This window comes from Aythya ferina (assembly GCF_964211825.1).
Source record: "Aythya ferina genome assembly, chromosome: 7".
Classification (NCBI taxonomy): Eukaryota; Metazoa; Chordata; class Aves; order Anseriformes; family Anatidae; genus Aythya; species Aythya ferina.
In genome coordinates, this window is record NC_140302.1 from 11267619 (window position 1) to 11339707 (window position 72089).

General features: G+C 39.1%; 1 long non-coding RNA gene across 1 annotated transcript; it reads right to left on the reverse strand.

The window, feature by feature from the left end:
* Nucleotides 1-21283: 21283 nt before the first annotated feature.
* LOC311440049 lies at nucleotides 21284-24607 on the reverse strand. Its single transcript, XR_014695179.1, has 2 exons — nucleotides 24477-24607; nucleotides 21284-21641 (listed from the first exon to the last, which is right to left on the reverse strand). It is a non-coding gene; the product is annotated as an uncharacterized lncRNA (long non-coding RNA).
* Nucleotides 24608-72089: the final 47482 nt, after the last annotated feature.

A 72089-nucleotide genomic window follows, 5' to 3' on the forward strand; every position in this document is an offset into this window, starting at 1 on the left:
CCAGCTGGATTATGATCCAGCCCATCTCCTTTCTGAAGAAGCATGCAAAGTTTTAAGAATAAGAGTTTGTCTACTTAAATGAATAACTTTATTCCATGTCCCTGCCTCAAAATCACCACTGATAACTAGAAACCTGGGAAGATGGCTATGTTATTTTGGATTTTTTATTATTATTATTTTTAAACATAGGACAACCCTGAAACAAATCAGTCCAAGAAGCTCTAGTTTGAAGGTCATGTCAATACAAAATACTTAGAGGTCAAAAGGGGACTGAGGTCTTCTACTGATATGATCAGTGCATCACTTGGAATAGAAAAAACAAGCATGAATGGCTACCATTAGAAAAAACCTTGACCAGTAAATGATCAATAGAGGTCATGGCTGCTACTGTCTGATGCTTAAAAAAAGAAATGCTGCATATAATAAAGTCTTCTGCTTCACAACAGAAATTTTGTATTTATTTAATTGAATGCAAATATGCCGCCTAGGGAAAAGTGATTCCCAGACTAGAATTTATTTTAGCACTGATGTATATTTTATGCAAATGAAATTAAACACTTCATTTTGGTGTTTAAACAAATGTGTGTATGAAATGATTTTTGGTATACAATAACAAACTAGAATTCTCATACAAAAGTTTTAAGACTTATAAACTGTGATTTTAAGGTCTCAACCTGAAGCCTTGCAAAACTGAACAAATCTGGCTTCTGTTTCACTTTGTCCTCAGCATGTTGACAATGGATAAATGGCACTAAGACTGTTCTTATGGTCTTGTTAGATGATAATGGAACAAAATCTGCAGGCCATCTTGTTTCCATAATGCACATCAGCAATTGAGAACTTATATTTTTATTGCAGGCTTGTATTGCACATTTAAAAGAGAAAAAAAAAAAAAGGAATAGAGAAAATTCTTAAAGACCCAGGGCCTAAGAGTCACAAGAATGCCAGTGAAACACTCCTTATGATCATGGTTGCTAAGAAAAAACTCTAAGTGAGGACAGAAGGATACAAGCACCTGCTAGGAAAAACAGATTCCAGCATTTATTGCTAGTTTGTATTCTCATTGCTAATTGTCTACCGTGCTGAACCCACCCAAGCTACACAACTCCATACTTTGGCTTTTGCTGTTTCAAAAGCAGGCCCAAATGACCCAGTCGAGAGCAATGGAAACCCTGCGTGTATTTACACAAGCTCTTTGGTTTATGAGGAGAAACTTTCAGTTTTGTAACAATTTTGTATTACTTCAGTGTCTCTAAGGCACTCTGCATTAAAAGTGGTTACTCTCCTTATTTACTAGATGATCGGTCATCATGTGCTTAACCTTTTGCTATCAGTTTACAGAAATTAAACCCAAATAAGAAATATGCAGCTCTAAAATACACATGCTTTAAATCAACATGCCTCTGTTGATGCTTTAACGTTCCTGCTACATTTCTGTTCAATGATAGCATCAGATGTGTGGTACTGGCTCTGACAGTCAAGAAGTATAGTGTTAGAGGGCTGTCAACATCATCTGGAGGGCAGTTCCTTTATCCTCTTTTTGGAGACTGAAATCTTGTCATTTCAGACTGCATGTGGCTTCAAAAAGTAGATCAATTTTTATAAAGGCACTAGGGATGCTTCTGTGGGGTGGTTACAAGAAAACATTTTGTTTATGTATCTTACTTGTAAAGCAAATATGCAGTGATGCATTCCTTTTATCACTTTCAACATCCCTTGCAATTTGTCCAGTAAAACCCTTTGATGGAGGGAAAATATATCAGTGTCACCTCGGGTACTTGAGGGTGCACACAGCTGTTTCCTTGGGAAACAAGATCACATCTCATGCTCATCTCTCCCATATGTCATTCTAAAATCCAAACATGTTGCCAAGAAAAGCTGCCCTCATCCACTTCATTTTCAGCACCAAAAGCCTTATGACGGTCTCTTGATTGAAAGGATTTCAAAGGATTTCAGAGGCCTGAATTTCAAAGCACATTAAGTTTTACAATATTTTGCATATGGAATTACTAACTGTATTTAGAGATGTATAGTTTCCTCTTGCTGTCTCTCAAAAGCAGTGTCCAGGGAATGCAACTTTAAAAAAACACTAACAAACTTTTAATGGCATTTGTTCATAGGCTTCAGTTTAGCTGGGCTTTTTGTGACAGATTAGATGGTTTCACATTCTCATTCATTCAGTAGCAAGGCATTCATGGGAAAGCTCCAAGTCACACAGTTTTAATAGCTTATATAAAATACATTTATACATCTAGAAGGATTGTAGTGTTTGTATAGTTAATAACACAGTAGAGAATTTACAATTGTATCCATAAAGTTGGATTGTTTTCCCCCTCACTCCCAGGCTAACTTTAATTTCTCCTTTATGGCCAGACATTGCAGAATGTTTATTGTTATGCATTGAAAATGGTCAAAGGAGTCCTCTTATAGTTCTTTATAAAGAAAATTAAAATTTTCTGAAATGTAGAAATGGTTTTCAAAAGGGGCAGAGATGAAAACTGCCATACTTAGACATTTCCAGAAATGCCTTTATCTGGCACCCCTTACTGCTGCTTGGAGGAGGCACACAAACAAAATGGAGTGCTGCTTCCACCAGTGCTACCTTCTAATATTCCTGGCTGACTCACATGGGCACTTCCTGAAACCATGCACATACCCTCTAAGGTAATGGATCCTTCTGGCTATGCCACAGCACTCTGTGAAGCCTACTCCTGTCACTTATCCCACATATGGTGCATATATTTCATACTAAATGTACACGTGATATGTGACTAAGTAGAATGGAAATGCATGAAATATGTAGGTGGAAAACTTTCAAAACAGGAAACAGGTGTCAAAGTTGCATTATTTTTAACTTTTAAAACCTATTCATTTTCTTATGATATAATCATTTGAACAAGCTCCAACCATGAAATGCTAAAACAGGATTTTAAAAGCGAAAGTTCACTTTTTGCCTGCTTTGCCAGTTTTCTAATAACCTGATCCATTAAATTCCTTGCAGAATTAATTAAGATATAGAATTTAAGCCTGATTAACAAATACCCATTTTAATAATGAAATTCTCGTTTGTAATTGTTAAATAGGAAACAAATTTAAATTAAAACATGCAGAGCAGGAAACACAATCTCCTTTAATGTTCAAACCCATTCATTTATTGCATTAGTTTTAAAGTAATTGTACTTCACTTTTGTTCTGACAGTTAACCCAGGACTTGAAGGAATTAGTCTATTCATTCTATAAAGACATAGCATAGTGACTCTGTCTACTTATTTGTTGATGTACTTTTAAATCAAATCTTTTACTCCTGCCTTTAGTTTTCATTATTTTATTCAACAGCAGATTCTTTCCTCTAGGGACAAAGTGTCTTCTAGGCAATCTGAGATATGAGAGCATTCCAGAGCAGATTTTTTGCCTCATCTTGGCACTATAATACTGGTGCCCTTGTACATGCCATGGAATATGTAGTTGCATGCTGGATACAGTACAGGAGTCACAGCCACGTTGCTGGTAAAGACTTGGATGTACATGACCCAAGTATTTTGCCTTCAGCACATATCAAACTTTCTTTGTAGCTTGCAGACAGTGTCTGCACCACAAATTTTTCTTAAGCTACAGTCTAGCTGAAACAAAATACAGAGTATATAAATCTAAGACTCAGGTAAACAGCTAGGACAATTAGAGCCTGATTATTCTTCATCTCTGCACTTGCATCTCCACATACAACAGTCCGATGCGCTTCCCACGACACCTCTGAGCCAGCTCCTCTAGCAAAGCAGAATGGTTTGCCCCAGTAAAAAGGTAAATGAGCCATAAAATAGCAAATCTATCACAAAGATAACAACTTTTCTATGAGTTGTAGAAAACATATGCAGCCTAATAAACCCTATTGAAATAAAGTCCTAATTTGATTTAACCATCCTGATGTACTCCTCTGAGGAAAAGCAAGTACAAACTGACTTTCATCTATCAAATTTAGTGTCATCTGATTTCCTCTCATTTCTCTCAAGGATTCATAGATGTGAGAGCATCTCGTTTCTCTTCCAGGAAGTTTGGGCATTGTTTTGCCTGCAGTTTCAGCACCAGTTTTCTCTCCTGCACTAGCTAAAATTGATTCTCTTAGTTGCTTGCTATTTCATTTACCTCTACAGAAAGCATGGAACTCCTTTTCATTACCTGTTTTAGCCTAAAGTGGAGACCCAATAGGGTCTCATTTTTAATATGCAATATTAAAATGTTATTTTAATGATTTATAAAAATGTTAAGGGTTCACACAAATCACAATCACATTTTGCTTTGCAAGATATCTAGTATCTCATGTGAAATTTTACCTCTGTAGCAAGGATTACATTGAGCAGGATTCAGCATACATGTATGCTGTATTGACAGTGAATACTACCAAACTACTATTGAGTGCATTATTAGTTTAATGCCTGATAGGATCCTAATTTGCTCTGTATAATTCACACAGGGGACATATTAAATCAATTAATAGGCCTTATGTAGCTCTGAATTCTATAACTTAATATTTATTAAGTTCTGTTGCTTTAAAAAAAGCTAATAAAACATCCAGTAATTATACTAACATCTATTCTGTATGCTTCAGAAAACAGATAAGGAAGCACTATGTTACCACTTGTATTTGTTAAAATGAAAAATATCTCCTGGTTATCCTTTTGACGAATCCAGCCATCAGAGAAATTAGCATGAAAGGCTAACTCAAGCAAAGATGAATGCATAAATTAACAATAAATTATACAACAAGTAAAAGGCATCAATTATATTTATTATGAGACTGATTCTGGATGCTCTTATTCATCACAGCATCTTTACTAAAATCAAACAGTAAATAGAAACATAGGAATTGTCATATTGAATCAGATCCAGATTATATTTTGTTTCTGAAAGCTGTGGCATCACATAACAGAGTGAGATGTAAAAAGCAGGCAGATGAGGGATAGCTTTGGTTTTGTTTATTTGTTTCTGTAAGGCCCACTGTCGTGGTTTAACCCGGCTGGCAGCTAAACACCACGCAGCCGTTCGCTCACCCTCCCCCCTCCCTCTCTGGGACGGGGGAGAGAAATGGAAAGTGAAGCTCGTGAGTTGAGATGAAGACAGTTTAATAAGACAGGAAAATAATAATAATAATAATAATAATAATAATAATACAATGATGATAATAGTACTACTACTAATAATATGTACAAACAAGTGATGCACAATGCAATTGCTCACCACCCGCTGACCGATGCCCAGCTTAACCCCGAGCAGTCCGGCCCCCTCCCCCCGGCTAGCCACCCCTATATATTGTTTAGCATGACGTCAGATGGTATGGAATACCCCTTTGGCTAGTTTGGGTCACCTGTCCTGGGTCTGTCCCCTCCCAGCTCTTACTGCACCCCCCCAGCCTGCCCGTTGGCAGGACAGAGCAAAGGCTGAGATGTCCTTGGCTTAGTATAAGCACTGCTCTGCAACAATTAAAGCATCGGGGTGTTATCAGCACTCTTCTCATTCTAAGCCAAAACACAGCATTCCACCAGCTACTAGGAAGAAAATTAATTCTGTGCTAACTGAAACCAGGACATCTATCCACCCCTTATTCTATACCATTTATGTCATGCTCAGGTTACACTCTTTTCCATACATTCTAATTAGTCACCTATAGTAATCATGGTAGTGATAACATACAGTATAATATACTATTTAACATGGTGCAATTCAGTTCATGGGCTATTCTCACCCAGTATTAAATCTCCTTGAGGTACACACCGGACCTCTCCGTTCTTTTGCATCACCCACCAAGTATATCCAGGTCCCTGAGCGAAAACAATTCCACGAATAGGTTTGCCTTTTCCTGAGGCAGGAGTAGCCCAGACTGTTTTACCCAGCATATTTTTTACATGCACTACAGGAACTTTATCCCCATCTACAGTACGTAACAGGTTTGATTGGGCAGGTCCAGCTCGGTTGGTAGATCCCCTAGTATTGACTAACCAGGTGGCCTTTGCCAAATGCGTATCCCAGTTTTTGAACGTCCCAGCGCCCATTGCTTTCAAGGTAGTCTTTAACAGGCCATTGTATCGTTCAACTTTCCCGGAGGCTGGTGCATGATAGGGGATGTGATACACCCATTCAATACCATGTTCTTTGGCCCAAGTGTCTATAAGGTTGTTTCGGAAGTGAGTCCCATTGTCTGATTCTATTCTTTCTGGGGTGCCATGTCGCCATAGGACTTGCTTTTCAAGGCCCAGGATGGTGTTCCGGGCGGTAGCATGAGGCACAGGATATGTTTCCAGCCATCCGGTGGTTGCTTCCACCATTGTAAGTACGTGGCGCTTGCCATTGCGAGTTTGAGGGAGTGTGATGTAATCAATCTGCCAGGCCTCTCCATATTTATATTTCAGCCATCGTCCTCCATACCAAAGAGGCTTTGACCGTTTGGCTTGCTTGATTGCAGCACATGTTTCACAGTCATGAATAACCTGTGCTATAGCGTCCATGGTCAAGTCCACCCCTCGATCACGAGCCCATCTGTATGTTGCATCTCTACCTTGATGGCCTGAGGTGTCATGGGCCCATCGGGCTATAAATAATTCACCTTTATGCTGCCAATCCAGGTCCACCTGAGCTACTTCAATCTTAGCAGCCTGATCCACCTGCTGGTTGTTTTGATGTTCTTCAGTAGCCCGATTCTTGGGCACATGAGCATCTACGTGGCGTACTTTCACAGCCAGGTTCTCTACCCGAGCAGCAATATCTTGCCACAATGCAGCAGCCCAGATAGGTTTGCCCCTACGCTGCCAGTTGTTTTGCTTCCATTGCTGTAACCATCCCCACAGGGCATTTGCTACCATCCATGAATCGGTGTAGAGATAGAGAACTGGCCATTTTTCTCGTTCAGCAATGTCTAAAGCCAGCTGAATGGCTTTCACTTCTGCAAACTGACTCGATTCACCTTCTCCCTCAGCAGCTTCTGCAACTCGTCGCGTAGGACTCCATACAGCAGCCTTCCATCTCCGATGCTTCCCCACAATACGACAGGACCCATCAGTGAACAGGGCATATTTCTTTTCATTCTCTGGCAACTGGTTGTACAGTGGGGCTTCTTCAGCACGACCCACCTCCTCCTCTGATGATATCCCAAAGTATTTGCCTTCTGGCCAGTCCATGATCACTTCCAATATTCCTGGGCGACTGGGGTTTCCTATTCGAGCCCGCTGAGTAATCAGTGCAACCCACTTGCTCCATGTAGCATCAGTTGCATGATGCGTAGAGGGGACCCTTCCCTTGAACATCCAGCCTAGTACCGGTAATCGGGGTGCTAGGAGGAGCTGCGCTTCAGTACCGACCACCTCCGAAGCAGATCGAACTCCTTCATATGCTGCCAATATCTCCTTTTCAGTTGGAGTATAGCGGGCCTCAGATCCTCTGTATCCCCGACTCCAAAACCCCAGAGGCCGACCTCGAGTTTCCCCAGGTTCTTTCTGCCAGAGGCTCCAGGTGGGGCCGTTCTCCCCGGCTGCAGTGTAGAGCACATTCTTTACATCTGGTCCTGTTCGAACTGGCCCAAGGGCTACTGCATGGACTATTTCCTGCTTGATTTGTTCAAAGGCTTGTCGTTGTTCAGGGCCCCATTCAAACTCATTCTTCTTACGGGTTACTTGGTAGAGTGGGTTTACAATCAGACTGTAATTTGGGATGTGCATTCTCCAAAACCCCACAACACCTAGGAAAGTCTGTGTTTCTTTTTTGTTAGTTGGTGGAGACATAGCTGTTATTTTGTTGATCACATCCATTGGGATTTGACGACGTCCATCTTGCCATTTTATTCCTAAAAACTGGATCTCCCGTGCAGGTCCTTTGACTTTATTTTGTTTTATGGCAAAACCGGCTTTCAGAAGGATTTGGACTATTTTCTTCCCTTTCTCGAAAACTTCCTCTGCTGTGTCACCCCACACAATAATGTCATCGATGTACTGCAGGTGTTCAGGAGCTTCCCCCTGCTCTAGTGCAGACTGGATCAGCCCATGGCAAATGGTAGGGCTGTGTTTCCACCCCTGGGGCAGCCTATTCCAAGTATATTGGACTCCCCTCCAAGTGAAGGCAAATTGTGGCCTGCACTCTGCTGCTAGAGGGATGGAGAAAAATGCATTAGCGATATCAATTGTGGCGTACCACTTGGCTGCCTTCGATTCAAGTTCATACTGAAGTTCCAGCATGTCCGGCATTGCAGCACTCAGTGGTGGCGTGACTTCGTTCAGGCCGCGATAGTCCACTGTTAGTCTCCACTCGCCATTAGACTTTCGCACTGGCCATATGGGACTATTGAAAGGTGAATGAGTCTTGCTGATCACTCCTTGGCTCTCCAATTGACGAATTAGCTTATGGATGGGAATCAGGGAGTCTCGGTTGGTGCGATATTGCCGCCGGTGCACAGTTGTGGTAGCAATTGGCACTTGCTGTTCTTCGACCCTCAGCAACCCCACAACAGAGGGGTCCTCTGAGAGACCAGGCAAGGTAGATAATTGTTTAATGCCCTCTGTCTCTAAGGCAGCAATACCAAAAGCCCATCGGAACCCTTTTGGGTCCTTGCAGTATCCTCTTCTAAGATAGTCTATGCCAAGGATACATGGAGCATCCGGACCAGTCACAATGCGGTGCTTTTCCCACTCATTCCCAGTCAGACTCACTTCAGCCTCCAATACAGTCAACTGCTGAGATCCCCCTGTCACTCCACAAATATAGATGGGCTCTGGTCCTTTATAGCTCGATGGCATTATAGTACATTGTGCACCGGTGTCTACTAAAGCCTTATACTTCTGTGCGCGTGATGTGCCAGGCCATCGAATCCACACAGTCCAATAAACTCGATTGTCCCTTTCCTCCCCCTGGCTGGAGGCAGGGCCCCCCTAATCCTGGTCAGAATCTTCCTCGTTTCTGTGTTTGAAGGACTGTCTGCTGGAAGTTGGAGCAGCAAACTTTTCGGAGAATCCCTTTTTCCTGATTGTTTTCTTTTGCAACTCACGTACCCGTGCCTCTAGGGTCGCGGTAGATTTTCCATCCCACTTTCTCATGTCCTCTCCATGGTCTCGTAAGTAAAACCACAGGGTGGCACGGGGTGAGTACCCACCATATCGTCTTCCTTGTGTGGGTGAACGCCTACCCCTGACAGCTGAGACACTGCTTTGTACAGGTGCGAAGGAGAATAATCTCTCTTCAAGTTGGTGAACCTTTTCAGAAAGTTTCTCCCAAGTGTTCTCCTTTGGTCGGTGGGCACTGGTTGGTTCAGGTGGGGAGGACAATAGATTCTCTTCAAGTTGGTGAACCTTTTCAGAAAGTTTCTCCACAGCTGAGACGCAGGCCTGTAAGGAAGAGGAGAGACTTTCTTCGTACTGCCGGAGTTGTTTAGCCGCTTCACCCACTGTGGGTTCCTCATCCTCTTTCCAGGCCATTATTGCCAATGAGCTGGCATATGATGATGGTGCACTCCGTACAAACTTCCGCCACATGGGTCGTGTACACTTGACTTCATCTGGATCTGTGGATGTTTGTTTGAGGTCTGGATCCTCATAAATCACTTCCCGTACGGCTAATTCCCTCAGGTACTGGATTCCCTTCTCCATAGTGGTCCACTTGCCTGGTAGACATAAAATATCTTCCTTGAAGGGATACCTTTCCCTCACAGCTGAGAGGAGACGCCTCCAGAGGCTGGTGGGTCGTGCTCCATCTGCAATTGCTTTGTCAATGCCGGCGTCTCGAGCAAGGGATCCCAGCCGCTTGGCTTCCCTGCCGTCTAATTCCACACAATTGGCTCCAGAGTCCCAGCACCGGAGCAGCCAGGTGACAAGCTGCTCACCTATACAGCGACCAAAATCTTTTCGCACATCTCGTAGCTCGCGCTCGTTTAGGCTTCGGGTAGTTACTGTTGCTCTTTCGGCATCCTCATCTTCCTCCTCCTGAATCCTTGACGGCCCAGCGTCGTCATCATCTTCGTCATCTCTATACTTAGTTTTGGCAGAAGCCTTACCTGGATTGGCAGAAGACTCTCTGCGTTCTAAACGACTTGAATTTCTATACCATATTTTCACCTTCTCTACAGGGGCAGCTTGCACTGCTACTGCTCGTTTCTCTGACTTTGTTACAGGGTCTGCCACAGGGGTTGGAATGCCCTCTGCAGGGTCAACTTGCACTGCTACAGCTCGTTTCTCTGACACGGCCACAGGAGCTGGAGCAGCTACAGGAGCTGGAGTTGGAGCTGGAGCAGTTGCAGGAGCTGGGACTGGAGCAGCAGTAGGAGCTGGAGCTGGAGCGGCTTCAGGAGCTGGAGCTGGAGCGGCTTCAGGAGCTGGGACTGGAGCAGTTGCAGGAACTGGGACTGGAGTAGCGGCCGGAGCTGGAACTGGAGCGACTGCAGGAACTGGGACTGGAGCAGCTGCAGGAGCTGGAGCTGGAGCAGCTTCAGGAGCTGGGACTGGAGCAGTTGCAGGAGCTGGAGCTGGAGCGGCTGCAGGAGCTGGGACTGGAGCGGCTGCAGGAGCTGGGACTGGAGCGGCTGCAGGAACTGGGACTGGAGCAGCTGCAGGAGCTGGAGCTGGAGCAGCTTCAGGAGCTGGGACTGGAGCGGCTGCAGGAGCTGGGACTGGAGCGGCTGCAGGAGCTGGGACTGGAGCGGCTGCAGGAGCTGGGACTGGAGCGGCTGCAGGATCCACCGTAGGGGTCACAGTGGCCGTTGGATCTGTCACAGGGTTTGGAGTGGCCGCAGGGTCTGTCACTAAGTTGACAGCAGTATCAATGGCAGCTCGATAGGCATGAGCCAGGCCCCAGCACGTTACAATGATTTGTGTTACTTTGGAACTGCCAGAATCATTACACCTTTTTTTCAAGCATTCTGCCAGTTTTTGAGGATTTTGCCATTGTTCAGGGGTGAATTTCCAACACACTGGGGGTGCCAACTGCTCTAGATGCCTGCCCATATCCACCCATACTCCCTGCCACCCACAACTATACTGCCTCCGGGCAGATCTCCGGATGAGCTTCATAAGTAGTTGTTTAACTTTAAGCAGAACCTGAAGTGCATTCAGGAGGCAGAACAACAGGACTATGCTGGTCTGAGTATCCCAAGGATATTCAATATCTTGGAGAGCTATTGTAATAAACTCGGAGGATAAGAGGGTGGTGAAGGAGGAAGGGAGAGTGATCAAGGAGGGTACAGGGGTGGTGAAGGAGAAAGGGAGAGTGATCAAGTAAGAAAAATTATCTTCCCCTTTCCCCCCCACAGATTGACTCCCTAATGAAAAAAGGCAACAGATACAATTGCTAATAGTTTCCAAAATACAGTTTCCAAAGTATAGAATCGGAGATGTTACTGAGTACAAATACCAGGTTAGAGTCATGGCCAGATATTTCATCATCTCATAAGCCACTGATACAACACACAGTACCATAATGGTCTGAAACCAGGGCCCGGAGAGGATAAACAACATGACAGAGAGCACATACGGAAAATAACGTGCTATAATACTCAATTTGGAAAACAGGCGCAGCACAGTTGAGATTAAAGCAATCAGCATTATGACAAGTGACTATTAAGCAGGTCTAATACTTATACCAATTTTAGTTTAACACACTCTGGTCAGATCTGCCGTTATCTCAACCTTTCGAGCCCCACGTTGGGCGCCAAAAAGACTGTCGTGGTTTAACCCGGCTGGCAGCTAAACACCACGCAGCCGTTCGCTCACCCTCCCCCCTCCCTCTCTGGGACGGGGGAGAGAAATGGAAAGTGAAGCTCGTGAGTTGAGATGAAGACAGTTTAATAAGACAGGAAAATAATAATAATAATAATAATAATAATAATAATACAATGATGATAATAGTACTACTACTAATAATATGTACAAACAAGTGATGCACAATGCAATTGCTCACCACCCGCTGACCGATGCCCAGCTTAACCCCGAGCAGTCCGGCCCCCTCCCCCCGGCTAGCCACCCCTATATATTGTTTAGCATGACGTCAGATGGTATGGAATACCCCTTTGGCTAGTTTGGGTCACCTGTCCTGGGTCTGTCCCCTCCCAGCTCTTACTGCACCCCCCCAGCCTGCCCGTTGGCAGGACAGAGCAAAGGCTGAGATGTCCTTGGCTTAGTATAAGCACTGCTCTGCAACAATTAAAGCATCGGGGTGTTATCAGCACTCTTCTCATTCTAAGCCAAAACACAGCATTCCACCAGCTACTAGGAAGAAAATTAATTCTGTGCTAACTGAAACCAGGACACCCACCACCATGGGTTTTATTCTGATCTCTAAGGAAATTGGCTTTTACCCCAACACAAGAGATATACTGTCACCTCTGATGTGTTTTTATTATGATAACTCTGGATATTCCTTACAGTCACAGAAATACACAGATTTATTTATTTTTTTTTAAACTTTGCCATCATCCAAAGGCCATTGTAAACAATTAAAAGACTTCCAATCTACCCTTAGAGTGAACAGACAGTCTTCCATGTGGAATGCCAGAATTTTAGTCTTCTGATAGTCTAGATCTCAAAGCAAATCTCAGAGTTGGCAAACTACCTAAATTAGGGTGAGTACATCTGATAATCTCTAGATTACAACACTGAGACTTGTTTTGGGGCTATCTTCAGTTACTTTCTTACATAGCCATGACAAAGCAGTATATTTTTCAGCTCAGTGTTCACCAAGGACATTAGCTACCTGTTATGTGACTAAGAATCATGTATTTATTCTCACACCATCCTTACCTGAGGCCTGCTTCTGTCCATCAGTTTGTTGTACCAGAGATCATTTCAAGATTCCACAGATTGTTTTGCCTATACTGTCCTTGTGTAAATGCACCATCAGCTATCTTTCCATCCCAACCTTGTTAGGAAGCAGTAGACATGTACAGAATGTGCTGACAGTTTATCTAGATACAAATGGGTTACTGAAATATGACAGTCTTCAATTATTGACCAGCATGTGAAATGTACCTGACAGAAACTAGAAGGAAATAAAACAATTTATCAGGTAAAGATAAGCTTAAATGGGGAATGGAGCTGTCCAAAAACTCCATAAAGATCAATGTTTTCTGTGGTCAAGAAAATAAGAAGAGGACCTTGGTGGCTAGCTTCGTAAATGTTGGAGGAGAGTTGACTTCCAAGTACCAGAGGCGTCAAGAGTCAAGAGTCAGATTAATATTAATGTCTCTAGCTTGTGCTTTTTCTTAGCATATGAAGCAGGGATTATCACTGGCTGTCTGGACTGGTTTAGTCTGGGTAGTAGCTAGTAGGCTATACCAATCATCTTTTGCTCAGTCTACTCAGCTGTTGTATACATGCTGAACCTCTGCTACCCTTTTCTTTGGGTAAGACTAAGATTAATTGTATCTTGGTCTAGTGCCAGGTATCAACCTTTAGACGATATCTAATGGACTTGTTTGTTAACTAGGTAATTCTAACATTCATCACTGTGGTACCTACAATTGCACTAAAGTTACTTTTGCCTAAATGATTTGTTTATAAATTTTATTAATAATTATGAAGGAGCATAAGAAAATAAAATCTAACTCTCTCCTATCAACTAATCTTTGTCTTCTGAGCAATATATATGCATATTTGAAGAAATTGTTTTCAGTTTTGAAAACAGCTTGTGATGTTTCACTCAGGCTACAGTTGGCTTCCTCAGAGGACTAAACTCAGAAACGTTTTATTCTGACAGCAGGAGAAAATAAACTGATGAGTCCTCTGTTGCATGGCAACACAACACTGAAACTAATTCAGATCTTTGGTAATGACAACAAAATACTCTCATCAAAAAATATGCTAGTGAAGCATTATTTTTGAATTAATTCCACAATTTATATTTTTTTTGGATAGATCATATTAAACAGTCCTCTTTCAGACTAATCTGTTTGCTTCAGATCAATGTTGATAAAATCTCTTTTCACTCTCTTTCATAGCTGGACTATATTTCCACCCTGCTGTTTACCAATGTTCATGAAAACTGCTATTACAGAGGGTCTTGGCATGCAAAGTAATTAACACCCTCAGCTTCTATTCAGAGGCAGTCAGTGCTGCACTGGATAAGACTTCTGGTAACAGACATACTAGCATTGGGGATTATGAATTCCTTATCTTTTCATATATATAACTGTGTCAGAAAGAAAACCAGATAAGGACAATATTTTACAAGTATTCATGTAATGGTATAGCTGCTGAACAGACAGACCAGGTCAGAGCCTCAGCCAGTGAAATCAGGAATTCCGTTACTTCAGTGAAATTGTTCTAAATTACATCAGAAAAAAAAAAAAAAAAAAAAGAGAGAGAGATGGTACAAAGTTATATTTTTTATGTCTTCATAAAAAATACTTAGGTCTTTAAATGAAAGATAATAATAAAAGAGTAAAGCAATTTTTTTTATGACACTGTAGTATGTTGACAAGCAACAAGCAAGCACTTAACAAAACGATGGTGGAATATTAACACCATTTCCATCTCAACCAGCAACTTTGGGCTCTCCTGTACATACCCATTCTTCTATAGATAAAAAGGACATTCTTCCCCAATTACAATTGATCAATTCTGACAAAAATTTTATGGTGAATAGACTTGTTTCATACCATCTTTATGCTGTTGCAGCCCTATCAGAAAATTTCCTAGCCTTTTTAAGCCAGCACAAAGGCAGACACAATCCTAACATCAAAGAATTTACTAAATTGAACATTGGATTAAAAGTAGAGAGAAAAAAGGAAAATTAAAAAAGTAATAAAATAAAAATAAAAACACCAAGGTTCAGAAGGGCAAAGTAACTCATGCAAATTCAAACAAGGATACAGTGGAATAGATACTAAAGTAGCTAAAATAAAGACATCAACAAAGGTCTGGGCACAATACCCTGAAATTAAAAAATGTAGTGGCACTGCCACAGAAGTGCAATAAGTCTTCTAGTGTTTAAAAGTGTTTCCAGAAGGCCCTTAAAATAGAATACAGAAAGCATTGATATCTTTATACTTATTCACAGCTTTCCTAAAAGGCATGCATTTGGGAATTTTATTGTATTTATTGTATATGTAAGCAGGGAACTAATAGCAGCTGGTTCTGTGACCATGATATAGGTACCTCAACTATTCAATGTTGAAAGCAGCTTTGACATATTACAGTTCAATATGCTAATCACTTTAATTATCACCAATACCTCCATTGGAAATAAAACATCATGAGACTGACTGACATTGCATTCTTTTCATTAGGAAGAAGGACTTCTGCCTGGATAGTTTAGATCCATTGTTTTCTGTTTTGGCCAATAGCAACATCAGAAATCAGAGCACCGACAAGTTTTGTTTCATGCACAGATCATTTTAGGAATTAGTAGGAGTTTTTGCAATTTAAGTGCTGCAAATTTGGGATGAAGTCATACTGGGAATATGATCATGCAGTTTATCTGTAGAGTTTTCTAAATACTGCTCTGGCTTCTCTGTGTTGGAGGCAGTTTTTCTGGATTCTCCCCTCCCCTCAGTGATTTTAGGAATGCACTTTCATATAATGAACTTTCCATCATTTGTTTGTCCTACGTTCTGATGTTACTAAATGAGATTCAGCTCAAAACTAAGGTTAGAAGCAACACATACAACAGAAGGCAAGCAGCAATAAGAAGGGCTAAAAAAGCCCATTCCCTAGAGCTCAAATCTCTCTCCTTCAAAGAGAAAGCATATTCTTTTAAAATGGTATCTTATACGGGAGGTTATTTTAAAACAGGATGCAATATGTTATTTATACTAAATTAGTTCTGTGTTTGATCCTTTCCTTTTATAGGGCCTTTATCTCCTTATATGTGTGAGAGTAATTCTGCTTTTCTGAAGGATTTTAGATGCTTGATATGATCATGTAAAAAATACCTGCTTGATTTATCACCGTTCTGTCATGCTTTTGCCTTAGACTGGATTACATTCAAATACTGAAAAATGTGTTCCAGTCAGACTTCCCATTACACCTTAAGTAAACAGAAATCCCCAAAACAAAGCACAAGAAAAGCATGAAGAATTTATAAACTTCTAAATTCAATATGATAAAAAATTGGCAAAAACTTCTTTCAGTAATGGGGAAGATCTGACCTTATACTATAGAGAAACTATTAAGTCTGCAAATCTATCCCCAAGTTTGCCTGTGTATTTCCTGCAGTCATTTACTCTTCCATCTATTGCCACTTAGATATCTCCTGCAATTTACTATTTACACCAATGCAACTGGGGATCCAGAAGAAAAATCCAGGCAGTGGACAATTTTGAAAACATAACTTTATAAAAGCTGGGCAAAAGAACTAGTGAGAACAAAGTTCCCAGTTCCCTCTGAAAGATACTTTTTTGAGGTGCAATTCAGGTGTTTTTTTCTTCCACTCCCTTTCATTTACATTTCATTCTGAAAATCAAGACTTGTGGTGCAAAATGCTAGGTATATAAGTTCTGATTGTCATATACTTATAAAACTGGTGAGTTTTCTGTGTGAAAACACTGATGTGCATTTTTAATTTGCCTTTTTTAAACTTCAAATAGTTTCTACACTGCAAGGAGTTTGGCAGTTTCTAAACAATCAGCAGAGAACACCTCTATAATCTTTCATTCTATGCTAGCACAAGACATGAAGCAATCCTGTCAACAATCTATGAAACAATACTAGTTATGACACTGAATGAGTGGTATTTTTCTGCAAAACCATGGTTGTGGTCAACAACTTCAGCTCAGTTCAGTCAGAGGAGAGGAAGAAGACTGAACAGTAATCCCTATAAAGTCAGAGAAAACAGGATGGGAAACCATAAGGGATGCACCATGTTGGAACCAGCCTAGGCAGAGAGAAGCAAACTGTGGATTCATGATGAACATGACATTGAAAGTTGCAAAGGGAATACGGGACAAAAGGTTTACTCCTTACAGATATGGAAACTCCATTACAATGAGATGCATTGCAGGCAGAAAATGTTCTAATAAGAAGTAAAAGAACATGGGAAGTGTTTTGAGAAGGAATTAAGATAAAAGCTGAAAGTACAATAAATTATTTATGAAACTTTCTTAATGCCCCTTTCTTTCAACTCATATGCTTCCCCCACCGCTCCACCCCCCAAAGTTTACAGGCTCATTTTGAAAAAGATCACATTTTAACAACAATGCAAAGCAATTAGAGAAGAATGTGTTTCTGATAATCTTTGTTAGCGTATACATGCATCAAGGTCCACTCCTAAACATCATGCTGACAAGTCTGGTTTCAGAACTGCAGATAAGCTGTATCAGCCTACAATATCATTTATGAAACAGTAAAATATATAAGGTTTAGCAGTTTAAGGCACATAAATTGTATTTTAGAGCCTTCCATTGAGTTTAGGCTAACATTTTAGCATAGTTAACAAAGTTACCTAGTGCTGTAATTTAGCTGGAATTCTTAGAGTAGAAAAATAACAGTAACAGACAAAGTTTATCTTCCTACCCAGGCAAAAACACTATTGACACTAATGTCCTCATTTCTGTAGTAAAGCTGTATTGCAGCTTTTTATATTGCTATTCAATGATGTTAGCAACAGTGGGATACTTTTTTGCAGAATTCCTTGGAAGTAGAAAAGACTTGAGTGGAGCAGGATGGATGCAGAGTAATGGGATGGCTTAGTGTCCTGCAGAGAATTATTAAGCAAACACAGCTCTTAAAACTAACAGCGTGGTTCCTGATAATCTTAAACTAATCTTCAAAAAAATTAATAAATGTTCATGGAGTATCTTTTTATGGTAAATAAAAGGAGCCAGCTGGAAAAGGAAGGGTCAATAGGGAGTAGACAATCCTAAATTAATACAGCAGATTGAAGAAAGGGGGAAGAAGGTAACCCTTATACCCTAAGTTTCAATAATTTTATAATTGCTTGTTGCTAACAGAGAACTAATGCCCATATGGATTTTGAGGATAGCTTCCACATGTATTGAAAGAAAACAACCTCTGTAGTGGCATACTACTAGTAAATGAAGATTTTGAACTTCATGAAGAGTGACAATACTTTGAGAGTTGATGCAATACTATCAGGGAGTCTTCAAACACTCAGGTAAGAACAATTATTTCATCTCAGCACTTTTAAAGACTCTATAGCTAGAAGAGAAATGTTGTGTTAGCTCAGATTCAAATCCTGAAATAGACTCTCCATTAACATCAATCTCTTTTCGCAGTACAGACAGCTGTAACTTCCTGAATTGAATATCCTGAAAATATTCTGTATAGGAACTTGTATATTTAAGGAATGTTAGGACTATGGGAATAACAAACATCTTTAAACTCTCTTGGTGACAGTGCAGGTTCTCTTAAATGGTATCCTCCAGTATTGCTTCTTTCTAAAACATTGAAAGAAACTGTGCTGTAGCAACTTTCTAGGAATTTCCTTTTTGCTTTTCTTTGTCTCCCCATGTTTTCCAGCTAATCTTGTTACTTCTTCCTAGAAGTTCTCCCACTGATTTCTCAGAATGCTCCTGATGCTTTCCAGGAATTCCTTACTACTATTCAGGAATAACACCTGTGTTTTCTAGATTTTTTTTTCCATTTGTTTTCTAAGAATTTCACTAATGCTTTCAAGGGCTTCTCAGAATTCCTGGATCAAGAGCCTTCTGGGGATTTCTCCAATATATCCTAGTGATTAATGAATTTACATCTTTTCCAGGAGTACTCCATCACATTTTTCATGGTGAATGGAGTCAAATCTAGTTGGAGGCCGGTCACTAGTGGCATTCCTCAGGGCTTGGTGCTGGGGCCGGTCTTCTTTAATATCTTCATCAATGATCTGGATGAGGGCATTGAGTCCACCCTCATTAAGTTCACAGATGACACCAAGTTAGGTGTGTGTGTCGATCTGCTCGAGGATAGGAAGGCTCTGCAGGAGGATCTGGATAGGCTGGACCAATGGGCTGAGGTCAACTGCATGAAGTTCAACAAGGCCAAGTGCCGGGTCCTGCACATGGGGTGCAATAACCCCAAGCAGAGCTACAGACTGAGAGACAAATGGTTGGAAAGCTGCCTGGTGGAGAAGGACCTGGGAGTATTACAGAATCACAGAATCACAGAATCACAGAATTTCCTAGGTTGGAAGAGACCTCAAGGTCATCGAGTCCAACCTCCAACCTAACTCTAACAGCCCTCCACTAAACCATATCCCTAAGCTCTACATCTAAACGTCTTTTGAAGACTTCCAGGGATGGTGACTCCACCACTTCCCTGGGCAGCCTGTTCCAGTGCCTCACAACCCTTTCAGTGAAGAAGTTCTTCCTAACATCTAACCTAAAACTCCCCTGGCTCAACTTAAACCCATTCCCCCTCGTCCTGTCACCAGGCACGTGGGAGAACAGGCCAACCCCCACCTCGCTACAGCCTCCCTTGAGGTACCTAAAAAGAGCGATAAGGTCACCCCTGAGCCTCCTCTTCTCCAGGCTGAACAAGCCCAGCTCCCTCAGCCGCTCCTCGTAGGACTTGTTCTCCAGGCCCCTCACCAGCTTCGTCGCCCTTCTCTGCACCCGCTCAAGCACCTCCATGTCCTTCTTGTAGCGAGGGGCCCAAAACTGAACACAGTACTCGAGGTGCGGCCTCACCAGAGCTGAGTACAGGGGGACGATCACCTCCCTAGCCCTGCTGGTCACGCTGTTCCTAATACAAGCCAGGATGCCGTTGGCCTTCTTGGCCACCTGAGCACACTGCTGGCTCATATTCAGCCGACTATCAACCATCACTCCCAGGTCCTTCTCTGCCTGGCAGCTCTCCAACCATTCCTCTCCCAGTCTGTAGCTCTGCTTGGGGTTATTGCGCCCCAGGTGCAGGACCCGGCACTTGGCCTTGTTGAACTTCATGCAGTTGACCTCAGCCCATCGGTGCAGCCTATCCAGATCCTCCTGCAGAGCTTTCCTACCCTCAAGCAGATCGACACACGCACCTAACTTGGTGTCATCTGCGAACTTACTGAGGGTGCACTCGATGCCCTCGTCCAGATCATCGATGAAGATATTAAAGAGGACCGGCCCCAGCACCGAGCCCTGGGGGACGCCACTAGTGACTGGCCTCCAACTGGACTTGGCTCCATTCACCACGACTCTTTGGGCCCGGCTATCCAGCCAGTTTCTAACCCAACGAAGCGTGCACCAGTCCAAGCCAAGAGCAGCCAGTTTCTTGAGGAGAATGCTGTGGGAAACAGTGTCAAAAGCCTTGCTGAAGTCAAGGTAGACCACATCCACAGCCTTTCCCTCATCCACCCAGCGCGTCACTCTGTCATAGAAGGAGATCAGGTTCGTCAGGCATGACCTGCCTTTCATAAAGCCATGCTGACTGGGCCTGATCGCCTGCTTCCCCTTCAAGTGCTGCATTGGTGGATAGTGGGCTGAATATGAGCCAGCAGTGTGCTCAGGTGGCCAAGAAGGCCAACGGCATCCTGGCTTGTATAAGAAGCAGTGTGGCCAGCAGGGCTAGGGAGGTGATCATCCCCCTGTACTCGGCTCTGGTGAGGCCACACCTCGAGTACTGTGTTCAGTTTTGGGCCCTTCGCTACAAGAAGGGCATGGAGGTGCTCAAGCGAGTCCAGAGAAGGGCAATGAAGCTGGTGAGGGGTCTGGAGGACAAGTCCTACGAGGAGCAGCTGAGGGAGCTGGGATTGTTCAGCCTGGAAAGAAGAAGGCTCAGGGGTGGCCTTATCGCACTCTATGGGTACCTTAAAGGAGGCTGTAGCGAGGTGGGGGTTGGTCTGTTTTCCCACATGCCTGGTGACAGGACAAGGGGAAACGGGCTGAAGTTGTGCCAGGGGATATTAGGAAGAACTTCTTTACTGAAAGGGGTGTTAGGCATTGGAACAGGCTGCCCAGGGAAGTGGTTGAGCCTCCATCCCTGGAAGTCTTTCAGAGACATTTAGATGTAGAGCTTAGTGATACGGTTTAGTGGAGGACTTGTTAGTGTTAGGTCAGAGGTTGGACTCCGTGATCTTGGAGGTCTCTTCCAACCTAGATAATTCTGTGATTCTGTTGCAGTCTCCCAGCTCAGAGCCAACCACCTATTAGTGTGGCACAACGGATTTATGTGTTCCTTGCACTAGCTGTTCCTTCACCTCTTCTTCACATACAAGGACACATGTCTCTTTCACGCTCCTTCAGGAGTAAACAAGCCAGGAGAGATTAAAGCCTCTTTCTTCAGGTCAGTAAGACCCCTGCCTTTGTTTTCAGGCCCTAACAACTCAGGTGTCTTCTGGACGGTGTTTCCGAGTCAACTTAGCTTTATGAGATTTATTTATGGGGTTAATAAAAGGCAAGTAAAGAGCACTGGGTGCGTGGGGAGTCTGGGCTCCTCCAACACGCACACACATTACATCAGGCAGCTGCTTTTTATGCTCCTAGGCTAATACATGTTCGTTACTACTTCTAGAAAAGGCAGGGTTATTATAATTAGTTCTTAGATTCCGAACCCTCCCACTGGCGCATGTGTATCAGTCCCCGGTGGTCCCCCTGGGGGTCTCCCATGCTGAAGGCTCGTAGTCTTCCTCCCAGCCTTTGTCCTTGTCCTTTGTCCATCTTGGCGGATATCAGGCATTGCCTCTAACTCTATACAAGAAAGAGAGAAAAGCACATCTTTCTACTTTGTCAGCTACTGGCAGACCTAGAGAGGAAAAAAAAAATAAGTTGTTAATTAAAAAGTGATGTTGTTTTAAGGCATTTCACCAAATATGTAATATTTGGTAGAAACCAGACAACAAATGAAAGGGAAGAAGAAACAGTAGAAGGTACTTGCATGGCCTTAATTTACATGGCAATGGACAACAATGACAATCTGCAATGATTTACAAGTGCCTTACACCATTCACCCTGGAGACAGAAAAATGGGATTCCCATATGATGTAAGGGGATTACAATCCCTCTCAAAATACAAGAGCCTAGGGGACACTACAGAGTACTGAAAATGTTAAGGCTAGGCAGCACCAAACTCAACAGAGAAGGGAGGCTGAGTCTCTCTGGCTGTTCATGTAACAGAAAAGAGCCTCAGATTTTAGCTCTAAGCAATGATTTGTAGTGCCAGGTGGGGAACTAGTTCTTCTTAAGCCAGGGACCATTTCAGCATCTTTAAAGCTACATGTACAGAAAGGCTTGAAGGCTCTGTGGAACCATGTTCCTGGCACAAAAATCTGGGGACCAGGACTGGGCAAGTGGGGCGCAAGTGTGTTGGGGAGCAAGCTCTCTGGGCTGATTACTAGGTGTGGTGGTTCCGCTCAAGTGGGCAGCCAAGCTCCACCACAGCCGCTCTCTCACTCCCCTTCCTCAAAGAGGAACGGGGAGAAAATATGATGAAAAGGGCTCAAAGGTTGAGATAAGGATGAGAAGATCCCACAGTAATTATTGTAACGGGCAAAACAGACTCAGCGCAGGGAGATAGTAAGATTTATTACTCATTACTAACAAGCTAGAGAAGTGAGAAACAAAAGAAACCAAAAGCACCTTCCCCCCCATCCACCCTCATTCACCTCCTCCCCCCGAGCAGCGCAGGGGAACGGGGGAATGGGGGTTATGGTCAGTCTACAGCACTCTCTGCCTCTCCTTCTCAGTCACTCTCATCCCCTGTGCTGTGGGGTCCCACCCATGGGATGCAGTCCTTGATGAACTGATCCAGCGTGGGCTTCCCACAGGCAGCAGCTCTTCCAGAACTGCTCCAGATATGGGTCCGTACCACGGGGTCCATCCCTCAGGAGAAAACTGCTCCAACCTGGCTCCCCCACGGGCAGCAGCTCCTGCCAGGTCACCTGCTCCTGTGTGGTCTCCTGTCCACGGGCTACAGGTCCGGCCCGGAATCTGCTCCAGCAGGGGTCTTCCACAGGCAGCAGCCTCCATTGGTGCAGGTCCTCCTGCTCCACCGTGGTCTCCTCCACAGGCTGCAGCGTGGAACCCTGCTCCACCATGGTACTCCATGGGCTGCAGGGGGACATCCTGCTTCACCATGGTCCTCACCACAGGCTGCAGGGGACTTCTGCTCCGGCGCCTGGAGCACCTCTCCCCCTCCTTCACTGACCTTGGCGCCTGCAAGGCCATTCCTCACTCCTCTCACTCTCTCAGCTGCTGTGTGGTGCAGAGTTTTTTTCCCTGTCTTAAATATGCTCTCACAGAGGCGCAAAACATCATCGCTTATTTGCTTGGCTCTGGTCAGCAGTGGGGCCCTTACCAAACATGGGGCAGCTTCTAGATCTTTCTCACAGAAACCACCCCTATGGCCCCCTGCTACCAAAACCTTGCCACATAAACCCACCACATTCCACCCCTCACCTCTGTTAAGAGCATATTTAAGATTAATCACAATACACTCTTACTTTACAATTATCACAACCTTCACAAACTTCACTTACATCAAAACGAAAAAGAATTCACCACACCAAAATAAACATATCATCACAGCACTGACAAGGTGGACATTTTACACACGTACCACACCTCGTCCCTTCACCACATGAACATCTCACAGTTACTGCTTTCTTAAATTCTTCACAACTTGTACATTCATAACAATCATCCTGTCCATATTTTGCCCGTTACTTCTATCAACTATCATCCTTATCTCAAATTCCTTGAGCCCCACGTTGGGAGCCAAAAAGGACTGTGGTGGTTTTACCGTGCTGGGCAGCTAAACACACCACAACCGCTCCCTCACTCCCCCTCCTTAGATGAGCAAAGAACAACTCACAGGTTGAGATAAGGATAATTTAATTAAAGGGAAATAATTAATAATAATAATAATAATAATAATAAAAGAAATATTATTATGAACTAAATTTAACTAAAGGGAAAAAAAAGGAAAGGGGAAAAGGGAGGGGGAAAGGGAAAAAAAAAAGAGGAAAACAAACAAATAAAACAAATAAAGGCTATGTGGAAGTGCAGAGGAAAGAAATTACTCTCTACTTCGCACAAATGAGCGATGATTGACCACGTCCTTGAAGCAGGGCCTCAACGTACGTAGCTGGTGTTTGGGAGGAGGACTGACATTTTCATGAGAGCCCACCCCTCCCCTCTTCTTCCTGTTTCCACCTTTTATTGCTGAGTGTGACATCATATGGTATGGAATATCCCTTTGGTTGGTTTAGGTCAGCTGCCCTGGTGATGTTTCTCTTATTTTTTGCCCACCAGTAGACACAACACTGGTGTGATAACACTGCTGTTCCAGCTACAAGTGCAGAGCACAGCACTGTATGGGCTGCTGCAGGGAAAGTTAACATTCCAGCCAGACCCAGTACACCAGGGCTTTAAACTAGGCTTGATGGGGGAAGGGAGGGGAGCTAAAGGTGACAGAGAAGGGCTGGGGGCAGTTGTCACTACTGTCTTCAACAGTGACAGGGAAAAACTTCTGTTATTTCTGAGCTCTCCCATAGGATTGTCTGAGGGCTCCTCAGAGAAGGTAGCGTTCCCAATCCCCCACCCAGTATCTTCTTCTTGCATCCCCCAGGGGTAACTGTACCTGCTGCTTCCCTAAAGTGCCTGTACACCAACGCACGGAGCATGGGAGATAAACAGGATGAGCTCAAGTTCTGTGTTCGGTCACAGGGCCACGATCTCATCCACACTGAGACGTGGTGGGACAACTTTCATGACTGGAGCACAGTCATGGAGGGCTATATCCTCTTTAGGAAAGACAGGCTGGGGAAGTGAGGGGGTGGGGTTGCCCTTTATGTGAGGGAGCAATTAGAGTGTACCCAGCTCCAGCTGGGGGAGGGTGAAGGACAAGTGGAGAGCTTGTGGATAAGAATTAAGGGGTGGGCTGGTATGGGAGATGTGGTGGTGGGGATCTACAGGTCTCCAGATCAGGAAGGGGGAAGTCGATGAGGCCTTCTACGAGCAGCTGCTAGTAGCCTCACAATCATGAGTGCTGGTCCTGAAGGGGGACTTCACTTATCCAGACATCTGCTGGGTAAGCAACTCAGCCAGGCACAAGCAGTCCAAACAGTTCCTACAATGCATTGAGGACAGTTTTCTGATGCAGGTGGTGGAGGAGCCAACGAGGCGGGGGGTGCTCCTGGACCTCATTCTTACCAACAAGGATGGCCTTGTTAGGGATGTGAAGGTTGGGGGCAGCTTGGGATGCAGCGACCATGAGATGGTGGAGTTCCCGATGGAACTAGGCAAAGGAAGTAAGGCTAAAAGCAGGATTGCTACCTTGGACTTTTGAAGACCTGCTTGGGAGTATCTCATGGGATAGGCTGCTAGAAGGCAAGGGTACTTGTTTGTGAGAGCTGGGCTACATTTAAGCAGCACTTCTTCCATGCTCAGGATCGGTGCATCCCAAAGAGTAGCAAACTGGGGAAGGGGGACAGAAAACCCGCGTGGATGAGCAAGGAGCTCATCAATAAGATCAAAAGGAAGAGGAAGGTCTATGAAACGTGGAAAAAGGGCCTGTCCTCTTGGGAGGAGTATAGATGTGTTGTCAGGGCCATCAGGGACGTGACGAGGAAGGCTGAAGCCCACCTAGAGATGAGGCTTATAAAAGAGATAAAGGATAATAAATGTTTTTTCAAGTATCTAAACAGCAAGAGGAAGACTAGGGATAATGTGGGTCCCTTGCTGAATGAGGGGGGTGTCCTGGTCATGGGAGATGCTGAGAAGGCAGAGATACTGAATGCTTTCTTTGTTTCAGTCTTTGCTTCAAGGACACTCCCCCGGGACTCCTCACCCCTGGCAATAGGACAAAGGGTCTGGGAAATGGAGGGCTCCCTCGTGGTGGACGTGGGAGTGGTTCAGGAGCATCTGAGTGGGCTCAACACACACAAATCCATGGGTCCCAATGGGATGCATCCACATGTGCTAAGGGATCTGGCAGATGTGATCGCTGAACTGCTCTCTATCATCTTTGAAAGGTCCTGAAGAACAGATGAGGTGCCTGAAGATTGGAGGATAGCCAATGTCACTCTGGTCTTCAAGAAGGGCAGGAAAGATGATCCAGGAAACTACAGGCCAGTCTCACCTCTGTCCCTGGAAAGCTATTGGAGCAGCTTGTTCTGCTTGCCATCTCCAAGCAATTGGAAGAGAAAAAGGTTATGAGGAGTAGAGGACTGGGGATGTAGTGGAATCTCATTGTTCTTAAACTGTTGTAGATTTAGTACTTCTGTGATGAGTGACTCATATTCAGCATTTCACTACTTCAATTGGCTGGTGATTTATCCAAGGCTATGGTTTGACAATAGAGCAAGTCTGACTTTCAGAATCCTAGCACCAGATTGAAAATGATACAGTCACAGAATAGTAAATGCCCATCTGCTGTAAACTCCTTCTATTGCATTAGAGGGGGTTATTTCGAGGGTTTGTGGGTATTTTGTTTTTCCTGTGACACACAGGGTTGAGTCAGGCCCAGTTTTGTCAGTCTGCACCACTCTAATCTTATGTGGTTTGGCTGCTCTTCCTTCAGCAAATGTACAGGCTGTGTGAGCTTTCTGACAGTGCCTTGGATCCAGAAAGTGCCTTGGGTCCAGCCACAGAAAATGAGACTGTATGCCTGGAGTTGCCTGGCTTGTATCTGTACTACCTTGAGATCTGGAAGTACACCAGATCAGCACAGACAGCCTTGGAGCTGAAACCACGTGGTGCTAGGCCTGGCTCCTGCTTGCTTTAACTACAGAATTCTGACCAACACGCAATGAGAAAAACATTCCCAATACAAGTTTTTGCACCACTGTACATTTATTCCTAGCATAAATTTCCTAGTTCACTGACCACCACAATTCTCATGAATATGCAGTTACCCAAATGCTCTGGAGGAACTATATTTAAAATACAAAAAGCAAGCTGGGTATTTTTCTCTCCTTCCAAACTATAGTTTAATAGCCACGTTTATTTTTGTTTGTTTTTAAACTTTTGAAATTCCCTTACCCTATATTTAGGAAGGAATACAGGTAATATGGCTTAAGTAAGACTAAGTAGTAAATTGTGGTTAGAGAATAGTTCCTGAACAAAAATAGAGGGGGGAAAAAAAAAAAGTGGAGATTGAAGATCAGATGCAAGAAAGACACAGGCAAGGATAAAAAAAAAAAAAAAAGGCAGATACAAGAAGAGTGCAAAGCAGTGCAAAGAGCCAGAGGAAAGGAGAGTAAACTGATAAAAGGCAAGTGGTAGAAAGGAAGAATGAAGGTTTTAGAAGAAAAATAGAAATAGGAATTAGAACTCTTAAAACTCAGTATTTACAAAAAGATCTTTCCAAATAACATTCTGGGTTGGAAACATTTTGATTTTAAATTTATATTATAAGTGCTTTCACACTTTTCTCACTGTTCACATGGCCATTACTTTAGGCTAACATGTTAAAGATAAGAACTGACTGAAAATTGAAATTCTCCATCTTGAATTTTCAGCAGAACTTAGAGCTAAGCACGCAAATTCTATCAAACATCCTGGAAAAATTTCCCTCGACTTTTTATTTGTTACCTAGGTTCTTTCTTATTTACATATGCTCTCTAAATTGAGAATATCTTCGAGTCTTTGGCCCATCACACTTTTAGATTTTCTTCTTTGTTATAGCCAGATACAAATCCCAGAACTACCACTTCTCACTGACTTTTAACAGTATGTCTTTCCTATACAACAATGCAACTAAATGGTTAGCAGACAGATAGCATATATGCCTATGGGTAGCCCTAAGGCTAATTTTAATGCATACTCATAATATTTAAGAAGTGATGCTGTACTTTACAAACACATTGAATTTCAATGCTGCAAACTTACTAAAGCAGAAATGAAATACATATTTATGTAAATATATACTATGTATTATACAAACACGCTATTTTTAATATACATCTATATAATTTATATAAATTCTAAAAAAAAAAAAATAAATAAAACAAACATTTCCCAAAACACTTAGTTTAAGGATGAAGTCCCAGATCCTTTCAATCTGGTTTTCTTTATTATGATTTAGTACTGATACAAGTTAGTGTTCGTGAAATCAGTAGGATTACAGTGATCTTTAAATCAAAGACATACAGGGAATGACGACCATATGGACCACTGTACATAGCTTGCTTTCCTGATCCTTTTACTCAATATAAATAAACTAGCTTATTACCACCTGTACTTCTACCTGAATTGTGTGACTTTCAAGGTCACACTCTTAAAATAATTTAAGTATCACTTATTTTCATAATACATATTTGAATGGATCTTTAATAAAAGGTGTTTTCATCTCATAAGCTAAATGTAACTAATCTAACAAATCCTTTCCAATTCACTTTAAAAATAACACTACAACTAATATCCTCCTCTTATGGCAGCAACTGCCCACCTGACTTCCCTGTAGATGTCAGGGTAGATGACTGCAAATCATTCTGAAAATGGCTTTACAGTGATTAACATTAGTTATTTTACCTATATTGTTCTACTTATGTGCAAAGCAATATCTAGTATTAAGGTGTCTATTTCTTAGCCAGTCAGGTGGGAAAACACATAGTCCCAATCACAAGAACCAAAAGCTTTTGCACATGGTCGAGGGGGATTTGAATCACTCCACTCGAAAACTGCTCAGTGCTTGCTTTCATTTGAGAAGCTGCTGCTAAAAACAGCCAAGGTGGATCTACTTTCACCGATCATCTGGTATTTGCAGCTCCCAGTACAGAGGAGAAACTGCAATCAGTTTTGAGACAAGAACCTCAGACATTCCCAGCAATTCTAATTTAGAAATGTTTTGTTCTGCTGCATCAACCAGTACTCTTCTGACAGTCAAAGAATAATCACTCTGATCACAGAAATGAACTTCTGCAGTTTGAAACAGCATATATACCTTGAAATTATTTCTATCTTTGAATGCAGGTAATCTCCCAAGACAGCCTGTGTTTCAAGACACCAGACACAGACACCCTGACAATTTTCTGCTACCTTCTTAACAGAAGAAAACCGCTCTGTGTTTCACTCTTGGGTATTTATTTTTAATCAGAGAAAGGAAGTCTGTAACAGGCAGCTCCAAACCTAACTTACATTGACTGAAATCAAAGTGAAATTACAGTTTTTTTGATTGTATAGGGATGCTAGTGGAGGTGAAGAGCCATCATATCAAGTGTTATTCTTCCCTATTGTCATATACTAGGACTCTATCGGAAAGCCTTGTTTTACATTTTGTTATTTATATTTATGTACATATTCAATATATTTACATACTTAAAAGTATATATGTTCATATATATATTTATAAATTTATATAAATAAGCATAACTATATAAGTTCATATATATTCATTTATAATAAAAGAATATGAAGTTAAATTTATACATTTAATACATGTATATGTATAAGAGTATATCTATATCTGTATAAAAGTATAACTTCATACATTTCTCTATGTTATATACTTTTATTTAATATAAGTTAATAAATATTAAGTATTTGAATTACTAATTTACTCATACCAGCTACTTTTATTTTATATATATTTGATATGAATATATACACAAATAAAAGCAACTGGCTTGAATACTAGTTATGTCAAAAAAAATAAAATAAAAAAGACATGAAAATAGTGTCACTTCCCTGTTTCAAATTTTAAGTTATCAAATTTAATTGGTGGGATTGCTTACCATAGGGAAGGAGCCTGGTGATTTTTGAAGTACATGGAGCTACAGACACAATTTTAGTCTGACCAGAAATAGAGGTCCCTGGCCCTCATCATTATTATCACGTGGTGTAGATGAAACTCTAAGTCATAGACTAGTTGGGCCTCCTGTTACTACACTGCACTTTATTCTTTGAATACAGTAACCACCAAAATAACAAGACTCCTACAGAAGCAGAGGCCAGCAAACTCATAAGACCAAGTAGTTACTGTTTGAGGGGGACCTGTCATCACATAATGTACCTAAAGGAACTGCAGTAGATTAAAATGCTCTGGGGATTTATGAAAAAGTTGGTCTGAAAATAACGTGAGAAGAAGTAACAGACTGGATTTATTTAAATCAGTAGGGGAATAATGCTTTCATACCTAGCGTTTTAAGAGCTAAGAGTTTATCATTTTTTCAGCCAGGTTTAATTGTGGCCACAATTTTATGAAGAGGTCAACCTAGGGAAATATTATGTGGTTTGGGGTAGTTTTCCAGGGGGAGGCTGGGGTGGTGAGGGGGGTGTTTGGGGTATGGTTGTTCAGTTGGATGGTGGTGATAGTTAGGGTTCAGTTTGAGCAGGAAGCTCACCCTACTCATACTGCAGCCTCACATATCCCAGGATGGCTTATGCAAGGAGTTCAATAAAAGTCCAGGGGAAGGTGGTGGAGGACAGTCAGGGCACCTCTTTTCAGCATCAGAAGAGGTCACACATTTGTACCCAGGATGAAAATGTGTGGGAAGTGCATAGAACAGCTGAGGGTTTGTGCAATAACAAAAATAATTTACCGTTCCAAGTCAGAATAATAATCACAATTTCAGATGCCTCATTACATTATAGATTAATGATCTACATCTGATTTGCACTTCTTTTAATGAATAACTGAGATAATTTTACGTATTGTACCGTTCTATACTACCATTAACACCTATACACAACATGGTAAATGACAGATACCATCCCTGGATTTTCTGTTAGTGATCAGCATTTATTCTGACATAGACCAACTTAAAAAATAATAATAATAATAAAAATCACTCATTAATCAACCATGAATCATGCTGCTGAATAATTTTATGTTTCTCATTCCTGAGCAGTTAATTGCTATTTGAAATGTGAGCTATGCTCATTAAACTCTATGGTTACTTGGTACGCTTGATTTTCATTTGGGCAAGATAAAGTTCCTAAAAATATGTTTTCTTTTCAGAAATATTTGGCATTTTCCTTTATTGTAACAAGCTTTTTAGGTTTTTCTAACAATGAAGTCACTAAGTGTATGTTTTCCAGGAAGAATCCCCAAATGGTTATAAATTCAAAAGGAACCAATACATTTAACATTTCAGCTGGATGTGCATGCTATGGAACATTCTGGTAAATACTCATCTCTACTAACCGAGCATGGGTGTTTCTAGAATTAGACCTAAGCTGTCTTTAGGAAAAAAAAAAAAAAGTCCCATAAATGCCAACAAAGCAAGAATTTAACCAAATGGACAATGGAAATGTCTAGCATTCAAGAGCATTCATGCATTTCTAGATTCTGAAGTTCTCTGTTGTCCACTGGTACCTCACTTCACGTAGTATGAAAGAGATGTCTTAAACTTGTCAGGACAAATAATAAATGTGTGAAATATAATCTCCTGTTCAAACAATGAAATTCAAGAACTGATCTTAGATTTAATGCTAGAAATAAAATAAAAACATACCAGAGGCTGTATATTTGTAGATCTGCCTGATCTTACCATGTGGCTGTGTTCCCTTCCTTATGCAATACCTCTGGCTTATAATCATGGACTTTTTAATAGCACTTTAATTTAAATTTAATCCCACCTTCATATCCTCTGTACTAAAAAGAATTTTCTGAAGTTAGAAATCATTATGAAGTTTAAATCAGTTTGAACTACTGATCACGTTTTGGACTTATTTAAAATAACTTCTCTAATATACACATTAAAATCTCTGGTGAGGGCAGTATTAGATCTGTCAAAGTGTTATGAAATAATATTATTATTAATAAATAATAACTCCTGTAATAAAAATACAGGAAAAATGTTTTGTCCTATGTAATTCTTCTCCATATTATTCCTATTTTGTACTTCACGATGATTCAACAATAGAGTTGAAGTTACGTGTCTATATATGCAACAAGATATCAGGATAAATAGTTTTCCCTAACCACCAACAGTAAAGGACATGATAAAACACTCTCCGCTGACAAAATAATTGCAAAAATATGATTAGTCACATTTTGTTGGCATATGAAAGCCACTTGAGAAGATTTCTCCTGATAATTATATGGTTTAATCAAGTGATCCTGGAAGTGATTATACAATCCTGACAAACTATTTTTTTCCCGTTAAGATCTTAGCTATATCTTTAGCGTAGCCAGTTGTAGGTCTTCTGGTTTGCTGCAGGCTTTGCCTTGGCACCATACATATGCATAGCCTGTTATCTTATTAGCAGATAAAAATCCAAGTTTTGAATACCCTGGACTGTGATGGAAAGTGCTTCTTTCTTGCAAAGACAGTTTGAGGTCACATGCAACACTGGTTCATAGACGAGACTACATGGAGATGAAAATAAACTATTCCTGGATGGCAAACTCTCTTCATTGTCAAAACAAAAGATAATTTCTCAGTATCAAAAGTAATGTTCACATATTTTCAGGACAGACATGATAGTTAGGAATTTTTCTTTTAGTTTGCTATTCTTTCTGTTGTCATTTTGAAGAATTCACAAATCATCTACACACCTTAAATACCTTAAAAATTTGAAAAATTTTGAAGAGATTCACTTCATATGGCTACAGACTATTTTTCAAGTAAACTGCTGATCCCTAAAATATACATTAGACAGTCAGACCTACAGTCTGGAGCAATTGATAAATAACTATCTGCATAAATCCATATACTATCTATCTATATATAGACCTAATCAGAACAGATAATAGGATAATTTTCCATTCATTGATATATATATAACGTAGACTGTAAAGCAAATATGCACTGTGTTATTGTATCAATGCTATGCATGATATCAGGAAAGCTAGATTCCATGCCTCTCTACTTCCCAATAAAAGCATGATTTTACAACTCATTAAGGAAGCAAAGGAAAGAAAGGTGAGAGCTATATTGGTACAGGTTAACACTATAAACTGATGCAAAGAAAAAAATATCTGTAAAGTTAGTGTACTTGATGGAATAACAGCTGGTAAAATAGTATATAGCATTTTTTCTGAGATTTACAGCAGACTAGTAAACTACAGAAGGGCAAAGGACTGAAAATGCAATTAAACTAGGCCATACATCAACAGTGGGTTTGTTTTCAGCAGCTTTGAAGTCTACTATGGTTTATGTAGAGAGCGTATGTGCATGGCTAAAATTGTCGGAGACATTAGAGGACCAGAACCCAGAGGAAAAAAAAACAACAGGAAAAATATGTCCATGCTCTTTCAACTAGTCAATAAAACACAGCAACTAAAATAACATTATTAAATGTTTTGATGTTATTAAAAATAGCATTAACATTGGGTGAATTAACAGCAAATAAAGTGAAACACCTCTAAAATGAAGGGGGGTGGGAGAGGAACTGATTTCTGTGTGGGAAACACAGGAAAACATCCTGGAAAAATCAGACAAAACCAGAACCTGAAGTCAGCTCAGGTTATTAAACTCTGACAATATTCCCCGACATCAACACTGTAAAGATGTTTACAGTTGGACTTGTACATCCATTTAAACCATTGCCTGCTCCATCTGTCCTTCCCTTGAGACCTCCACCTCTCCTCTCACTCCCTAAATTCAGATCAAATTATCTTACTCAGATGAGATCAAAAGACCTCATCCGCCTCCTGTCCTAGAAGACGTATATTCTTGAAAGAATAAAAACATTTGTAGAACAGAAAGCTACTAGCTCTGCAGAGTGACTAAACTGGAGTCATTTTAACCATTTAGGGAAACCTTGGGAAAATTAGCTAAACTGCTTAACACAAGAATAAATTCAACAACAACAACAAGAAAAGCACAGAACTCACAATAGATTAAAGTCTTTTCTAAATTTTTTATGCAGTCTTCAAGTGTCCTGCAAACAAAAGATTCAATTTCTTCAGTAATTCTCCTAGACAAAAGCTGATTAAGAGTTAGTGTTACCCTTATGTAATTTATGATATATTAAATTAATAAAAGTTCAATGTTCATAAAAAAATATCTTTTTATTTGAAGTTATTTGTTTTAGAGCAGTCTTCTCAGTGGCACAAGAAAATATCACATCACTGGGGAATCCATATTCCCCAGTAATGAAACATCACTCCAGAAGATAACATCTTCGTACCTGCAGTATTTGCAGTGAGATCTATAACACTTCAATGGTTTACGTTCACTTTCAGAAACTTCTTTCTGTTTTCATGAAAGACATCTTTCATATGAAAGATCAGGCTTGAAGAATTCAATAGAGTTAAAGCACAAGCAGTATGCAGCCATCTGAAGCCAAAACTCCAGTGACACTTTTTCTTACAGTTAAGATAGAACATATGCATCCCAAAGCAGAGATGTACAGCAAACCATACACACAACTAAAAAGGAATTTAAATGTCTGTTCACACAACTGATATCCCCTCATCAGCATCATAGACATGTCCATTGCTCCACATTTGCCATCTACAGCTAGAGTGTATTCCTCATATGTTTTGAGTAATATAAAAATCTATAAGCATGTATACTAAAATTAGTTCATGGTCTAAACAATCCAATTTTGTTCAGTGCCACATAGGAAACAGTTTTCTATAAACTTTTTTTTTTTTTTAATCTGAGCAACATCTGCAGCTCCCATTTTACCCTACTGTCATCTTCCTTAGCCCTCTTAATTTATTTTAGTGTCATACTACATTGTAAAACACAAGAAGGGGTCATTCAAAAATATTTATTGGTTTATTAAGCTACTGTACTTAAACTACCTACTGTATCAAGTTTATAGAAATCCAATCCACAGTTAATAGCATTTTATATTGCACCCCAATATGATTATACAGATCACCCTTGGAAGATGTTGCAGAGACCATAATGAGATCATCTGTGGGGAAAACTTATACCTACCCTTTATGTTACATATTAAGTAGTGGAATGGCAAGAGAGTGATAATTTGTTTCAGTTTATTTTCTTTTAACATACCCAGACTAGAAAAGACACTGGAGAGACATTGCTGTCATGGTATCAGAAATATTTTATGAAGTCCTCAAGAGTTATAATACTGCCTCTATAGAGAAACAAGACAGGTAAAAGTAAGAAAGAAACGACTAGGACATGACCAAAACAACTAGGACAAGAATAGCATTACTGTAAATATAAAAATTCCTAAACAGAAAATGTCGTAATTGTTCATATATCCAATTTTTAAAAGGAACATTATAATGATTTATATTTATAGAGAGCTGTAATAACTTTCACTCTAAGGCCTAATTTACCTTTAGCTCAGTTACTGTAGCAATCTTGGGACTCGATAATTGGATACTGTGCTGTAAGGAAAAAAAAAAAAAAAATGTAGGATCCACAGGAACCCACTGAGGCATCAAGATTCCTTAAATGGCCTTGAAAAATACTGTATCAGTAGACTTCTTTAAAACTAAGGCCAAAAGGGTTTTTAGCAGCATTTTTTTGATAGCAGGTCTTATCTGGTAGGCCTTGCTTTGAGTGACAATTTAGATTAAAGACCTCTTGAGTACCCTCCCAACCTGAATTATTCTGTGATTACATATAAATGGTTCCTGAACATATTTGTTGATAAATGTGAAGTCAGATAATATTTAAGTAAGGCTGAGTACAGCACTACACAGAAACAAACTACACTACAATCTGGATTGTATCACAAGGTAAACCAGCTTGCTGTCAGAACAAAACAACAACAAAAAGCCTACATGAGGTCATGAGCTACATGACCTCAGAGAAAGACAGAAAGAGTTTACCTCAAAAACAGATCAGTGCTCATTCAAACCTGTGACAGACAATATGCACATTTTTGCCTACCCTATCAGCTTCCAGATTTTAGGAGATCCGTTAGGATTTTGCCGAGCATACACCTGTGTTTCAGGGGCACAATCTAAAAGATCATGCACTTACCAGAAGAATGCACATCTACCCTCACCAAGTCAGTGAACATAAGGAAGTGTAGAAAGATAAAACTGCATGGCTTAGCTACATAATTGACAGTAGTTAGCTCAGGCACAAGCACAACATTTAGAGTAAACATTATAGCTTTTTGATCTTTCATTAAGCTATTACTGTGAACTAGCACATGGTGGATGCATTTGTTTTTAAAGATGGTTTAAGACAATTAGGACTGCCTCTTAAGCCAAAACTATCCTGAAATTAGGAACCAGAAGGTGGGTAACAGGGGTATTATTAACGAAAAATATGCACAATCAGTCAAGCAAATAAGAAAATATTGCATGCTGTTTCTTCAATTCAGTTCCCATAAGCTCTGAAAAAGCCCGTGATTCCAAGTTTTTAAAAATTCCTGTTAGGACACCAAAGGGTGGCATTGTGTCTTTTGCATATTACCAGGGTGCCATCACATCTGAAGCTGTTTTCAATGGCTGTAGGCCTCAAAGCAGCATGCTACTATGCCAGAACTATGAACAAAGTGAACATTTTTTTTTGTTTGTTTGTTTGTTTTTAAAAAAAAAGTAGCAGAGTAGCAACTCAAGCTGTGCAACACTTTGCTAAGGAACTTCAGCCTCCAGCAGCCACAGCCAAACCAACCCCTCTTCTACCTCATGTCCTTTTTCCCTTCAAGTAGTAATTAATCCTATATGTAATGGAGGCTCATTTTAACAACACCAATATGCCAAGACCTTAATACAAGCAATTGGCCAGATCTTCTGCATAACTCCATTGACTGGTAATGATTTACAACAGATGAGAATCTGTCTTCAAAAAGTCTATTACTAATTAACTTAGGAAGAGCTGGCTGCTTGCAGTATTTAATATAATTCTTGAACGTTCCTAGGTGTGCATCTGAATTTAAATGAAACTTGTACCGATAGATGGATATTGACATTCTCATGAATACCAAATGAGTTCATTAGCACTTGCCCTGCAATAGTGAATACCTTCTGCATTTATAATTGAGCGGCCTTCAAATGAAGCTGCTGGCCACATTTCCGTGGCTAAACAAGTGAGTACATTTTATTAAATTTCACTTTTTTCCACCTTCTCCATTTTCTGTGCTTGATATGGAATTTGAAAACTAGAGGGGAGAAGGGCAGGATAAAGGAATTAGTGGAGCAAAGAGGCAACAAAGTCATGTGATACATGCTTGCTTACTGCACTGACATTTTAAGAAAATTAAGAAGAGCAAAGAACATTTGGGCTCATGATTCAAGTCTGTCAAGGGTCTATCAAGAAAGAAGAATGTTAGATGGTTAGATGTATGCACCAGTCTTTACTCATGCAGCACTATCTTTTTAGACTCTGGCAACATACCTAAGCTCTTCTCTGCTTACTATCTCATACCACCCCCTCTCACAGCATCCTTTAATCGTGCTTGGGAAGCTGCCTGACATCAATTGCTCACACATATAGTTTTGCCTTAGCTTAAAATGGGTCATAGCCACATCATCTTCAATACTGCTTTTAACATTTATACTGCTTGCAAAATAGCAATATGAAAAAATGAAAAGTAAGATGGAGGCTGAAGGGAAAACACAGAACAACAGCAACAAAGACCGTTTTCTCTTAACTAAACATGAATGTATCTGAAAGAATAAATTAGCTATTTGGATAGACCAGAGAGTTGGGACAGTGAAGGACAAAGACATGCCTGCAGTATTTTAAGGTAATTGGACCTTGAATGTGAACTTTAGCAGTGAGAGCAGTACGAGTAAAAAGGAATGTAGAGATACGGGAGAATGTTCTTTATTCTTCTCAGGTCAACACCACTTTATTAAAAAGAATGAAAATAAGCAGTATGTAAAAGCACTAAAGGATCAAATAAGCCTAAATTCCTATTGATGGTTGCATTTTCTGATGTCAAATAAAGACTAAACCTTGACTGAAAATTCTTCAGTAATGACATTGACTCAGAGTCCTTGTATGAAAAATGCCAGGAATTCAAAAAGGTGCAATTGTTTTTGTGACAAACTTCAATTACATCTTTTTCCCTTTAACGAAAGTCTCAATATGTTTAAGGTCTACTGATATCAACCTGAGTGGGACACCATTCTATAAACAATTTAAAAAAATCTTGAATGTAGCAGGCTGACATGCACAAACAGATCATGGCAGCATAGACACAACTAGAAATTATTTACTTATGTAGGTAGAAACATAATAAAGATTCCCTCATGCTTGCAGGACTGATAGAGTTCTTTATCTTGAAAGAGCAAAGATCTGCTTGGACAATAAACAAAGAGATTGAGCCTACCCCCACAGGGGTTAATCCATTAGAATACATACTCTTTGGAATTAGCTGCAGATTCAAAATTTGGTGTTCACTGCTATGTGATCCCTATTGTGATCCCTGTAACACCTTCCCATTATTCAAAATGTTTGTTTTGTTTTTCACTCCTTTACATAAATGTCATTTTTGAAGTCATTTGGAGGATACAGTAACATAAGGGTGGGTAAAGTGTAAGAGATTAACTCCAGTTCTGTAACAGAAGAGAAAGAATTTATGAAAACAGTTTCCTTAGTACACGATACCATTTCCAGACTATTGTTAAATTACAACAGTACTTAGATGAGTATAAGAATGAGTAGACCTCTTTCATCCTAGTCTCTCTTTTTTCTTTTTGCAATAGGAAATGTCACTAAAAATTACAAAATAATGAAAAAAAATAAATTTAAAATCCAGATACTTTAAATGATCAATTCAGTTTATATATTAATTATTTGTTATTCAGTTTATATTTCCAATACAAACAATCAGATATTAAAGAAAAGCCATTGTTGCTTAAAGGGAAAAAACTTACAAGTTCTGTCACATGAATGTTTCAGAAACATAAAAACCATAAACCTCACATTACTACTTTTTTATTGTTAGCTTCTTTCCTATTACCTATTCCTATTACCTTCTTCATTTTATTTTACATAAGTAAGGAGATTTATGTATGAACATTAATACAAGTTGCAAAAACTTAGGAAAAAATATCTAAGTCTATAAGATTTTAAATGTGAACATTTATTCTTTTTTCCTTCCTTCAGGTTTTCAGTAAAATAAAATTACTAAATTACATGTGCAAATTTTAACTCAAAGTGATAGCACAACTTTTACTTTCTTTTAGTGGAGGCTACTCTAGCATTATTTACAGTCTTCAAAAGAGATTGTTTTTCTCTATTAAGGCCAACAGATTTCACGTTAAGCATTGGGAAGCAGAAAACAGGTTACTATTGAAAGCTGGGCGATCAAAGGGTAAATCTTGTACCACTCCAGTATTTTCAAAAAATCCAAAAATACAGAGGCCTCATGGGAAGATAAGTTCCTGCTCAAATACTTGGCCACAGCCTCTCATTGTACAGGGGAACACTGAGATAAGATAGGAATATATGCTGCAAGCCCTGCTCTTTTCCTCTTGACTAAGGATCAGCTAAATGTTTGATTCTAATGTCAGAAATTAGGGTTGCTCAGGATGAGTGCTAATTATTGCCAAGTTTGGCTCCCAGGGATGGAGAACCACAGCTCTATCTTGTCCATTCACTTAACTCTAGTGATGAGAAACAGTCTTATGCAGGGCAAAATCTGCCTCATGTGTTGGCAGCGTATAAACAAACACCCATCTGAACCAACTGAGAGCCACTTGCTCAAAACAGCTGCTAGCTGAGGGGAGAAGTATTTGGGGGAAGAAAAGATAATATTTCCATGCTGAAAGACACACCACTTTTAGGAGGATGGTTCTAACAGAAAAACAGCCTGGATGCTAACTGATTTGTGTATGATTCATACACTTCAAGCAGTCCGGCATAAACACAGTGATTAAGGAATGTCTGCATAATGCTTCCATTCATAAGTTTTTGTAATTTTTTTTTTTTTGTATTTGCTTTTGTGGTTTTTGGTTGTTTTTTTTTTTTTTTTTTTTTTTTTTCCTTTGCAGAAGAAAATTTCTCTGTTAAGAATTATTCTACTCTTTCATGTTCAGTACCACCAAACTAAATTTTCTCTATTTTGGATTCTCAATACAGAGTCTAACTCAGCAGCAGCATTGACGCAGCCCCATTTTAAGTTTTTCTTAGTTGAAGTGAATTTTCATAAGACTAAAGAAGATAATTCTTTATGTCTAAACTGGCTTTCCTGAAGCCCTGGTTCATCTTAATTTTGCTTTTAATACTCCTAATGCTGTCAGGCCTAAATGTCAAAAGACAAATTCTCATAAAGACATAGCTATATTGCAATGTGACCCCAAAAATGAAAGATAAAAGAAAATACTATACATTTTATTATATCTTCTTTAGATATTTGCTTCTAAGATCAAGCAAAGATATTTGAACTGTACCCTCTTCCACACCCAGCTTCCCCCCTTCAATAAATGAGAGGTTCTGTGAGATTTTAGTGTCAAATCTTTGTGAATTGCATTGTTTCTTGTGAAAGTATTATTCCATTTAAATGTAGACTTCAGTGTTCCCAATTTATGGCAAGAAACGAGATTACCATGTTAGGATCACTTAGCAGCTGAGTCGTCATACTTGCACTACACTAGGATCAGATTCAGAGTAGACACCTCGACTGTATCTGTCCCCGAACACAGAAAGGCTGAGATCTGGTGTAAAGCTACACACACCAGGTTAGCCAGCATTAGACTGACTGACACTTTAATTCTCACACAATTGAAGTTGTGTATATGCTGCATTTGGCTGAAAGCAGAATCCAGAATCCAGAGCACTTCACAGCATCAAACCATAAATCAGAAAAGCTGGAACTTCAGTCCATGGTTTGCCTTACATTCATACTTCATGGACTGGAGAAGAAGGTGCTGGGACAATGGAGGAGGGGAGCAGCAGTTTCCCATGATGCAGCTTAGATAACTACCAATCTGCTGATTGAGAGAAGCCAATCATAGGTGTTTGTTAGAGGAATGTGTGCAGAGATCTTTAACTTTTGGACCCTGAATCGAAGCTGGTCTCCCTTATGCTGCAATCTAGGCAATACGAAGATGCCACAAACGCAGTCTTAACTCACCTAAAAACAGACATCAACCTCTGATCGTATGAACATCACCACTGATTACATGGGCTACCTGGGGGGACTCAGGCATGCATGCACCTCTGTTGTGATACTCATTCAGATTAATCCCACACAAATGATATACATGCAGTTTACAGTCTTCATGGATTTGCTTTTTCTACATCTCCTTTACTGTCAACCAGTTCATTCACTCCTTCAGCAGAAACAGCAGATTAACTGCAACAGCTAAGGAAATGAGTAATCTGCTCTCTGTGGTGGAAAGCCATGCTCCTTTTACACTGATCTTCTCTTCCCATCCTCATACAAATCTTTCTAAAATCATCTCTCAAAGGTATGGAAAGCATAACGGAAAGCAACAACTTCTGCAGTGCATAGGACTCTAAAATACAGTATATATTTTAGACTATCCAACCAGATATTTCTTTAAAAATGACTACAAAAGCAAGAGAAATTTAATTAACAAAAAAGATAAAAGCGACAAATGCAAAAAGACATGAACTAGACAAATGGATTATTATTTTTATTTATTGTCCATATAATTAAATATCAGTTATCTCTTTAAAAACAAGCCTGTTGCTTACTGGCTTCATTAAAGATATGTAATAAGGAAAATGATGCAGAACAAAAGAAATCAGCATATTGAAGTGTAGCTAATACACACTTGCTGGCAAGACTGAAAGGTTTTCAAGGTAGAGCTGTCAATAGTCTTGCAAGCAGCCAAAATGCCTTCAGATGGCTTTCAGACTCAAGAAAGAACATCCACACTCCTCAAAATCCAGGAAAAATTAGACAGTCAATGCACTGTGTGCAGGTATTGAAAAAAAAGAAAATCACCTGCAAGCACAGGGCTTTGTATTTGCTGGTCTAATGACACCAGCCATTCAGTAAGAGCAGGAGATTTTCTGAGCTTTAAAAAAGTCTCCAAGCTATTTATACACCTTCCCTGGTCACCACTTTCACTTACAAGGTGTGACTCCATTGCTGCAGGCGGCCATTTTATAATCTCTCCCTTATACATACTTGCTCATCCCTAATACCACCAGTAAATAAGGATGCAACAGAGGCACGAGAGCACTGTGACATGTGTTTCCTTGCTGCTCTGTCCCATTTCATTGTATGTTTTCTCTTCCTGCTTTTTTTGGTCCATGTCTGTATCATGGTAACAATAGACTTGAGTTGACTCAACCGTTGTGCTTGATTCAGCTCACATTTAAACTTCATACTTATGCCACCTTCTATGAAAGGTATTTAATTTTTCCATCATCCTTCATGATGAATAATGGGTATTTCTTATCTTGAAAAGTTTTCATTTGCATTCAAACTTGCAGCTTAGGCTCATCAATAATACTAATATACACTTACATAACACATTTCATCTGAAGAATATAAAGCATTTTATAATTGCCAAATGATTAAGTTTTACAACATCTCCCAAAGGTAAAAAGTATTTCATTTACAGAGAGCCTGGTCTCCATTACAAAATGTTAGCATGTCCACATACTGTTTGTTGTGAGCAACTTCAGGCACTTACAGCTTAACAGCAAACTAGACAGCTGAGTTTCTGTATAAATATATACATATTGTTCAGCACCACATTAGAAAAAAAAAATCAGTATATTGAGGTATCACTGATCAGTTTGTTCTGACAATGACATTGCATTTACCACAACTGTTTTCAGCCATGTTCACACCCAGAGTATTTGTTAGCATGCTCTGGGGCTAACAGAAGGGTAAAGTGATGTAAATGCTGAGTCAAGGAAGAATCAGCAATAGAATTTTCTTGTCACTAGACTCCCTCTTCTCACTCCCCCTTTTAAAGTTCATGCTTCAGAATTAAAACCAGCTTGTTCTGAGTTAGGTGGCCACTAGTTTATTATCTAGACTTGCTTTCTTCATCTGTAATGATCACTTTGAGGTTTTATAAATCAGCGGGGAGAAAAAATAATTTAAAAAAATAAATTACATATATATCACATCACCAATTTTTCTTTCCATTTCCAAGGCTTTAAGTATACTGTGCATCCAGTCCTTGGGGTATATAACTCTTGACAGAAGTTTCTCAGAGCACATTGTCTTTCCCCTGGAAGTGGAAGGGAACAAGAAGGAAAGAAGCAGGAAAATTCTCCATGTTTACACTAGAAAAAAATCTAGAGCCAGACATTAGCACTACTCACTGAGGGACTCCCCAGAAAAGGGGAAAGCTTCAGTGCAACTGCTTATTTCAGTAAAAAGGAAAGAAAAGCAACCAGCAAAACCCCAATGAAAGCAGCCTCAGCAGCTCCTCTGCCAGGCCTCATACCCTGAGCATGAGGCCCATCATGAGCCCCATCAGGGCTGAGGACAGAAGGGGCTGCAGCACAGCTCCTGCGGCCAGTGGCCTTCCCAGCCTCTTGCTGCTCCAGGGCTTCAACTCCTACAAACAGAGCTGGCCTGGCACAGGGTGTGGAGGGGATGGAGAGCATCAGCAAGTGATGGAAGCTCGACATGGCACTATGAAGCAAAATCCTAGATCATTTTCTCAAAATCTGTACCTGATAAAGATTAAAAGCAAAAGGAGTGATATAACTGGGAATGGATAGCCTGCCTTTCCAGAAGTGACTGCAAGAGCTGTTTACTTCCATTTCACCAATAACATTGTCCATAATATTAATTTTACCCTGCATGCAATACTAACTTCCCTGTCCTCCTTTTTTATTTTTTGTACAGGACAGATGTCTCCTATGGAGACATATTTCCAAAGGAGCCACAGGCAAACACCATAATACTTAAGAATAAACATTTAAGATTTGGTAATGGTCTCTGTCATTAGGTTCTGTTCTTCCTTCCTGTAGTACCTCATTTAAGTAAATGACTAAGATATTTTTGATTCTATTTTTCCTGGACAATTGTTGAGTTAAGTAGGTAAACACTTACTTGTGCAACATACAATTAAACTGTTTCCTACCCGTCTGTGAAATAGCAAGTGTTTTCTGTACATTTTCATGTCAAAATGAATCTATGGCAGCCATAGCAACCTGAAACCAAAGATATAATTGCAAGACCTAGAAATATCACAAAGAGCCAGACACACAAAAGTGCTCCTAATGACAGCTAATGCAAATAATTTCTAAGTTGGCATTCAAACACCTTGGCTAGGATTACTTTAAAAATCACTGAATCCTGCTTTTTTTCTTTCTTTTTTCTTCCTTTTTTTTTTCCTCCTCCTTTTTCCCTTTACGCCTTCTGAATGTCAGAGCTTTGGAATGCCATGTTTCACTTGAAACATGTCATTTCACACTGGGAGAGGGATATTTGTCATAGCTATGCATAAAAGATGTCTCTTTTCTATGGTAATTTATGAAAGAGATTAAGCCCATGTTAACTTTGCTGTGTAATCACTTGATAGTGCTTTCCCACACTACTGTAGTAATGAAATGCAAGTGCACAACAACAGGAAAGCAGTTTTTACACTGTTACCATCCCTGCAGGAACATAATTACTTGTTGCCATAATAAGCAATTCTTGTAATATCAGACTTAACAGACATGATGCCCATATTTTGCTGGCCTATTTAGATCATTGATTTAGTTTATTGACAAACAGCAACTCTCGCTCTCAAGGTTGTTTTGCACCTCACCATCCCCTTGCAAAAGGCTGTCAGTGATCCTTTTTCCATTGGTGAGCTCACATGGACTTCTAACAATCGTCACTGAGGTAAAGGAATGGGATGTTGGCAAGGCTGTACCCTGAGAATATTATATCCAGAGTATATCCTAAAATGACATTCAAACAAATACAGAAGAGGTAGAGAGAACACATGCTGTTTACAGAGGGATACTTCATAAAGAATAGCTAAGGATTTCTTTAGGTGTTATTATATAGCATTACCCAGACTAGGTGCCCATTATTAAAGTATGTACACCTCAATAAGTTGCCCTTTATTAAAACTGTTATCACTCTATACCTCTGAGAAACAGTCCTAAATATTTCATCCAGTCTCAAATACATACATACAATGTTAAAAGCAACTGCAGTGGTATGAATATTAGGTGTTAAGTGATAAAACAGCTATGATTACAGACTAAACCCTATGTCATGCCTGGACAGTAAACAAAACAAAAATGTGAGGATTTCACAATTTAATGGTCATTTGACATAACATTTAAATGGCCTACTGTTGTATCAAGAGAGTCACAAAGATGCCACAACAGAAAAGTGAGGGGAGAGGCTGAAAGATGACCACCACACAGCCTTTGCTTTCTACAGCAGGCATCACACCCACTACAGGGCAGTGGAGCTGGTGGTAAGTGAAGCAACCAGAGCCTTGTAAGAAAACAGAGGAAAAGAGCAGAGAAGCTGACTGAAACAAGGAAATCAGCATAATTAAGCCTAAAGGGACAGTTGCTTTGTTATGCTTTCAGAGACTGCCCTCAGAGAATATTATGTTACATACTTGCCACAGAAAACTTTGAACAAGAGAAAGGGAACAGTTTACATTTGCTGAATATCTTGTGTTGTTTGCAGTCTCTTGGTTAAAAATTCATAAATCCTTCACATTCAAAATTCTCAAGCAGTCCTATTTTCAACACACTTTATATTCAGTTGGCCTTATTCTTAAAAACAACCAGTAAATTTCATTCTACAACCTATCCTGCACTAAGGGGGTTTGCAAGCAAAACAGCTCCCAGAATCCTGGGTTACCATCATTTACAATTCAAAATGAAAATGTTCTGCCAAAATTAGCTAGCTGTTAATTATATTTCAGCAAATGGGGCTCCAGAGGGTGTGGAGAAAGAAAGAAAATGCGTGAAGATAATTATTTGCATCCTTAATTATTTATGTAATGCCACAGACATGCATAGGAAAAAAAAAAAAAAAAAAAAAAAAAAAAAAAAAAGAGAAAAAAAACACAGAGAAGTGCAAAGATTGTCCTATGCCCTGAGGAGTTATAGTCTCCAGATTTTAAGTGCAAACAACTGCAGCATTTCACAGCATCTTGTGACTGTAGTGGAAACTGCAGCTGAAAGTCAGTGAACTACCAAGAGATAATTATTGTTATTGTAAGAAAATCTAAATTTGTTTGAAAAAACCTTTGGAGAAAAGCCAATGATTTTCAGGGACTTAAATCAAGCTTGACTCAACAATTTTTTTTTTTTTTTTTTTAAACAAAAAATTTTTTTGTTTTAAAAACAAACCCCCCCTTTTAAAACAAAACACCAACACATTCAGTTTTGGTGACTTTTAAATGAAGCCTTTAGAATTTTCAGCTTGAACCAAAGGGTTCATTTACAAACTGACCTGAATTGCTGGATGTTAATTCACACTAAAACAATGGATGTGGAGAGAGAAAAAAAAAAAAAAAAAAAAAAAAAGAAAAAAAGTTGATGTTAAGGGACAGGTTTTGTTTAGCCACACACACATACTATTCTCAAGATTTTCCATGATTTTCCAGTTCAGCCACTCAGCTGAGGAATCCATTAATCATCCATCTCTACTAATAAATTATTCTATGAGAATTTAGTGACTGAAGTGTTCTTCTTTATTGCTAACAAGATTCTTGTGGCACCTCTTCTGTCACCTATAGTGAATTGAAATAGCTTTACTCCCCTTTGAACCAGAATAATATATTATTCTTGATTTGGTAATTCAGTGACTAAGTCATCTAACCAAATGTTCCTTGGGAAGGTAAAGATGGTGATAAAATTTTAGAAATTTTAATACATAGACTTCAAATGAGGTTATTATTTTATTTATTTATTTTTTAAACTAATTTAAAGATAGCATTGTTCATTTTATAGAAAGGAAAACTGCAGTTACATGACTTTTCTAAGACTTAATAGTACATTCCTGGTGAAAGCACAGAGGGAAAAAAGAAAGTCCACCATCCTGAAATAGAGCTTGTTGTTATGTTTGTTGTCCAAATAACATTAAAAAAAAAAAAAAAAAAAAAAAAAAAAAAGTATTGCATTTAATGTAGTCTAAATATTAAGAATCACTGCTTTTTTTTTTTTTCCTGTGTAGCCATTTTTCACATATGCAGGTAATATTGATACAACAAATCCAAAATACATGTTATGGTCAGCTGACCATGACATTTCCTGTGCGTATTTACTCTGATAATCGATATTAAACTTTTTCACATGGAAAAACAGCACTGTCAGTATTGTTTGCAGATGCACTGTTGGAAACTACTACACAAGCATTTCTACCAGGATACATCAGTCTCTTGGTAATTGCAGGTTGCATGCCGTAGCTATTGTGGCTGTAGGACTTCGCCCCTAACAGCAGTCTGCTTGATCCTGCACAGGGGGTTGGTTTAGAGCACTGCAGGGTGCAAGAATGGAAGGAAGCTGCTGAGGCTGGTGCTAGCTATATGCATCAGGAGGCCTGTTCCCAAACACCAGCAGTCACACCTCTCGTACACCATGCTATTCACACTGCTTCACCATTCTTTCACACAGGTTCTGTTCAAGGGACCTGGATGGAATAACCAGGTAAAGAACATAGGAGACTGATGGCACCATCCAGTATTTCCTATGGACAGACTCTGTGCAGTCTCTGATATTTGCTGACTGGCTCCTTTCACAAGTCCGCCAGCCCATCCTCTCTCTCTGCAGTGCTCTCTCTCTGCCTGCCTTCAGTTATCAAATTTAATCCCTACTTTTGCCTTTTCAGTAATAATGGTGTTTCCTTTCCCTAATAGCCACATCATTTTATACAGCAGACTCCTTTCTGTTTCCAGTCATCACCTCCACAAACACCAATGCCATAACTAAAAAAGAAAACAATGAGGAAATGCATCTAAAACAGGATGAAGTATGGATATGGCACTGAAAGCCAGAGTACATCACAAGATTAATTTCAAATCTCCAATGATGAGAGATAATCTGCATAAAGAATATTCATAATATAGTTTGTATCTGCTTCTCATGAGTTCTCCTTCATAACTGCCTACCTTTATAATTCTTGAAGAGCAAATAAATAGCACCTTACCCTGCAGATGTCCAACTCTTGTCAAAATCAAAGGTTATTTAGTCCTTTAGCACATTGCAGCTCTTAGCAGCCCTCAAACAGTCTCCTTTAAACAATGCCTAATAGTGTTAGTGATTCACTCCGGTACTAAAACATGAGATGAACTACTTTAAAGCTTGCACAAGGTAGAAGGAAAATCAGAAACCGCTAGCTTATTGTTACATCATAATAAAATCTTCATCCTTTTTTCAAGTTTCTCATTAGTCTGCAAATTACCAAAATTTGGTTTCCTATTTCAGAGAATTCAGTGGTTTCTACTGATATATGTATAAAATTGCTACACACACAGGTGTGTGTGTATATATATGCACACACAGAGATGTATATATAGATACACATGCACATACTACTTTATATCTATATAAACACACAGGCATACACTGCTTTTTATAGTGCTGTTTGACATTGTTCTCTCCCTAAAAGAAGGGCTAGATGAAGTAAAGTGAACGTGAAATTCCATGAAGAGATGCAAGGTTTGGTCTGCTTGGAGCCTCTGAAAGCCATAGAGCCAAAGTTAGAAGACACATTAATGAGCTCAGCACCATGCTAAGGTGGTTATATGACTTCTTATCAAATGAAGATTATGTTTGCAGCAGAAAGCCAGGAGACATGTAAGACCATCTTAATGCCACTCTGCCATTCAATCATTCACTCCTATGCGTTCAGAATTGTCTATTTCTTAAAACAGTTGTTTGCAGAACAGTCTGTCAGAATACAGAGATTTTAAATTCCTGGTCTGTCATTTCCTAGTGGGTTAGGGTAAGCGTCTGTTATTTGATATGTACTGGCTAGCTTTAATTGTATTCCAGGACAACACTGTAGATTGTGAATTCCTCATGTTGGAAGCAGCATACATTAGGTTATGGGATGGGGTTTTGGATTTTGTGTGTGTGTGTAAGTCTATGTCCCCATCAATTAGCATTTCTTGCAGTGCTTCTCAGAGCCAGTCTTGAACAGTTGGTGGTTTATGACCTACACAGTTTCTTCTGGTGTATTTCTTATACATGCCAATAGAAGGCATAGAAATATGATTAGCTCTCTAAATAAAATCTCCTGAGTGATATAAAATATATTGTAATTACTGCAACAAACTACAAAAGACAGTAAATCACCTAACAATTTCAAATTTAAAAATAATTTTTGAAAGGCTAATTTATAATCAAACTGGTGGCTACAGGCCCTCTTCAGTAGTATAGTAATATAAAATATTTAAAAGAGTTTGATATCAAGAATTAAAAAATTTGGTAGCAATCCAAAACGCTTCTTTCAAACATTATATTTTCCAACTGTATTCACTGCATACAGCACATATTGTCAAGTTATTGAGTTAAACAGTACCTAATTTTGCAGGAATTAAAAAGTATCTTTTTAAACCGATACCGTGTATAGCAAGACAGCTTCATCTATAGAGGAATTCATACCACCTTGCATGAATCCTTCTGCAGAGAATTTTGCACATATAGCTATCCATAGAAGGTATTCTCATGTGGCCCAGTGACATACGGAAGACACGTTTAATGAGAGTCTGCTTGCCTGTATTTATAACACCCAATACATATTGCATACCAGTATATTGCATATGTCTGATGGAGGCTTGTTGATACAGACAGCATGCAGGTCCTTCAAGACACAGCTTGCCTCTTTAAATAAATGAAGCAAACTGTAAGTCGTCTGTTTGAGAAAGGTTTTATTTTATCCTGAATAAAAATTCATATAAATATTTTAGTAGCCCTAAGATTGTATGGGAGATGTATATGCTTATATAATTGGAAACTGGACTAAAGACAAAGTAGAAATGATCCTTACAGTTTCAAGACCAATGTCACCAAGCAGAGTTATTAGTGGTGTTCACCATTTCCTGACTAACCAAGAAACAGAGCAGAGAAATGAAATTTAACAGTCCAAGAACTTTATGCAGATGAGTCATTATAAATATCTGCATTTGTACTACAGAAGGTAATCTAAAAAAAAAAATACAAGCACTTATAGTTTGGTATGCCAGCTATTCAGACCAGAGAATGGAAAATGTCTTACTATTTTCTTTGAACCTTCAGCTCTACCAGCTTACAGATTTTGAATGAGAGAAACTAGACAGATAGGCATCTACTTGTGAAGCTTAGGCCAGGATTACTCAAAAGCTGAGGCTTACTCATACTTTTACTTCTCCTGATTTGCTGTGTTTTATTATTAAGCAAGGTGAATATAGGTAAGGCTAAAAAACTGGGGTTTCTGTCTCTGTAGTGGCAGTAAATCCCATAAAGGCTGGGATAGACATACACTTCTGCAATAAATGTATTACAATTTTTTTTCAAGGAACTTAGAAATAAAGAGTGCTTCCGACCAAATTGCAAATGTGAGGATTGAAGGAATACTGTTACTGCACAAGGCTGTAAGGAAGTCTAGTCCAAATAGTGTTCCTCTGGTCAAGAGATGACCTTCATTGCTGTGGACCCAGAAGAAATCCGAATTTGGGAATAAAACTTTTCATTAAAATGAAAATTATGAATGACTGCACATAGACAGGAAGATTCCTCTTTCATACTATAACCTGAAAATCTACATCCAGAAGATTTCTCAGAGACCCCAATACATGATGCATTCATCAAACATTAAATACAGGCTATGTCTAATTTAAACTGTAGAGATGGCCATGGTTGCTCACATACTTTTTTACAAAAACAAACAAGAGATATGTTCCATGAACCATCCACATAGAAAACATGCTTCAAAACAAATAATGCTGTTTTACCCCTAAAAGAATAAAATAAAGAGGAATATATCATGCTATCAGTTTATTTATTTAATTTTATTTTTTTTTTTTTTTAACAACTTTGGAAAAAAAAAATGCATCACCCTACCTCTACCCTCCTCAACTTTTTTATTTTAAACAGTTAACAAGTTTTAACTTTACAATTTCAAAATTAATTCTGAAATCTTCAAAGCAAAAAACTTTTTTTTTTTTTTTTTTTTAAATGGAAAGTAAGGTTCTCAAATCATCTCATTGCTCTGGGACCTGAAGAGTTAAGAAAAACAGCCCATATTTGTGAAATTCATAATAAAAGAATTGTCAGTCTCAATGACCTTAGTAAGAGAAAAATTAAAGAAAGGCCCAGAGGGAGATGAGATGCCAAGAATGTAATAGAGAAAAGAAGGGAGAAAACATCGTCAGGGAAAGAATCTTGCGTAACTTATGGCAGTCTGACCTTAATATCATTATTTGAAGAGGCAATAAAGCTTATTGGTTTTACACCTCAACCCATAAAAGCACTTAAATATATACAGGCCTTCTAGCATACATGTAGCCTTACTGAAATGATGCCTCTCTGACTTCTGTTTTTCAGCTCTGTTATTTTTTTCAAGATATTATTAAATTATGTACTAAAGTCTAGCTCACTTTATTTCATTAAAACTTACAAAACTCCACAAGCATACATTTTCTTTTTCAGCTGTTAAGGAAGTGAAGAGTCTGGACCGACAGTTGTCCTTAAGGTCTGAGGTCCCACCACATACTCCAGAAGCAGAACAGTGTGGCAGCACTGAGCAGTGGCATTACAGGAAAGGAGTAACAGCAGCCTCCCAGTCTGGCAGCAATTACCACACCAAGCCAATGCTTCAGCCTCTGCTGCTGTACATTCCATGATTCTGCCCCTGCTGCTCCCTCACACGTAGCCTTCCTACTGTGTCCTGCCTACCCTTATTCCTAATATAAGGGGATAAATATCTATCCCTATATTTCTTTCCTCATTATCAAATATACATTTTACACTGTGGTTTTCTCACTGTCTCATTGTTCTGGTTTCAGTTAGAACAGAATTAATTTTCTTCCTAGTAGCTGGTGGAATGCTGTGTTTTGGCTTAGGATGAGAAGAGTGCTGATAACACCCTGATGTTTTAATTGTTGCAGAGCAGTGCTTATACTAAACCAAGGACATCTCAGCTTCTTGCTCTGTCCTGCCAACAGGCAGGCTGGGGGTGCAGTAAGAGCTGGGAGGGGACAGACCCAGGACAGGTGACCCAAACTAGCCAAAGGGGTATTCCATACCATCTGACGTCATGCTAAACAATATATAGGGGTGGCTAGCCGGGGGAGGGGGCCGGACTGCTCGGGGTTAGGCTGGGCATCGGTCAGCGGGTGGTGAGCAATTGCATTGTGCATCACTTGTTTGTACATATTAGTAGTAGTAGTACTATTATCATCATTGTATTATTATTATTATTATTGTTATTATTATTTTCATGTCTTATTAAACTGTCTTTATCTCAGCTCACGGGCTTCACTTTCCATTTCTCTCCCCCGTCCCAAAGAGGGAGGGTGAGCAAATGGCTGCGTGGTGTTTTAGCTGCCGGCCGGGTTAAACCACGACACTCACGTAATATTTAATGTGTTTCCACAGGATATTAACCAGTTGGATTCAGTTTATGTGGTGTATTCACTGGAACAGCTTATTACAAATAGAAATTTGTCTTGTGACAGAGGAAAAAGTAAACAAACTAAACAAAGCAGCAAACCTGCAGGTAGCCTGTAAGATTTCTTGCTTGGGCTGAGCCTCTCTCCATTAATGTGCAATTGTTTTTCTCATAAAGCCTGTTCTTTTCAGATGGAGTTTACTTTTACTGCATCACAAGTCACCAGAAATGTCAGACTCATTCACAATCACCTACTACATTTGTCTTATGTACTCTCACCTTTGGATCAAGAGGTCTCTAATTTAAAATCTACACATGTTATTACTTACTCTATTCAAGCCTCAGAAGATATTATTACATTTTTCATATATACTTTTAACTTTATTCTTGCCAAATGCCTTCTTTATTTTTTATGCCTCTCTCTCTGGTCACACAAAGATTCTTTTTTATCTCATTTTTCATATTCTATCAGGGTTTCTTCTCCTCTGTAGCAGTACAGCACTACATTTTGAGAACTCAGTAATTTCTCTGTTACTTTAATGAATTCTAAATTGCTGTGGGGTGATTTTTCTGTGGTTCATGCCATGGTTAATTGCAGTAATTGTTCTCTTTCGTGCATTATTTATACCTTCACATTGCAGTGCTGTAATTCTAATAACACTTAAATTAAACCATGATGGGTCACTGGTACACCTGCTAAACTGAACGCTTTAGGTCAGAGATTAGAAGCAAAATGGGGACTATTAGATCTTGCTGTCAGTCTTAAGATATGAGAGCAGAATCTATCATCTTACCAGAAGGTAATTATCAACAGTAAAGTAACCTTTATTTTCTGTTAAGAGTAAGCCCTTTTCCCCATTTTTAATACTACTGTTTTCTTTATATCCTCCTCTGGCTGGTCATTTTTAATTCATTTTCTCCAGTGAAGGCTGAAAACACTCTCTTCATTTTCTATAAATAAGTTTTCATTAACCCATACACACTCACACAAAACGTGTTGCAGTTTCCCCTCATGAAAATATAAATGGCTCTCTGTAATACCCACTAGGTAAAGATGACAAAGCAGTAGATAGCATACTACATCACACACTGCCTGCAGTTCTGTCACAGCCTCAGAACTTCTGCACTCCCCAGCAGTCCCAAACAGAGCACAGTCCCCGAGGGGATACCCCCTGTCCATTCCCCCCCCCCCCCCCCAAGATTCCTTTACAAGTTGTCCATGTGTAAAACACGGGATTAAAAGTACCTATATACATTGGGGTGTGGGAGGAATCTAAGTATGGAAAGATTACAATTTGTAAAGAAAATTGTGAAAAACCTCCAACAAATCTGCTTCTCTTAATGAAATTGTTCTTTGTGTAAAAGTACTCATAAAACACATCTGACCTTACGAAAACTAAGGAGATGGAACTCATCTCCAAATGGTCAGGTTTTGAGTTCTCCCATAAATACGGTAATAGATGAGGTGGGTGTTCCTTTGTACTCCATCCAAGACCAGGTATCCTCAAGCCAATGCTGCTGAAGTGGTTTCCTGGTCAACTGAGATACAGGTTTTAATCGTCTCAGCTCTGCTGGTAATAACAATCTGCCTTCAATGACTAGGCACTGAAAATTGAAGGACCTAAACCTGCTATTTTTGTTTAAGAATGAATTCAAATATTTTAATTTTGATGAACTTTGCTAGAACATTTTTGCAAATTAAGAATACACCACAAGGCTCTGATCTCTTTTTGTTTATGCTCTCTACCTTACATGTACATGCTGCCCTTTGCAGGCCATTACATATAGATTTTTCCACCTTCACAGATGCCATTGATAGCAAGACATTGTATTTTTGCTTTTATATCCAATAACTCTGACTCTGTAAAGCACCTTGGAAATACAAAATATACTTAGATATAAAGTCTTATAAAAGACAGCTGTCCAAAATAAAACTGAGCAAGAATTTCTAATGTGAAAATGATCAACCAAAAAAAGTTTTGATATGCAAGCTTCAAGTCTGTTACACAGCTCTTTGTTGGTGGTGGTTTTAGAAAGTCTCCTCCATGAAATTTTGGAAAATGTTTCTGTTTTATTCACATAGTTGGTAAGAGGACAAAGAGGATCCATGTAAGTACAGCAACTCAGACAAATCAAGTTCATGCAACTGAATCACTTTTTAATCACAAGTCTGTGAAATCACACATGAGCATACATGGGGGTTTCTCTGAGAAAGACATAGGCAAGCACAAGTCCAGAAAAATCAAAATGTTCTCAGTGCCTGCAGTTGCTATGGCCTAAACCCAGTGCGCCGTTCTGTTCTGTGATTCAATGAACACCACATTCCAGCATTGCTATCCACTAGAGTTACCGCAACTGGCTTTTAAAGCATCTCGTTACCATCTTACTAAAATACCAAGGATTAAATCTTACTCTACTCCAGAGGATTTATGAAATGTTTTGTTGCATCCAGATTGTTTATTACATCTTGATTGGCCTACAGTAATTCTTTGTTTGCAAGAAGACCCCAAATACCAGCAATATGTACCTGACTGCTGAGGGCTTATATAGTCCTCACTGAAAGATGTCCCTACTGGGACTGGTCTGAAGCTGAGCCAAGGTAACGGGATTAGCACACACCCATGCCTCATTATCTGATCCTTCCTGTGTGCCTTTGACCAGTTTCATTCCCCTGCTGCTGCCGATTTTGTTTATCCTGTCTTTTTTTGAAAGTCAAATAATCAGGTCAGGCATGATGTCCTGACCTACTTTACTCAAGTAAAGACACTTTAAACATTTTGTGTCATACAATACATACTGTCTTTATTACAGTCAAATCTATTTTGTCACTATAAATGACAGCTGATTCATTTTATTTGTCAGGTTAAAAGATTCAAGAAATATGTTCTTTTTCCATTTTGGTTGGCCATAAGCAAACTTAGAAAAGAATCTCCCTCACAAATTGCATATTTATTGAGAGAAAACTTATTATTGCAACCTCTCTACCAGGAAAATAGGCTGCATTTGAGTGGCAGAATCCCTCAAAGCCAGTGCTCTTTAAAATGCAAACAGAATCCTTGTTCAGTCATGTTTACTTCTCCTTGTGTGTGAAGGGAGCTGACGGATAGATGCGCTGTAAAACATTATTTCCTATAAATGGCAAAGCAACCCTGAAACAAACAAAGCCTAATGAAAAGAGAAGAGAGAGAAAGGAAGTGGCAGGTTTGTGAGCCAGCTGGAGAGGGGGAGGGAAGGATTTTTACAACCTTGTGAGCTTACATAAGGAGTTTTTGAGGAATGGGACTCCATCTCAATTAATAGCAGCACAAGTTTCCGGTGGTTTCCTCAGCATCTGCCTGGATAGGCTGTTCTGTTGCAATCATATTTGTTCATCTGCATATTCCTGTGTATTCATTGCCAAGCAATGTGTGTCAGCAAATAAAGGCTAACATTTTAGCTCTTTGTTATGGGTGAAGAGCACACATCACAAGGTGTATGCAGCAGGGTACTTCCTTGCCTTCCTGCTCCTTGCAATATGTGGGGTTAGACACTCGATATAAATAAGTCTTGGCAGAAACCCATGCCTGCCTGCTACAAGCTGAGCTGCCAAGTTCTGCCTGATAGCAGAAGCAGGTTGCCTGAAGACCAAAAAGCTTATTTCATTAAAATGGTGTGTATATTCTGTACAATTTAAGTCTCCTGGGTCTCTCTCTTATTTTACATATGAATTTCTATTGACAATTCTGCAGCTCTTATCCCTCTCCAGATTTCTACTCCCTTGCTCCCTCCCACTGTCTTCCATACCTAGATATTTGCTAGTTCACTTGCAAGCTGCCACAAGCTAGAAAATTATCTCAGCAAGAAAATTACATCAATAAATGCAGTGAAACAGTAGACTCCACCCTGTGCTTCCTGCAGTACAGAAGTGGTATGGATACCTTCACCCCTTCATGCTCACCCTAGGGGCTGCTTTCTGTTCAGCCCCAAACCTCCTAATGGGTAACACTTCCTGCAGTTTACTTACATTCCACTTCACCAGCAGTGACCATGCTGGTTCCTTCAGAAGCTCTGCCATAAGTAAGTCACACTGCCAGCAGCGTCAACTGAACAGGCTTGAGATACTCAGCTCTCCAAACTCAAGCCTAGCTACCAAAGAAACTATGAAAATATCAGAAAGGTTACACATAAGCTTACTCACAACAGAGCTTTCCATTTTTTCAACAAAAATTAAATAAAGATCTGAACATCCAAATAGACAAACAGAAGTTGGACTAAGTATACTAAGTTTGAAATCCTAGAAATATTCCCACTGTTGGTGGCAACAGCTTTGTAACTTATAGTGCATTTCTGACAAAGCAGCTAGAATTTGGTCATAGGCTGTAACTCAACACTGGGTGGTAATAAAAATGATAATCCAAAGTGTTAATGTAAAGCTTGCCACTGAGGCCAGTTTAGAGAAAGCAAATGAAGTACTTCTGGCAGATGAGTTTTCAGATACCTGTGCAAAGGAATACCACACCCTTTATTCTGTTATCTACTCTCCATCAGCCATTGGTAATCCCTAAGGTTTCATACTTTCATATGGTTCACCTGACTCCCTCTCCCTCGCATCTGTGACAAATACGTGTAGTGGGTTTACGTGGCAAGGTTTTGGTAGCAGGGAGCCATAGGGGTGGTTTCTGTGAGAAAGATCTAGAAGCTGCCCCATGTTTGGGAAGGACCCCATTGTTTTCAAGATCTGAGCCAATAAGCGATGATGTTTTGCGCCTCTGTGAGAGCATATTTAAGACAGGGAAAAAAATGCTGCGCCACACAGCAGCCGGGAGAGCCAAGGGAGTGAGAAAACAGCCTTGCAGGTGCCAAGGTCAGTGTAGAAGGAGAGGGAGAGGTGCTCCAGGCGCCAGAGCAGAAGTCCCCTGTGGCCTGTGGTGAGGACCATGGTGAAGCAGGATGTCCCCCTGCAGCCCATGGAGTACCATGGTGGAGCAGGGTTCCACGCTGCAGCCTGTGGAGGAGACCACGGTGGAGCAGGAGGACCTGCACCAATGGAGGCTGCTGCCTGTGGAAGACCCCTGCCGGAGCAGATTCCGGGCCGGACCTGTAGCCCGTGGACAGGAGACCACACAGGAGCAGGTGACCTGGCAGGAGCTGCTGCCCGTAGGGGAGTCAGGTTGGAGCAGTTTTCTCCTGAGGGATGGACCCCGTGGTACGGACCCATATCTGGAGCAGTTCTGGAAGAGCTGCTGCCTGTGGGAAGCCCACACCAGATCAGTTCATCAAGGACTGCATCCCATGGGTGGGACCCCACAGCACAGGGGACAAGAGTGACCGAGAAGGAGAGGCAGAGACGAAGTGCTGTAGACTGATCATAACCCCCATTCCCCCGTTCCCCTGCGCCGCTCGGGGGGGAGGAGGTGGAAGAGGGTGGATGGGGGGGGGAAGGTGCTTTTTTTTTTTCCCCTTTGTTTTCTCACTTCTCTCGCTTGTTAGTAATAGGCAATAGATCTTACTATCTCCTTATGCCGAGTCTGTTTTGCCCGTTACAATAATTACTGAGTGATTTTCTTGTCCTTGTCTCAACCCTTGAGCCCTTTTCACATATTTTCTCCCCATTCCTCTTTGAGGAGGGGGAGTTAGAGAGCAGCTGTGGTGGAGCTCGGCTGCCCACTCGAGCGGACCCATGACAATATGGAGCACAAATATAACTTAAATAACATAAAGTCACATAAGTATTCTATGATACCAAGCTTTTGGACTAATTAGTGTAGATTTTTCCCCCATCTTTCACACTGAGCAACTTACACATCTATGAGAAATATTAACAGTTCATACAAATATGATGTTTTACATGATTTACATTAACAGCTTATCTGTATATATAAAACCACAAGTACTTAAAAACACAGCTCAAGGTCACCATCTACGCTGTATATATGTTCCTAGTTCATTTCACAATATCTTCTCTTTGAGAATCTACCATTTACTGCTTTTTTGTAAACTAGCTGCACATCCAGACCAGGCTGACAGCTAACTGGTCAACATTTAAGGAGTAACTGTGGTGAATGTGAAGTTTTTTCCACTCGAACTACACAAAAGGCTGAATCTAGAGTTGAAATTGATTTATAAAGAAATATTCCAGAAAGGAAGAAGTACCTTGCTTCTTTTTCTAAAAGCATTTTTTATCTTGACCTGTCTTCCACCTAAGTTAGCACTTACAAAAATAACATTTCCATGGTAACTGTTCTTTTGCTTCATTTTTAGAGATGCTGAGGAACCTCAGCTGCCACTGATATCAAACAAATCTGTGTACATTTCACACCCCTAAAATTGATGTTGCATATATTTTCCAGTACAGGGACTCGTTTTTGTTTGCTCCTTTTCTTAAAAGTCCACTAATCTCTCTCACAAAAATGTATTTGTGTTACATAATTAAAGCACGTGAGCCTAAGATTTACAAAGTTGATAAGCAGAGTTAAATCACACTCAGTCAAATGTAAGTAGATGCATATAAGCTTTATAAGTACATCTCTAGCAGTATTCTCTGTCTTTCAAGAGTAAATCTGAAATTTTAGAACACAGACTGATCCCAGACTAAAAGATCAGCACAGTGGAGCATTAACTAACATCATAAACATACTTTTTAATATCATGTCCCAGTGTTTTATATGTGTTCTCACACAAACATACTAAGTGAAAGCACTAGGTACAGTAGACAGAAATTGCATTACAGCTTTCATTCACAATGCAGCTGGGAACACCCCAAGAGGCTATTACCCTAGTTTGTGCTTATTCAAGATATTTTATTCTTGAAAAGTGGTTATGGGCTATGACAATAGTATTAACTTTGTTCTCATGATACAATATCAAGCTTTTCATAAATGACAGATTAAATATGTATTCAAGGTGACTTGAATGGCAGTTCCAGTCAAATAGAAAAAGACAACCCCAATGCTTATAACCTTTGGGAATAAGCTTTAACTTTTAGGGAGCCAGCAGAATGTAGATTAGGTGTGTTTTTTTTTTTTCTTTGAAAATCCATAGAAAGATTACATTCTCATTTTACAATGTATTTGAGTTTACATGGCAGTTTGGGACAAGTCTTCTGTTATTTCCAGGTAGAAAGAAATGAACTGGAAGTCTACCACTGAAAAAGTCAGGCTGTAAAAAAAAAAAAAAAAAAAAAGAGTGTAATTTGCTGAATATTTTGTAATATTCATTACCAAAATTCACCTTTCTTTTCCCATTTTTGGGCAGAAAGAATGGAAGAGGACTGGTTTCCAGCAAAAGGACCAAGGCCACAGAAAATTTGATATTTTTTTTTCCCCACCCAGAAAAAGCTGCAGGCCCAAACTGACATTAACTGATTTTCTTCTTGAAAGTCTTATTTATGAATTTAGGGTGAAGAATATTTATTTATTAATGAATCCAGTGGTATTGGAAAACAGACTGTAAATACCTACAAACATCATATGTAATTTCTGTAGGCTCAGAGCTTTTTCCCTGAATAAAACAAACTAAAAATGAGAGAAGTTTTGCATAATCTTTATCTAGAATAATTCAGCCTAGTGTCATGCCTTGTATCTTAATCTGTAGAAAATTTTACAACTATCAGTTTAAAATAAGGAAAAAAAAAATCAAAGTGATTTTTATTTTTTGTCCCCAAAAATCTACATGCATGTTTTAGCAGACAAATTAAGGAACTAAATGCAAAATTTACAATAATTGGAAAGGCAGTCATAATAATTTAAAGTTATATAATTGTTGGTATTTAAATAGCTATGCACCTTTATCTATTGTTTAAATTAGCACCAGAGACTACCCTTCTTCGGTAATAAGCCACATTCTCTAGCCATTTTGATACATTAAGAAAAAGTGGTACCCTCCCTTTAGCACTGGCGCTGTGTAACTTCCTTCCTACATCACTGGAGTGTACGTAAAGGCTCGATATTTTAGAAAGATTGATATTTGTATATGTACATTATAATATGTATCATTATATACAAATATGTATAATATATATTCACCTCTTCCTTGATATAAATACTTGGACTGTGTTTATTTCACTCCTCTACACTTTTGTGAATATCCTCGATAAGAGAAATAGATTTGCAAACATTTTCAAGAAACTGAATGATATAATTAAGTGAACAAGTATCACAATGAGATCTGGTTGATACTTCACTTGATTTTTAATCATCTTTTCACAGAATGTATTTTATTTTTCTTTTTTCATTATTTTTCTAATGAACTCTAATAGTAATTGAATTACCATTGGTAAACAAGATGGTAAGAACCCATACCTTGGTGCAATACTCATCACACACCTGAGAATCTCAACAATATTAAATAGGTTTAATTAAACTGCCTGTCTTAGAGCACACTGGGCACAGAGTTCTTTTCCCCTCATTCACAGTTAGGGTAGTTTTAGAATGCATTTCTCTTCTAAAGCTTATCCCTCCCCACCCCCCCAAAAAAAAAAAAGAGAAAAAAAAAGATTTTTATTACTATAGAAAGCTTTCCCCAGATCCAAAGGCATTTGGTCTAAGGCAAAGGAACACACAAATAGTTGTTTAAAATCACATTACTTTTTGGTCCCTGGGGACTCCCCACCACCCCAAAGTGATCTCTGAAAGAAATATTGATTTACATGTCAACACACTAATATATTTGGTATTCTCCACGGTGTAGAATGACTGATGCACCTCAGGTTAAAGACTGTGCAGTTTCTCTCCCTACCATTTTATCCTTTTTGCCTTTCAGCCCAATCCCAATCATCAGTGTCCATTCTGAGTTTCTCTCCACCACTTCTCAGAGTGCCACGAGAGCAGACAGAGGTGGGCTGGAATCAGACAGTAGAGAGTAAGTCATAACAAACAACAGCTAAGACAGTGAAATGATTGATTTCACATGTGGCTGGCTAATCTAGGTACCAACCCTTTATCACCCTAGCCATTGCATCTCCTAGAGGCTGCTCCCCACTCAGCTCTGTTCACCTGACTTTATGTGAATTTGTAGGGTAATTATTCCATTAATGTAATATTATTCATAAAGTAATTTGATTTGAATAGAGGTTATACCTAACATATGAAAAAACATTTAATTTTAAACACGGTACTGGGATGGACAGCAAACAGAAAAATAAGCTGAGAAAACTAGAGCGTAGAGTATGGAGGCAGCAAATTGACAGCAAAGTTTATAGGAGGCTCAGGGTAGAGATTTCTTTATCTGGATTGTCAGCAGCCTGGTGGGGAGAATGTTTTATTGGACTGTGCCATCAGTGAGCAGCATTTTATATTGGTGGGTATGGTTACACTAATTCTTTGTTCAAAAGAAGTTTGGATGGTAGTCATAATTCAGGTGCCAGGTACCAGAAATCAGAGCAATGATACTGAACAATACAATACAGAACAGAAGCACATATGACCTTCAAAGAGTCACTGGAAATCCTCTTTGTATTCTTCAGCTAGTTTAAAGATACTTTTAGAAAAATACACAGTGAAGTTTCTCACAAAGGCTGAGGAAGTCTATTCTGCTTCATGTCCAGGAGTTAGTTTTGTCACTTACATTATTTTAGAACAGGTCTTTTGGGGAGAAGGCATCTCTTTCCTCATCTGATAAGGAACAATAACCAAATTCTGAGCTAATGAAAAAATGTGATGAGCAACCCATGATAGAAAAGAAATCATACAGCAAAACATTGCTATTGTCAAGTTTATAAAAACAAGAATATACATGTTCTGTTAGATGCTTTAGAAGCCTCTTTCTGAATGCTGTTCCCTAGGGGTGAGAATTACACTTGCCAAGTTTATCTGGAAAGATGTTAGATGTAAATTACATTCCTCTGTATTTATTGTACTATTTGATTGCAACATTGAACAGCCTAGCTCTGCAACTTCTACCACTTATCACACTCACACCAAAGCACAGAACTGCAGCGGTTTGATGAATTCCCATTTGGTATTCAATGTAGTTTGCCTTACTAAAGGAAGAAAAGTGTTATTATCTATCTTGCATTGTAAATATTTGCTACACCTGGTGTGTGTCCCCTGATTTCATAAAACAGAAGCAGGTTGTGTTATCATTCTTTAGGTAGGAACATGCTTAATTGTAATAACATTCTCCATTTTCATATCACAATAAAATAACATGAAATAGCAAACAAAGCTTCCTAAGCAGAAAATAGACTTCTGTAGATCAAATGATGCTGTACTGTTTCTTTATATAGCTGCCCATACAGACACAGTAAACCCTACAGACAAAATTAATTGTAATTTAAAATAAGCATGACATCCACTATCACAGTTTTCCTGAAATTTCAGGTGTTGCCTGTAATGACAATCATAAAACACTGCTTTATTACTGCAGGTCCCGCAACCAAAAAAAAATCATCACATCACACATTCACTTCACAATAACTTTGTTAAAACTTTCCTCATTCTCCATGTTTGTAGTTAGCACTATTATGTCTATCATATTCATGTAATATTCATGCAACAGTAGTGTGCTTGTCACACAGCACTGTAACATTAAGCTCCACAAAACAGGGTACTTGGAATGTATTTGTCTTCAATCCAGCAGAGAATACATAGGCCTTCATGATGACTATTTTAACACTGAAATGCAAAGTTATGAATGGCTTCTGGGGGTTAGCAGATTTAACCATGAGAAAAGTTGATAAGGAAACATTTAATGTGAAAGAGGCAGTCACCAACAAAAGAATCTCCTGCAATTTGATCATAGGAAATAAACAGATATTGAAGATCACATTCTGCAGCCTAATAGAGGGCAGCACAGTGGCCTAAACAGTTTCTGTTGATAGGTTACTAACTTGAACACTGCAGACACATTCAAAGATGTGTCCTCATTATTTTCCCTTGCCTGTGCTGAGGACAGGACAACAACAACAACAAAAAATTGTCTGTTACAACATAATATATGCGTGCTGAAGTTAAGAATAACTGGCTGAAATACCTCCGACCCACACATCACATTTTGATAACAGAGACTCAAACACAGAGGGATGCAAGGCAGGGGAAGAACAAACTTGAGAGTAGAGGCGCAACATAAACACTCTTTTTGCACATGTTGAAAGCTTTAATGGTTAGAACACCATTTGCAGAATAGGCAAAATAGGCAATGTTCAAGAAGAAAAATAAGCCTAGGATTTCATCCTAAAATTAACACTGAGGGAACAATGGGCAAAAAAAAAAAAGAAAAAAGAAAAAAAAAAAAACAGCTCTATAGAGGATGAATTCTCCAGTGGCACTTAAGATTTCTAGTGGAATGGCGAATCTTCCACTAAGGCATCATTTGTTTATTGTTGCCATAGGCTTGTATTTTTGCTTTTGTTCAGGAGTATGGAGACTCAACACAAGTTTGAATGAGTGAGATCTTGTCTTTGCTCAGGTCATATAGGATTTGCTAGAGTTTTAACATGGAAAATTTCACATTGTAGATAGGCAGGCATATCTGGAACATCTGCATGTTTATTTGTGCCAGGCAACAGACAAGCTTTGGCAGATTTCCTTACATAAGTACCTAGAGTGTTCTTATTCAACAGGTGCACTAAGGGCAAAACCCTTATTTCAATGACAGTCATCAGCAAAAGGCATAGTTCAGGAAGCTGACGCAACGCACCATGTTATCTAGCAAATTTGTTTAAAAAAAAAAAAAAATGTCTATGACGTACCAGAGAGGGTGGCAAGATTATCAGATATTCATTTTTTTTCAGTTTGTCACTACCCCATTAAAAAGCTTAAAGTATGAGGAAATACAGAGAATTATAGCTATGTACACATGCAGAAACACACACCAGTATAGTTAATATGTCATGAAGAACATCAAAATCCCAAAATGCACTTCAGAGAAGTTCACGTATCATGACATGTAAAACCTTGTGTCATGCCATGAAGACATTACACCTCATCTTTAATCCACAGACAGCCATCATTTACTTTACTGCCGGTGAACCTCATCTGTCCTCTCAGAGAGTTTCATCTGTCCTCCTCAGAGTTTCCATGATTCTTTTGGAACTGCAAGTAAAACAAACGTTTTGCTTTTCCAATCCTGAATATTTTCTTGCAGTTTCGAGAAAGATAAATACTGTGCTCTAGAAAGAAACTGACTAACCATGTGTTCTACACATGGAAGAAAATCACATTCAAAAAATTAATGCAGACAATGACTGCTTTTCTCAAGTTTCTGATGTTATTTCTCTGTTTGTAAAAGTATGCGTATATCTAGAACAGACATCTAGAAACATGTATAAGGTTTCCATAGTACTAAATACCATAAAAGTTAAAGGAAAGTGTAAACACAAGTAACAGACTTGTTTTCAAAACAATTTGTTTACTATTCACTACACCTTGAAAATTCAGTTGTCTGAAAACCACCAAAACAAAACACTTGAAAATAAGCTGCAAATTGATTTTTTAGGTTGGGAAAAACTGGGCACCTGTAAAGTTAGCTTTTTCAATACCTTTTATGGCCAATAGGACATAAAATCAGCTACTGTGATAACGTTTTCACACTGGATTAATGAAATAAAATCTGTTCATAGAACGCCAGCTTAATAGGTTTCTAGCAGAGCACAAGAAGTTGAAAAACAAATAAGAAACAAGAATCCTTACCTTTCTGCTGAGTCTTCTAGTGAGCCTGCTAATTACAATGAGCTTTTTTAAATACTTGCATTGTAACTCAGACCTGCAATCTCACTCAAATAGACCATGAGAAATCAGAGGATTATGAGTTTCCCCTCTTAATTCCCAGGTGGTAACAATCTGTCAAAGAAAAGTGCTCATGTAGCTACTATTACCAGATTATCCCCCCCACCTTCCAGCTTTTAATGAACATAACCTCTGAATACCTTTGTAATACCAGGAGGAACCTATTATTCTCATCCTGCGAAGACCGCTATGCCTACAGATTCAGAGGCAGTTAGGCACTTAACTGTAGAGGGCTTACTGATGTTACAAAACTTCTTCTGCCTTAGCTGTGCTGGGAGATTTTCTTGGGGAGAATCAGAATGTCATGGCAGTGAAAGCCTTTTAGATGGCTTAAATATTTCATCTCTCTCTTTCTATAGCAGAGTTTCATTAGTACAGGAATCTCAGTGAAAACCATGAATTTTTCATACCCACACTACCAAAACTATGAAGGAGATGGTAACCCTCTCCCTTCTTCATTCTTCTTAGTCACATCATTCAACCTTGTTTCTCCCATCTACTTTTTCATCACTCTAATGTAACTGCTCAGCTCAGGAGAACTTTGATCATAGAGCTAGATGCTGTACAAAATTCTAATTTTGCAAATCTCACTCATGTTGACACTGTGTTGAATTTTTCATTGCTTCATTGTTCTCCCTTTTGGAAGTCATTATCTGGACCAAATCAGTATAGTAATGCTTTAGATCCACTTTGAATTGTGAAAAACAACTACGAATTGGGCCCATTGACTTAAGTGTTGTCGAGTTCATAGCATTTAAATCCACAAGTCTATTCACATGTATAGAGCTTGTTTACTGCCTTTTATTTTTGTCTTCACACCTACATATGCATAGTACAGAAGATCATATGTGCACTATACTCTAAGACCATCTGCATTTTTTCTGTTTCCTTTCCACTGCAGTCTGAATACTGTTTCCATCTGTTCTTATAGCTGCCAGCCTGCAGACATTCTAATTTGGTGATCACCTGTTCTCATGTAATCCTCATTTCCTTTAGCATTTCTTCTTCCTTTCTCAGAAAATCTATGTGCTTCCGACATGTTCTCCACAATTATCTTTTATGAACTCCCAGGCAAAAACCCATTCAGAGATGTTGTCAACGTCAACCTGCTCCATCAATATATTACACTTGGCATGTCTGACACCCTGAAATGTGTTGACCGTCATTGTGCCAGTGACCTTGAGAAATATCTTTTTATTTCATGGTTCTTGTACGTAGTGACTTCAGCTTTTCTTAAAGAGCAAATGACACTAATTCAATCCAATAACCATTACTGACTGGATCACCATACACGAGACAAACTAATACAGTCCTTACCTAGTCAGTGAGAAGTTCACCTGAAAGACTATATTGCCTTGATTCAGTTAAGTTATGAAACCAGAATACCCCTGCCTTTTCATCTAACTGAGACTGAAATGTCTTCTCCCAATATCACTGCATTTAATTATGTGTGGTTGAATTCACCTTGAATCCCAATACTGCTCCCTAGACACAGGACTAATTTTTCAAAAGTTATTATTTTGCTCTGTTTCAAACAGGATTCAAACTGTAAGTTTTCACTCCTGAAAGGAACAAAGCTATTTCATTTATCATGAAAACAATTTGGAAGCAAGAGTATTCACAGTCTTCAGGAATGTATCTACCTTGTACAAAATAAACAAAAAGGTCAAATAAATGTCCACAAAGCAGATAACCTTGTTCCTTGCAGAAAGACAAGATTTGGCAAACTATGTTATTACTACAAGAATGTTCCTAAAATACTGTTTTCCAAACAAAGTATGAAATATTGAGGCCATCGTGTTCTCTTAAATTTTGATAGCACTGGGATTAAATGATGCTTAACACATAAGCACTTCATTTGCAAATGTCAGGCTAATGAACAGTGAATTGCAGAAGATTTCTCTAACAGGAGGTCTAATTGACCCATAATAAGTGATATTAAATGATCCCATGGCACCTGAGGACAATTGGGACATATAGATTTTAACATTAGTTTTACCTGTGTTCCTTGTAGCAGCTGTCCACATTGTGGTCATCTTAAGAAGGTATCACATTTTAAGAAAAATGACTGACAAGTAACAGCCAAGATGAAATAAACTTTAATTTTTTAATACCTATCATATGCTCAAAGACTTGTCATAGACTACTTCTCTTATGTTTTACTGGAATCAAAAACAAGTGTGCCACTTTGGGAAAATTGATATTTTCCTTTTTTTTTTTTTTTTTTATTAGAAAGATGTTCCTATTTTTGGAGTACACTACTAGTAGCACTATGATTTCCACTAAATGAATGGTAAGTACTTCTGTAAACCAGACCTTCTTGTATGCTTCCAATGAAATTTGCTTTCAGAAATTTGAACCAATTTTTTATTAAAATTATTAATGCCACTTTTAAATACTGTCAGTAAAGGACAAATTCTACTCTTTTGCTATACTATACATGTTGTATATAGGTATTACTCTTTTTTTTTTGCCAGTTATCATTCTCAGTTTTATTCCTCTGATGTGCGCAAATTGTAATTAACTTTTGGTAGGCATCATAACTTCTTCTGTGTCTTTATCAGTCCAGATCACATAGTTTGTGGTAAACTGCTAAGAAGCAAGAGCAGTGAAATTAAATATCAGAAATCTAACACTGTCATTCTTCTCAGCAGATACACCAAGGAAAGGTGAATGGGTGGGCCCTAGGGCTGTTCACTCTGTCTGTATGTATGTATGTATGTAGTGGTCTGTGTGTATGGAAGGGGAAGTGATAATCAAAACATTTTATTTTTTTCTATTCTTTTTAAATTGTAGTTCCTGTCTAGTCTAGGAAAACTGCAAGGAAGATGATTTAGCATACTGTTACTCTATGTGGACTCCTATGGACTTGTAACATTATATCCCTCCTGAATATGTTTGCATATAACAGAGGGATATAAGACTTTCATCATTCCTTTAAGATAGTCTCCAGAGGTTTAGTTTGGCTTCTTATACTGATATGTTTCAAAATCTGGATTTGGGTATATGTCCTTGTGGGATTATAGAAAAATCACCCTAGAAAGAACATAGACCCTATATTGAAGGTAGATCATGGTATGATGGCGATGACTCCTATGACTCTATGCTTGTAATCAAGATACGTGAATCCCAATTCCTCTAATACAGAAAGCTCAGCACAATTTTCCTATACCTTTTGACTTCTCTCTTAAGGACCTAAAGATCCCTTTCAAAAAAAAAAAAAGAACATGTAGATCTGAAGAAAAAAAGCAAATAAATAAATAAATAAAGTTAAAGGGACAAAAATGAAATAAAAATATTATAAAAGGTGCGTTGTTTTATTAAGCTAGCCGCTTTACCAGTATTACAGAACAATTATTCTCTGCTTATAGGAAATGATTTCTGATAATGAACTCTCAGCAGGAACCTTGTTTTATTCCTAATTGCTATACAGTACTGAAAAGATCAGATTTACTACAATTATCAATTAATTGTTTTAGAGTAAAAATTCTCTCTGCCTTTTAAGGTGTCTTAAAGGGGGAAGTAAGTGTCAGCTGTGGCGCATCACTGAATGTGATTTGTAATTTAAATGTGTAGTTTAACTATCACATTAAACTGCGGTATTAGTAATGTGGTAATCATCTTCAGGTTGTCTGCCTTTTTTTTTTTTTTTTTTTTTTTTTTTTTTTTTTTTTTTTTAAACTCTAACCTACTTCACTCGGGAAATATAGTTACCCTATATTCATGACTAAAATCATTCCCTGAGCCTACAGGAAAGTCTTAATTACCTAGTCTTAATTTTAACTATTGCTAAAAGATAATCATTTTCATCTTAAGAATGAAATAGGTTAATTCTACCCATTGAGTGTGTCTGAATACTAATGGTGATTTATTTACAAATTATGTCTGATTGGAAAGCAAGAAATCAGGGGAAAAACGAAAGCTGTATTTGATGATTGGGGAAAAAAAAAAAAATTAAAAGAATGGCTAAAAATTCAATGAATGAAAACAATAATCCCTGGGTCGAGGTCTTGAGCACAGCTGTGTGCATTTGCACTGTTTGCAAATAAATTTACCAAAATATCCTGCATTTATGTAAAAAGATAACCTTTACTGTCAGTAGCAGCAATGATACCTCATCAGTCAAAATCATGGCATTCCAGGCTTAACCTATAATCAAAAAGACAAAAGACATATATGGGTACCACTTGCCTACATGGAATATAGCATAAATATAAGCAATGCATGACACTATTATTTTGTAACTGACTCACTGTTCCAAGAGCTCTCATTTATGTGTAAACATATTTCATTCCCCTATGGGAACATTAATGTAGGTGTCTAATCTGATTGTTGAGACTTGAATATTTTCTTACTCTCTGTGCAGCCTTATGGAAATCAGCATCATATCATATTAGGTCTGACATTAATATAGTCACAGTGTAACTCTGTTCAGAAATTGTAAAACTGTGTAATCTCACTTCAAAGCTGTGAATGGAGTCATCTTTCCCATGTCAATAGATATCGCTGCTATTACAAGTGTCTCATTCATGCCATTACTTAAAGACAGGATTTTCAGCTTTCACCCACAGTAGCGATTTTACGGCCAAACGAATTTTGCCTCATGCAACACAAAACTTACAAGTTATTAATATTGGTATGTATAGTTGCACATATATTTATGTATGCATATTGAAAATACAAAAGCTCTGAACTATACTGATATATGAAAAACAAACACTGAAAAATTCCTTTCTCTTACTCAAAATCATTGTTTGCATTGTATTACTAATTTGGCTCTTGAGACTCTGAGCATAATGAATGCATTTTCATGTCTCAAAACATCCTTAAATATTAAATGTTCACTAGGCATTTCCTGGTTAACTATTTTGCTTAATAAATCAATACATGGAGTAGGACAGCTCAACTGGGCATGACATGAGTATTTCTCTTGCCTTTGAATTACATTCCATGCAGAGGTAATGTTTTCTTCCTTCCTAACTTTCCTCCAGTTGTAGAACTCAATTTTCAGGTTCCAGTGATTTCATCACAAAAAACAATACAGCTTTGACAATAAGGTTTTATTAACCTTTATTGTTTTAAAGCCTACATCTGAGATGAAATTCCACAGTGTTAACTGTCAAAGGTTAAAAAAATGATTGCTGCTTGTAGAGAGTATCTGAAAGATATTCAGTTGTATTTTCTCATAATCCACTCAATACTAAAGGAAAATGCAGGCTTACAGTAAGGGAAAGCAGAAAACTTCTAAAAACAAATCCATGGTGCAGTTATTTTCCATTTTCTCAGAAACTAGACCTCAATTTAAAGGGGAAAGATTTGTATTTAAACAGTTTTCTCTTGCCTACTCTATGTAAATTTTGCCAGTAGTTTAGATTTCTAAAACTAAATAGCAGTCTTGCACTTTATTATGGAGGAGAGGAATGACAGGTCAGCAGGAGTTTCTTCCTGCAGAAGAAGCTGAACCACACTGAACTTCCATGAAATGAGAGCACAATCACTAGTTTTAAAAAGCAACAATTTGATGGGTCAGTGCCTCAGGGAGGTAATGACCTGTATCTCATAAAGCAGGTTGACCTGTTTCCTACATATTTTGCTGAAAATTCACCAGTGAACCCTTTCATAAGGCTAGTCAAAGGTTGCAAAAAGGTGTTTCTTTCAACCTAGCATGATAACCTAGAATTTGCTTCAAAAAATAAATTTTTGCCTCCATTTTTATAAGACATAGCCACAAGACAAGGTCCAGGGATGCAGGATCAAGAAGGTCAGAAGGGTTAATAAAGCCAGGAGAGCAGCTACTGAGCTCTTTCTAGAAGGGAAGTCTTGGACCAAAGCCTCTAATTATGTCAACTAAAGTTTTATGAAAAGTGAACATAAAAAATAATAAGGCATAATTACAGGCTTTGATGCAGCCCAGACCTGCTGTGCTGTATTTTACCATACATCATGCAACTCACAGCAGCTCAGGAATTTCACTGGATTTAGATTGGGAATGTTAATCTTCTTATCAATGCCAAGATATCAGTATTCTGTGCACTATTTGGGCATTTTCATCTGCAAATTATTGTTGCCCTAGAGCAGAATAGAGGCAATCTCTGCAGCCACAGAATATGTGCTGCAGTCTGCACACAGGATGTGATCTCTCTGCCACATATCACAGTTGCAAGGGGGGGAAAGACAGTCTTGTTTCCAGTCAAACCATCATCAGAGTTCCCACTGATGGCAGCAGCACCAACCTTCAGCTCAGCTGAAGAAAAAAATGAAAAAATCCTTACCAGTGATACAAGACTTAATTATAAAAGTCATGAAGTGTACATTGATGATATTTGATTTGCAAAATTCAGTTACCCTCATCACAAGCAATGGCTTCTATGGTTTGGTTCTCTTCCATTACAAGACAAAAATAAAATAAAATAATCATACTTCCATGTGTATTTCTTTGTTCTGTTAATCCAAAATAAATAAATAAAGGTTCTTATGCTCATTAACTTCATTTTCCTTTTTAAATATCAGCTTCTACTTTACCGATTCAGTGATACAGTATGTAAATGAGGCATGAAATGAAAAATCCTTGCCTTCCCAGTGGGACACCACTCACGCTTACTTGCAGAGTGCCAGGCTAAACTACCTACTGCCAGAAAGAGCCACACAGGCTACCTAGGGCTGGGAAGAACTAATCAGAATAAGGCTCAGAGGACACAGCAAAGGATGCTCTTCTCCCATTTGCTGTTTGTACCAGGGCTGATCAGAAAAGCAGGGCCTGCAGGCAAGAACTGCTCAATGTTCTTTTTAAACCTTGTGAAAGAAGAAAAAGAACATAAGGACATTGGCCCGTAAACCCTCTGCCACAGTTAGCAGATATTGATGGGATGTTGACCTTTCACTTCTTCTGTGCTAGGAGCTCTGGGAAAAATCATATGACATAAGCACATGACCAAAGACCTCTGTGAATCTACTTCTGGTTTAAGCCATTAAGGCCATACATAGACTATAAGCTTTCTCAGAAAATAATAAATAAATAAAATAAAAATTAAAAAAAAAAAAAAAAAAAAAAAAAAGGAAATAGTTGAAGGTTAGTTACTTTGAACAAAGTGTGCCATTTCAATGAGGCGTATGTAGCTGGCGTCTTTCTAAGTGGAGTGCAAAGTTGAGCTTCTTCGGTAATTTGTACCAATGCAAGAATTATTCCATTGTTTCTATCATTATGGTTTAAA